General features: G+C 31.8%; 6 protein-coding genes across 17 annotated transcripts; 3 read left to right on the plus strand and 3 right to left on the minus strand.

Moving 5' to 3' along the window:
* The first annotated feature begins 2,023 nt into the window (after positions 1-2,023).
* LOC107623546 (signal recognition particle subunit SRP54 2) lies at positions 2,024-5,357 on the plus strand. The gene is made up of 2 exons (XM_088485298.1): positions 2,024-2,478; positions 3,491-5,357. The coding sequence occupies exon 2, from the start codon at positions 3,528-3,530 to the stop codon at positions 5,010-5,012; it is 1,485 nt and encodes a 494-aa protein (XP_088341424.1). The 5' UTR covers positions 2,024-2,478; positions 3,491-3,527; the 3' UTR covers positions 5,013-5,357.
* Positions 5,358-17,214: 11,857 nt separating this feature from the next.
* On the plus strand, positions 17,215-25,661 carry LOC107623730 (uncharacterized). 6 transcript variants are annotated; one of them, XM_088485255.1, is made up of 12 exons: positions 17,294-17,448; positions 17,543-17,663; positions 18,607-18,753; positions 19,273-19,371; positions 19,937-22,318; positions 22,458-22,569; positions 22,690-22,772; positions 23,233-23,477; positions 24,157-24,243; positions 24,340-24,439; positions 24,971-25,181; positions 25,277-25,661. In XM_088485255.1, exons 3-12 carry the CDS (start codon positions 18,733-18,735, stop codon positions 25,447-25,449), a joined length of 3,513 nt encoding a protein of 1,170 aa, XP_088341381.1. In that variant the 5' UTR covers positions 17,294-17,448; positions 17,543-17,663; positions 18,607-18,732; the 3' UTR covers positions 25,450-25,661. The 6 variants fall into 6 exon arrangements, 4 of the variants coding, with proteins under 4 accessions (XP_088341385.1, XP_088341381.1, XP_088341391.1 ...); XR_015881090.1 differs by having other exon boundaries at positions 17,298-17,448; positions 24,553-25,181; XR_015881089.1 differs by having other exon boundaries at positions 17,298-17,448; positions 24,569-25,181.
* A 942-nt stretch (positions 25,662-26,603) lies between these two features.
* PEX10 (peroxin 10) lies at positions 26,604-32,368 on the plus strand. 5 transcript variants are annotated; one of them, XM_021113397.2, is made up of 13 exons: positions 26,604-26,849; positions 27,207-27,286; positions 27,419-27,663; positions 27,784-27,815; positions 28,208-28,297; positions 28,867-28,961; positions 29,080-29,278; positions 29,538-29,607; positions 29,698-29,776; positions 30,386-30,519; positions 30,730-30,821; positions 31,836-31,915; positions 32,013-32,368. In XM_021113397.2, exons 1-13 carry the CDS (start codon positions 26,604-26,606, stop codon positions 32,113-32,115), a joined length of 1,545 nt encoding a protein of 514 aa, XP_020969056.2. In that variant the 3' UTR covers positions 32,116-32,368. The 5 variants fall into 5 exon arrangements, with proteins under 5 accessions (XP_020969056.2, XP_016181677.1, XP_016181680.1 ...); XM_016326192.3 differs by having other exon boundaries at positions 26,706-26,849; positions 27,437-27,663; XM_016326193.3 differs by having other exon boundaries at positions 26,724-26,849; positions 27,214-27,286; positions 27,437-27,663.
* Positions 32,369-38,604: 6,236 nt separating this feature from the next.
* On the minus strand, positions 38,605-40,256 carry LOC107622218 (stress-induced protein KIN2). The gene is made up of 4 exons (XM_088485317.1): positions 40,123-40,256; positions 39,924-39,982; positions 39,222-39,290; positions 38,605-38,822 (listed from the first exon to the last, which is right to left on the minus strand). The coding sequence occupies exons 2-4, from the start codon at positions 39,975-39,977 to the stop codon at positions 38,748-38,750; spliced, it is 198 nt and encodes a 65-aa protein (XP_088341443.1). The 5' UTR covers positions 39,978-39,982; positions 40,123-40,256; the 3' UTR covers positions 38,605-38,747.
* A 1,917-nt stretch (positions 40,257-42,173) lies between these two features.
* Positions 42,174-45,598, minus strand: LOC107623351 (beta-glucosidase 12). The gene is made up of 12 exons (XM_016325576.3): positions 45,316-45,598; positions 44,999-45,068; positions 44,705-44,839; positions 44,086-44,163; positions 43,929-44,016; positions 43,571-43,826; positions 43,372-43,487; positions 43,052-43,269; positions 42,927-42,958; positions 42,728-42,830; positions 42,537-42,645; positions 42,174-42,448 (listed from the first exon to the last, which is right to left on the minus strand). Exons 1-12 carry the CDS (start codon positions 45,481-45,483, stop codon positions 42,274-42,276), a joined length of 1,548 nt encoding a protein of 515 aa, XP_016181062.1. The 5' UTR covers positions 45,484-45,598; the 3' UTR covers positions 42,174-42,273.
* A 2,186-nt stretch (positions 45,599-47,784) lies between these two features.
* LOC107621308 (cyanogenic beta-glucosidase-like) lies at positions 47,785-55,291 on the minus strand. Of its 3 annotated transcripts, XM_088485306.1 has the most exons (14): positions 55,101-55,291; positions 54,456-54,525; positions 53,251-53,309; positions 52,916-52,991; positions 52,748-52,825; positions 51,888-51,975; positions 51,547-51,802; positions 50,031-50,146; positions 49,045-49,262; positions 48,744-48,775; positions 48,531-48,633; positions 48,325-48,433; positions 48,044-48,231; positions 47,785-47,893 (listed from the first exon to the last, which is right to left on the minus strand). In XM_088485306.1, the coding sequence occupies exons 1-14, from the start codon at positions 55,275-55,277 to the stop codon at positions 47,859-47,861; spliced, it is 1,605 nt and encodes a 534-aa protein (XP_088341432.1). In that variant the 5' UTR covers positions 55,278-55,291; the 3' UTR covers positions 47,785-47,858. The 3 variants fall into 3 exon arrangements, with proteins under 3 accessions (XP_088341432.1, XP_088341428.1, XP_088341435.1); XM_088485302.1 differs by having other exon boundaries at positions 47,785-48,231; XM_088485309.1 differs by lacking the exons at positions 54,456-54,525; positions 55,101-55,291 and having other exon boundaries at positions 47,785-48,231; positions 53,251-53,322.
* Between the last annotated feature and the right edge of the window lie 3,198 nt (positions 55,292-58,489).

The raw sequence follows: 58,489 nt of genomic DNA on the forward strand, positions 1-58,489 counted from the left end.
GGTTCTTATCGATTCATATCGGTTTTTATCTTTGAATGGTCCAAAAAGTAAACTGAACCGGTCTAAAATTCGATTCACCGATTTTTTAATCGAACCGGTCGATCCGGTTCGATTTTTACAACTATAGTCATCACTAATGTATGAAAAACTCTCCTCACACAGATCAAGCAGTTAAATAGATAATTCCAAAATATGAATTCTGGAAAAATGATTGTGCCAATTCCTGATTAATTTTGTTCAGCACAACCTATGATGCATGGATACTGACACAGACACGGGATACGATATGACTCGGGACACGCCAACGACACACAAATTTTTAAAAATTACAAGATACGGGGATACGCATATATATAAAATATAAAGTATTTTTTAGATAAATCGTAATGATATTTTAATACTTTATTAATATTAAAATATAAATTTAAATATTTAATTATTTTTAATGTCTTAATTTAATTATACAAATTATTTAAAATATTTTTTGTTTCAATAAAAAATAATATATACTATTTCTGAATTTATTTTAGGAATACATATTAAGAATAAAGTTGGACACGCTCACACACGATGGTATTTATATGTGTCTAAACGTGTCTGAAATTTTATTTTTTATTTTTTATTAAGACACGGTTAGACACGGCAAACACGCGTGTCTGAAATGTGTTGTGTCCGAAATGTGTCAAACACGTGGACATGACAACTTAGCAAAGTGTCTGTGCTTCATAGAGCATAACAAAATTACTAATAAATTGATATTTATTAAAATAATATCATTTATAATAAAAAGTATCATATGCTTCTATTGGATATCTGTAATAAATCTTCTTCACTTGTTTTCTGTGTTGTTGACAGTAGCATGTAAATTAAAACAAGATTACTCAATGTTGCTGGACATCTCACATCTGATTACATGTCAATAAATATAATAAATCTATTATGATCTAATAATATTTTGGTGTTTGCTACGGTACGATGATAAATTCATACGTACCGATACGTTAAAAATATGGACAAATAGTAATAAGCCACGTGAAATTTATTTTCCATATCAGTGCGTACCGATACGTTATAATACGTACCGATTTATTAATGGGTGCACCATTTCCAAGGTAATTAATACCTACGCAAACCTCTAACGGATGCGACGTTTGATTAGACGTAACTGTGAAAACCAAAAGTCACGAAAAGTCACGTCGGTTCCAAATGATCACGTCGGTTCCATCACAAGTCGGCTACGACCCCAAGTAGAATACTCGAACCCAAGTCTTAAAAGAAATTGGGCTCGAGTAGGGGCACTGTTCATACCCCAAGGATAAGGCCCAGGTCCAAACGAAAGGCCCAATCCAAAGGATTGAGCCTCGCCCTATACCGACCTCCTCCCTACGAAGTCGGTTCTTACCACGACTTACCCTAAAGAAGTCGGGGACGAGGATTAGCTGGCAGATAAGCACTCATTCAAATGAGTAACTGCCCCTAAAATCTCTCTACCCACTTTCAGGTGCCATATCTCAACTTCCCTAAGATAAAGGAACGGTTATCCACCTTAAATAGCAGAACTACTCCAACGGTGGTTATGGGTTCGCCATTATAAATACACTGACACTTCTCAGGTATCTCAGAATCCCAATACTCTCTAAACCTGTTTTGCTCCCTTTGCTGACTTTGGCATCGGAGTGTCTTTGCAGGTACCACCCCCATTTTCTCATACTGAAGTTGGACGGGGGCCTTGGATCACAAACCCATTCGGATACTCCCTCATTCAGACGATTGGGCCAGCCAAACTAATCCAACCCATTAATCTCCGGTTACCCATCGTAACCAATGTTCTGAAAACCAAACCGGACCGGCCAATCGGACCGGTTTAACCGCAAACCGATAGTATTAATGATCCGGTCAGGCATATAAAACCGACAATAAAAAAATCGGCAAAAAACCGTTGAACCGGACAAGAACCGGACGGTCAGACCGAACCGGAACCGGGCCGGTTTACACAAAAAGGGAAGCTCCTTCATTTCTTTCTCCCGTTCTCCCTTTCTTTCTTTCAGTCTCAGAAATCACACAAACCCAGCCACAAAACCCTAGCACTGTAAGCCTACACCACCGCCACAAGGAGGGGCATACTGCCGCCGTCCGTCGCACTTAAAGTTCCCCATCCGTCATCTAGCTTCCCTCGTGCTCCAAGTCTTTAACCCCTGTTCGCTGTCACCGATCGCGGTTGCTTCCTCGAGCTCGGCGTCCGTCGTCTTTGTCTGCTCAGCCGCGCTTCCGTCGCCGTTTGTTTGCCGTTCATGTTCGCGTTCGCGTTCGTCTGGAAGCCACGTTGCTCTGCTTCAAACTCTGCGACCAACCCGCGTGCTCCACTCAGCCGTCGAACTGCTCTCTGTTGTCCCCGCCGTGGGTTCCCTAAACCCGCCACCAGACAATACACTCACACAACAGACAACACCAATACTCTTCTGATTTCTACTACAATAAGTAATTATTTGATTTGGCAGTGGTTTGGATTTTTTCATAGACTAAATTAAAGTTACAATAGTTTTGTTCTCTTCTCTATTACATTGAAATTAAGCTTTGGATTCTCTTATTTCGTTTTAATTTTACCGCACTCAACATGTTTGATGAAATGCTTTAACCATATTTCTGATTGTTTTTATAATTTCTAGCTTTTATAATTTCTCTCAGTCAAGGTTAGTGGTCTGAACTCTGAAATTTCAAATTACTCAAATATGCAATTTCTGAAATTAGGGATTTGTGAATCTGAACTCTAAAGTTGGTGATTGATTTCTGATGTTACTGATTCTGTTATAATATGTGCTTTTGTTACTGATTTGTTACTGATTTTGAAATTGAGTTATGGATTTGTTTCTGAAATTGAGTAATGGATTTGTTACTGATTCTGTTCTATGGTCTTATGGATGATTATTGAATTTCTAGCCGTAATTTGGATTATGATTTATTGATTTTAGTTATGGATGAAAGTATTAACAAGAAGCAGTTGCTGATAATGCCTGTTTGAGTAATAATTCGTCTGCCAATCCTCCTAATTCAAATGATTCTGCTAATCCTAATCCACCTAGTTCGAATAATAGTCGGTCACAAGGTTCTTCTAATTTATGGATTTTGATGATTGATAAATCTTCATGTTGGCTTTTAATATTTAGATATTTCTTTTTACTATTTAACTTTTGAGATTGTATTTTGATAAGATCATATGGATTTGATTGATGACACTTTGTTGTTGAATGCTAATTTTTGTTGTTGAATGCCCTGTTTGTTGCTGAATGATAATTTTTGTTGCTGAATGCTGAATGCTGAATGCTGTTGGTAATGGTGTTTTTGCTGCTGAATGTCCTGATGTTTTATTTCTTTGTTTGTTGCTGAATGTTGGTGGCAGAATTTAGATATGGTCATGTTGATAATTTTTTGATTTTCCAATGTGCTCTGGCTAGCCTTTAATTTCATATCTGATTGATCGATTAATTTTCAGATTCTGCTTGAGCGTTTTTTGATCGGAAGACGCGAAGATGGTTCTTGCACAGCTCGGAGGGAGCATCTCGCGTGCTCTCCAGCAGATGAGCAATGCGACGGTGATCGATGAGAAGGTTCTGAAAGAGTGCCTCAACGAGATCACGCGAGCTCTTGTCCAGGCCGATGTTCAATTCAAGCTGGTGTGCGACATGCAGACCAACATCAAGAAGATTGTCAACCTCGAAGATCTCGCCGCTGGTCACGACAAGCGCAAAATCATCCAACAAGCTGTGTTTAAAGAACTATGTAAAATGCTGGATGCTGGGAAGCCTTCTTTCACTCCAAAAAAGGGGAAGCCAAGTGTCGTCATGTTTGTTGGTTTACAAGGATCTGGAAAAACCACAACTTGTACAAAGTATGCGTATTATCATCAGAAGAAGGGCTGGAAGCCAGCACTTGTATGTGCAGATACATTCAGAGCTGGTGCATTTGATCAATTGAAACAAAATGCCACTAAAGCTAAGATCCCTTTCTATGGAAGTTACATGGAGTCAGATCCTGTGAAAATTGCTGTGGACGGTGTAGAAAGATTCAAAAAAGAAAAGTGTGATCTCATAATCGTTGATACCAGTGGACGGCACAAACAAGAAGCTGCTCTTTTTGAAGAAATGCGTCAAGTTTCAGAAGCAACGAAACCAGATCTTGTCATATTTGTTATGGATAGCAGTATTGGTCAGGCTGCTTTTGATCAGGCTCAAGCGTTTAAGCAGAGTGTTGCAGTTGGAGCTGTAATTGTTACTAAAATGGATGGCCATGCAAAGGGTGGTGGTGCTCTTAGTGCTGTTGCGGCAACAAAGAGTCCTGTCATATTCATTGGAACGGGAGAACACATGGATGAGTTTGAAGTTTTTGATGTTAAACCTTTTGTAAGCCGACTGTTAGGCATGGGTGATTGGTCTGGGTTTATGGACAAAATTCATGAAGTCGTTCCTATGGATCAACAGCCAGAACTGCTTCAAAAGCTGTCTGAAGGAAACTTCACCTTGAGGATTATGTATGAGCAGTTCCAAAAGATACTTAAAATGGGCCCTATCAGCCAGGTGTTTTCCATGCTTCCAGGATTTAGTGCTGAATTAATGCCAAAAGGCCGTGAGAAAGAAAGCCAGGCAAAAATTAAGCGTTACATGACAATGATGGATTCAATGACAAATGAAGAGTTGGACAGTTCAAACCCAAAGATCATGAATGAATCTCGGATAATGCGAATTGCTCGGGGCGCTGGTCGTCAAGTAAGGGAAGTAATGGAGATGTTGGAAGAATACAAGCGTCTTGCAAAAATCTGGAGCAAAATGAAAGGGCTTAAATTCCCAAAGAAGGGTGACATGAGTGCCCTATCTCGAAATATGAATGCCCAACAAATGGGCAAAGTCCTCCCTTCTCAGATGCTGCAGCAAATAGGTGGCATGGGCGGGCTACAGAACTTGATGAAGCAGATGGGATCTGCAAAAGACATGATGGGAATGTTTGGTGATGGCAATTAGTTTAATGAACCTGGCCTTATGCTCTGTTTAGTGGATTTCTGAATGTGGATTGAAATTAAATTGTTGATTTTGTGTTGTTAAAACTCTTCTGCTGCTCTTTTTAATTTCTGAGGAAATGGTGACTGCTCAGATCGAAGGTCGGTGCACATTGCTAGTGCTTGTTCTTCTTTTTTTGTGCTCTGTTCAGAAGTGAGAACTAAGGGTTTAGGATTTTACTACTGTTCTTATTTTTAATTACTACTGTAAATGCTAATTTTTGAACAACTTGTCAACACCTTCCAACATTGGCTAATTTTTTTTTTTAATAAGAAATTGACACATTCATTCTTTTGCTTACCACAACAATATCATACAATTTTCCTAATTGCTATCATAGTGATGTATGTTATGCTTGATATATGAAAATAAAATAATTGATTTATTTGATGTTATTACTATCATACTTTGTGAGTTGTACGTGACACTATAAAATAAATTAAAACAGTGCCCTTTTAATTTTTTACCCTCCTGATTTTGATTATATGGTTTTCCAAAAAAATGAAACACAGAAAATATATGGAATTAAGTAGATGGATGATTTTGGACTTAACCACTCAACTTTAGTTAGTGGAACCCAAAAAAATGATATGTCATGCATAAAAATATGGTGCGTGTGTGGAAATTAGTGAATCAAGAGCATTTATTATTATTATTATTTTAAAAAGGGTTCTAAGCAGAAACAAGAAGGAAAACTATATTATGAGGTGGGGAAAAAATAAATTTATCTTGAATAAAAATAACTTGTTTATTTAATATTTATTAAATGTTGTTAAAATTAATGAATAATAAATAAAACAAATTTTTGTTTTTTTTTTTCTAACATTATCGGTCGATAAATATCCGAATATTTATTTTCTTATATTGCATCATCCACTTAACCAAAAAAATAATAAAAAAAAGAAGCTTATATCAAATTCAGAAGTATGGCAATATAATCATAAAAAATATAGTTGAGACTTGAGAGGAATAAAATGCTTTTTTTTTCCCAGCACTTGTTGTGTGAGGTATATGGTTTATGTAGTGGACTAAATGGTCAACAATATCATTAGACAGATTAGGACTCACCTTTCTTTTCCTGTCTTTTGATTGTTATCAAATTAAAGGTGTTTGTATATACACCAAGAGATCACTTATTAGTTATTATCAGTATATTTCTTTCATTTGACCAATCAATTTGTACTTGTATAATACTTGTGCTGTACTATATAATACATTATAGTTTGGTCAATAGGACATAATCAACCTAATTTCACACCTAGCTATTTGCCATTTTAATAATATTTATATATAAAAATTAATTTGATTCTATTTCCCTCATTTTCTTTTGGTCAAGTTGATCATTATTATTGTTGGCTTAGTAGTGCATGCAACTGGCAAATGGTTTATATAAGGCTAACTCATATACATGTCAACGCGCCCCTAATAATATATATTAATTTAATTTAATTTAATTTCTTTTTATTTTTTCACGGTATTCTCCAATCTGACAGGTCAAAGACTAATCTGTGGTAGATCTGAGCTCCATTTAAGAGTCTACTAATGAATTTCTGCATGCACAATGTGAAATTCGAACCCCCAACACTTACTTAAACGGACTAATGAACTAAATACTCGACTAACCCAAGTTGGTTTAATTTAATTTCTTTTAATCGGAATAAACTATACCCACCAGAAGATATATTTTTATTATTGGAAAAGAATTCAATTCAAATTAAAAATTTTAAATAGGCCTTGGTTAGTAAGTTTTTATAATCTTTAATTTTATAACTATGGTTCGAATTTTTGAGAATACTATTAAGTAAGATGATTTATCACTTGAATCAATTATGTATTGATTATATTGTTATTTTTTTAAAAAAAATTATTATGTACACACCAAAAATTAATAATTATTATGTATTTATATATATATATATTTTGTTTAATTTATTTTTAATATGTGTTGTATTTTAATATATATTATATATAAATGATTGATTTAATAACTAATTTTTAATGTACATATAGCATAATTACTTTCTTCTAGTCTATAATTAAAAATATATGATCTTACTATAGAGATATAATAATTCATATATTTTTCTTCTATACCAGTTTAAGATTTTGATAAATAATATCATGAGATAATATTAAAATTAAAATCTAGAATTTGATTAATCTTTGTTAATTAAAAAAAAAGTATGAAATAAATTAAAAAAAGAAAAAAGACTATATATACAAAATTCGTGCAAATAATAATAATAATAATAATATAGAGTCCTACTTTCTAATAATTACCACTATTTTATGTTATTGGTGGTAACTGGTAAGCATGCTTGAATTATCCATGTTTCTTGTTTTATCCTAATGGTAGCTCAACCCATACATAATCCATGTTTATTTTATTAAGAGTTGTGGTTTAACTAAAGTGGATAACTTGATGAAAAGTTCAACTCAACTTGGCAACAACAAGTCAGTATAATTTTAAAGGTTTTTGCTACGGTACGATGATAAATTCATATGTACTGATACGTTAAAAATATGGACAAATAGTAATAAACCACGTGGAATTTATTTTCCACATCAGTATTTAATTTTTTCTTTTTTAAATATATATTATATCACCACTTTTACTAATACACCCCTTTTAATTAAATAAAAATATTTTTTAATTTAATTTTATAAAAAATCTTAAACATTCTTACTTTATTTGATTAGATAAAAATATCTTTTTAAATTAATCAAATTTTAGAATTCAATTAATCCTAATTTTATAATTTCAAATAATTTAAACAACAAAACAAAAACATATTAAAAAAAAATCAAAAATCAATTGTTCTTCATCTTTTCCAATTCTCCTAATCATTCGTGTCCCTCTCTAAAACAAAACAAAACATATCAATAAAACTAAAAATCAATCGTTCTTCATCTTTTCCAATTCCCCTAATATCATTCGCCCCCTTCTGAAGCAAACAGTAAATGTCCCAAACCAAAACGGCAAAAGTCTCCGACGAAATTTTCAAACCGGACTCATTCATTTGATCAAACAGCTGCAAGGCATCATCCTCCATTGTGCTATTGGTATAACCGCGCAACATCAAGTGCCAAGAATCCATATTCCTGTTGGGCATATGATCAAACACCCTTCGTGCATCAGTCATGCTCTTGCAGTTTCCATACATTTCAATGACCTTGTTCAAATTGAGATCACTCCTGCAAGTTGATTGCAGAAAATAATTGTGTGCCTTCTTGGCATCCTCAAGGATCTTGGATTTGCCACAAAAATCAAAGAGCAAATGAAAGCAAGAAGCATCGGCTTTCACCCCTTTCTCCATCAACTCAATTGCTTCCTTAACCCTCCCCTCTTGGCACACACGTCTCAAATCAACAATTGAAGGGGCCGGCGAAGGAGGAGGAGGAGGAGAAGGAGAAGGAAGAACTACGGGAACGTGAGCTTGCCCTGGTAGAGAACCTTGTGGGTTGAACTAGTTAGGGTTTTGAAATTGGGAAGGTTGTGGATAGCCTTAATTCCTAGGGTTCTATTGGTTAGGGTTATCTTGGTTCGGATTGTTCCATTGATTTTGGTAATGGGGTGGCTAGAAGTTCTGATTTTGGTAATGAGACTTTTTATAAAATTAAATTAAAAATATATTTTTATTTTTATTTAATTAAAATGGGTGTATTAGTAAAAGTGGTGATATAATATATATTTAAAATAAACAAAATTAAATACTGATATGGAAAATAAATTTCATGTGGCTTGTTACTATTTGTCCATATTTTTAACGTATCGATACGTATGAATTTATCATCGTACCGTAGCAAACACCTAATATTTTTCCATCGTAATGAATTGTTAGTCATTGAGATATTTTACGAATAAAAAAATTAAGAGGTGAAATAGGTAAAGAAAATGAATTTATATATAGTGTGGTGCGAATGAATTCAACTCACATTTGTATTTATATCTGTTATAGTTTTCTAATGTCTAAGTGAACTAAGAGAATCGAAATGTAGTTCACTCAATGACTAGACAAATTGAGGTTGCAGCATGTAGTTTGCCTAATGTCTAAGTTAACTGAGTAAAATGTGATGCAATTCGTCTAAATATTAGACAAACGGTAGCAGAAAAAAAAATTGAATATTAGTATTAAAAGTCAGTTTAATTTTCTTTAGAAAATCATATTTTTAATTTATTCTAAAAAAATTCTGTGATATATAGACACACATATATATACAGGTGTGTGTATGTTTGTAGAAGATAAAAAAATATTAACAATTTTTTTTTTGTAGTAGGGATGTAGTAGTCATTGTTTAGATTGTTATTCGGCATAGCTTATCATCTCTTTCGTTTGTTTTGTTTTTTACTTTATTTGTCTTCTTTTTGTTAAAAAGAGTTGTCTTCCATGTGATTATTTTAATTTTTAACTATCCTTTTCTTTTAGTTTAACTATCAATTATACATAAATGAGATTTTTTTTTTATTATCCCTTTTGTGAACACTTTATTGTACCCTTACCTCTAATATGATGTTCTTAAAGTAAACTATTTATTGTTTAGATGTATTTAACAAAGAAATGAATGTAATTCGATATTATTCGGCTTATTTCCTTTTTTAGATTTATTAAGGTCATATTTTTTATATTTTTTAATGTTTTTTAGTTTTATTTTTTAAATTAAAAAGTATTTTTCTATTTTAAAAATTATTACTTTAATTTTAGTAATATGTTTTAAAATGTTGTCTAAACTTATATAGTTATCATAGGTATCGTAATAATAGTCATCATAACATGCATATATATTCTAATATGATTATGTTATGATAGTGTTGCTAAAATTAAAGATAAAAAAATATTACTTTAATTTTAGCAACATTTTTTAAAATTTCAAAGTTACATAGCTATAGTAATATAGTTATACTAAAATTACATAAATATATAATCAGTTTTTATATTTTATGTAGAAATTAAAAAAGAACAAAAGATCATTTTCAAGAGTTAGAACTTACAAAGTGAACAAAGAATGTACAGAAACTGAGGACCCAATATGAAGTGATAACAGCTAAGAGGGTTAAATGAAACTGAAGGAACTCAAGGAAGGGACACAACAACAGTTACATTTGTTGTAGTGTTTCTTAGCACTAATAAATTTGTCTGTATTATTTCCCTTTGTCTCTTCTTGTACAAAGGCCACCCTACTTTTGCTGTGGCCACTCTCGGACAAAAGTTGCCCTGTGCGAGAAGGCATTTGCAATTCACACGTGGCATGATATATTGTAATTGAAAATTTGTAGGGGTGGTAATGGGTAGGATAGGGTAGGGTTTGAACCCAATCCTAATTCTACCCGCACTCAATTTACAGGTATCCAACCCTACCTACGGATTGACAAAAATGGAGGCCACTAGATTGTTAAAAATTGTATTTATATCTTATTAAATGAGAAATATGTTTTATAAAAATAAATGAGCAAAATTTATAAATTTATAAATATGGTTCAGTGACCAAGAAGTTTTTGTACATGCTTAAGGTTCTTGGTTCAACTCCCATATGTAACATTTTTAATCATATATAACACATATTATGGAAGGTGCGGATTAGACGGGTAGGGTTGAGACTCAACCCGCACCCTATCCGCTTCGCACCCAACCCTACCAGCATCGGATCGGATTTGCAACCCTACCCGACCGAGTTGGATCGAGTTGGGTACCCGCAGATAGAGTCCATGCTGCCAGGCCTAAAAACTTGATAAATTTTTGAAGTCTGGCACACAATGCAACTCCCTCTAGTTTTAGCAAGGCTCTCAATTAGACCACTTACTTCTATTAATCAAGATATTGAGACATTACTTCTGTTAATCAAGATATTGAGACATAATACTTTATATTAAACATAAGTCTTTGTCTTTTAGTTTTTGTCTTCCATTCTTTTTTCCACTCCTTACCTTAAAATTTGGGTAGTTTAAAAGTTAAACATCATTAAAAACCTGATAAATAGAAGATAGGTTTTTAGAACTTTTTTATAAAAATAAACTGGTTAAACATGATTCGGTTATTTTAATTGATGAAAATGAAACTCATTTAATATCTCACTTTATCGACTTAACTTAAAGTTAAATCCTTAACTTTAAGGTTATGGGGTAAAAATAACCTTGAGATTATGATTTTTTTACCCCTTCTACCCAATTTGTTTTGTTGGCTCCTCAAGCTTATGATGTAGCAAAAAAGAGATCAAGGTCAGTTTCAAAATGGCCCCCCCTTTTTTTTTTTTTGAAATTTTAACTCGTTGTCATTCAAGAAAGACGAGAAGAGTTTAAGATAGTAAACATTTTCTAGAATTTGGCTTAAATTAAAATTCATAGCTATTAATAGAACTACAATATATATTCTATATTTCTTATTAACATGAGCCTATTATTTATTTATTTTTTATTTTTATCAATATAATTCCAATGTTTCTCCTCAATTCGACATTATATGCCAATAGAGGTGACAAACAAGGCAAAAATCGCCAAATCAAACTATTTAACCAACTAAAAAATACAGAACAGGCTAAACACTTAAAATCACCACGAAAAAAGACACATCTAACTCGAACCATTTGACCTGCAGATTTTGGTGAGACAAATTTGGCAAGAACAATAGACACTGTAACTATATTATATTTTCTTTAAGGATTAATGGGTAGCCCAACCCAATGTTCCAGTTTCTAAAATACCCCTAATATTGTAGCTTCCGTATTTTTAAATGTTTTTTTTTTAAATAAAAAAAAAATTGTTATTTTTCTAAACAAGATTTTTGAACTTTAATTCTTCAAATACAAAATTTTTTGGGCATTTAGACAAGTTTACCGGATTTTTTAAAATATACGTTTTTAATCTATGTCATCGTCTCCAAAAGAGTATATATATCTACAAAAAGTATATAAGAGTACATAAAAATACACCAATAATAAGCATGACTTCTTCAAGCATTTTTTTTAAGGATTCCGCTAGGGAGACAATAGACTATTGAGTTATAAAATGAACATCCTCCATACTATCTAAAATAACCATCCGAGTACTAGCGATAATAAACATCTTCCCAAAAGCTTCAACTGATGCAAAAATATAACACTAATGATTATATCTCTAATACTCCCTAAACTTCCATTGTGCACATTGTATAAATATTCAATTGGCTCCTCATACTTTTTTTTTTAATTATAAATTAAAAAAACAGATAATAAACATGGCTTGTTATCTTAATTTATAATTAAAAAAAAAATCCTTGAAGAAGCCATATTTAATTGTTTAATATCTGTGTATTTTTGTGTATTTTATATACTATTTGTAGATATATATACTCTTTTAGAAACGATGACATGAATTAAAAATGTGTATATGGCGAACTCTATAATTTTTATAGAGTTCGCTGGGATAAGACGAATTTATTAGTTTTTAAAATCTAAAAATCTTGTTTAAGAAAATAATAAATTTTTTTATTTTATTTAAAAAAAACTTTTTAAATGTGTATTATCATGTACTGGTTTGCTAGTGCTGGTTATTTTGATGCGACCTTCCCTTCGTATTTCTTCAAAGTTTAGAGGTTGAGGCTCCCTAAACCCTAGCATAGCCGCACCACCACTATCTGTGCACCAGCATCTCAGGAACTTGGTGTCAGCGACTCCGTCTATCCTAGCCTCCTAGCTACCTCACCCTGCAACTCATCATCTCCGTCTTTCGAGCGATGACCAATGATTCAGTAAGCTGTACCATGCTATCTTGTGTGCTTCGTTCCCTTTATGCACAAATTATCAAGGATCAACCATAAAAAATACACAGGAATTATTTTATCGTTAATAAAAATATTCTCAAATTTTGTTATTAATAAAAATGTTCTTAAATTATTTAAAAAGAATTGACGTATTCTACATTAATAAAAAAGAAATGATGTAACAAACAAAATTTTCTTTGGAAAGGACAAGTTGATGGAAGAGGATTGAATCTTGTTAGTTGGAAGGTACTGGTTACTCCAAAAAAATATGGAGGTTTGGGGATTAGAGATCTTTATTGTGTAAATATTGCTCTTCTTGGAAGCTAGTTTGGACTTTTTTCCAGCAGCCAAACAAGTTATGGGTCCAATTGTTGGATGTCAAATACCGATCATCTCTATATGACTGTTTTAGTTATCCTAAGAACAAGGACTCTCCCATTTGGAGGTGTTTTTGCAAGGCTTGGGAAGTGTTGAAGGATGGGTTTGCTTGGTGTATTGGAGATTTGAACCAGAATTTTTGGTTTTCTAGCTGGAGTAGAGAAGGACGGTTATCTAATGAGATGGATTATGTTCACATTTCTGATTCGAATCTCCGGATACAGAATATTTGGTCGGTTGGTAGGTGGCATTTGGATACTCTTTATTCTCCTTTATCTCAAAATTTGAAAGATAATATTCTCTCTTACAATCCAGATGAACAAGCAGGTCCGGAAGTGGGTTGGTATTGGAGTGGGTCTGCTGCCAAAGTCTATGACTCACGCAATGGTTACTTGTGGTTGTGTAAGCAGCTGTTTGGTTGGGAGGAGCGGGAGAATTGGCTTTGGCTTTGGCGTCAACTTGTTCCGGAAAAGCATAAGTTTTTAGATTGGTTGTGTCTTAAGGAGGCTCTTCCTACTGCAAGTTTTCGCTTTAGAAGAGGGATGTCGTCATCGGATAGGTGTCCAAGATGTCTTTCTAGCCAGGAATCGGTTTTACATTGTATTCGGGATTGTCCAAAAGCTCAGCTTGTCTGACATAGATTGGATATTTCTTGTCATCCTTTGGATTTGAAGAACTGGTTCTTGTATCGTAGCAGAGAGCATCCGTTCAAGTTCTTTTCGGGACTTTGGTGGATATGGCGAACAAGGAATAATGACATCTTTAATTCTCATGAAACTTGGCCTCCGGAAAAAGTGATTTGTCTGGCATTAACTTCAGAAAAGGAGCTTAGGAATATTTTTGAATTACAACGTATGTCCCTTCCCTCTACTCTAAATGGTTTTTGGAATCCCCCATCTATTGGTACTTTTAAGATTAATTGTGATGCTAGTTATTTTGGTTCGGGTGATAGTGTTGGTTTTGCTTGTGTTATTAGAGATTGTAATGGGAGCTGGCAAAGGGGGTGTTTGGGAATGATTGAGAGTAATAGTATTCTTCAAGGAGAATTGTTTGCTATTTGAAGAGGATATCTCTTAGCTTGGGATGTAGGTCAACGAGATGTTATTTGTGAGACGGATTGTGTGGAAGCATTTAATCTTGTTACTCAAGATGGTTTTGGGTTTATTGATCCACTAGTGCTCAAAATAAGAGATATCATGCATTGGAATTGGCGGGTTGACTTTCGTTTGATTATGAGAGATGCAAACACAGTGACAGATACTATGGCAAAGATGGCGATGAAGTTACAACTTTCGCATGTGGAGCTTCTTTCACCTTGGGAGGAGTTTAAGAATAGTCTTGAACGGGACTGTCCCTCTGTTTAGACAATTCCTTATTTTGTTTGTTTTGTTTTTCTTTATTTAATTTATTTCAGTCACAAAAAAAAAAACAAAATTTCTTATGAAAAAATAAGATTTTGGCATTGACAAGTAAATTGCGTTAGATTTTTTTTTAACGGAGCAAGTATCTGATTACGATTTTATATTTTTTGCATATTTTAAAGTTATTTGAGAGTATTTTTATCAATAAAAAATTTAGAAAATATTTTTGTTAGTATTAAGATAATTCTAGTTTATTGCTTTAATTCAAAAAAATATAGGGATAAAATTATTTTTAAAAAATATAATAAATTTAATCTGTAAAAGTATGTGTGAAAAATTATTATTAAATATTATTTTTTTATTTTAAACTCTTAATTAAATATAAATAAATTATTATATTTAAAAAAAATCTAAAATATAAAATTAAAAAGTTTAATAATTCTACTTGTTTCTATAGTTTTTAAGTCTTTATATTTTTTTTTTCAATTGAGGTTATACACTATTTTAAATTTTATAATTGTGTTAAAAACGTTAAAATTAACATAATATTTCTCTAAAAATATGTAATTATAGATCTAATTATATTTTTTTATTGTAGATACTTTTAATTTACGAAGTATTAACTCTAATATTTTTTACATTAACAAAAATTTAATTACAAAATTAAAAATAATATAAAAATCTAATTAAAAATATAAAAATTTAATTAAAAATTTAATAAAATAATAGAAACTAATAAAATAATTAAATCAATTAAAAAAGGTCAAAGCAAAACTAAATAAAACTTTGGTCCAAAGATTTTCAAGGGGCCACTGTCTCCTTGGCTACTATGTAGCTCTGTCCCCTGAAAATGATGAATCGCTCTGTAACTCCATGTTTCCATCGATGCTATAATTCTGGCTTCTACCCATCGTGTAGGCATTAAGTTTGATTATAATATGTTATAAAGTTTGAAAAATCAAAACAAAAACAGAACAAAGGTTTATATGGTAACAACGCTGTAATTTATATTAGTAATTTTTTTATTTATTAATCAAGGTAATCAATCAAATTACAACTCAGAGCATCTGCCCTAGTCCATGCACTAATAAAGTATGCATTAGCTAATGTTTTTTTTTTTTTTAAATCACACCCAAAAAAAAAAAAAATAGCAATGCAATATAACTTTTCGAACTTGTGATTTGTTATCAATCTATAGTGTAATGATTTACAAAGGAACGGTAATTTTATTTTTTCCAACATGTTCAAAAAATAAGCTCAAAATCCTCAATCATTTTTTAGAAACTACATCAACTATAGGGTTAACACCAATTTAATAGTTGCTCTGTTTTTTTTGGTTATCAAGGACTAATCGTCGCGGTACTGAGCTCCATTTAAGGGTTTGTCGCTGGCCACTTACTTAAGCGGACTAGTGAACTAACCACTAGACCAACCCAACTTGGTTATCTTATTCTATTTCTAATTTGTTATAAAATGTCACTTTTGTTGATTATTGGGCCGTACAACTAACTCAGAACGGCGCCGGCAGAACAGAGAAGAGGTAGGCAAGTTGGAAGCAAAACGGTGGCGACAGAGGAGGAGAAGCAGCAGCACGCGGCAGAGGAAACACTGGTGGCTCCAACGACGTCCTCATCCTTCTCTTTAAATATATTAAATTATTTAATAATTTAATTATATTAAGTTATATATATATATATATTTATATATATATATATAAATATTAAATTGTTTAAAAATTTTAAATTTTACACGATCCTTATTCTCTTTACAAAAATGTATCCATGCTAAAATAATAATAAAAAATCGTTAGATAATCAATTATATTAGATATATAAAAAAATGAGTCATCAAAATCTGTCATTAGAGTAAAATATATATTAAAATTAATTAAATTATATATTTATTTATACATAGATAGATAATAATTAATTTTGGTATAAAAATAATATTTTTGTTAAACAATTTAAAACTTGTTTAGATAAATCATTAAACAAATTTTTATTTTTAAATAATTTTTATTTTTTAAAAAATAAAAATAATTTTATATTTATATATTTTATGTAAAATTAATTTTTTATTTGTCAATCATACTTGGTGTAATTATATAAAATTTTTTATTTATTATGTTTTAAATTTTTTTTTACCCCTTAATAACATCGAGCACACATTTAATACATTTAATTAGAAATTCTATAATGCATATAAACATTTGAATTTGAGTTTTTAATAAAATGAGATAGTAGATAAAGTGATAGATTAATTATTTTTAAACGACGAATAGATTTTTGATATTTTAATTTAAAAATAAATAAAAGAAGTTTTTCGTTATTTAAAATATGAAATATCTAAGTTTTTTTAGGGATTTATTTATTTTTATATATTTAAAAAAAATTTAAATATTTTATATTTTAGAAGATAATAGATATTTTTTATTTTAATTAATCTAATACTTATTTGTTTTTAAATTAAGAAATTAAAGATTTATTTATTTATTTTTATTTTTAATTTTTGTTTTGTTTCTTATCGTATTTTTTATTTGCTTAAATAAAAGAGTGAGTTGATCACTCGACCAACCCAAGTTAGATATTACTAAATCCTCACTTTTAAATTAACGGTAATTAATTCGTGATTTTATCAGATTACCTATTGCTTTACGTTACTTTTATTCATAGACATTGTATCTAATTATCTATTTATGTATGTATCATTTTCAAGTAGCCCCTTTTCCCACACCCTAAAATTTGGTTAAAAAAAAACTAACCCTACTCTCGTTACTCACTCAGTCACTCACACACACTCAGTCACTCACACAAACTCACTCACAGCTTTGTCACTCTCACCTCACGCCATTGTCACTCCTCGCCGTCGCCGTTTGCCTATGGTTCGCCACTTTGGCCTCTCGTTACCTCTGTTCGCCTGTGATCACAGGTAATGTGTTCATCAAACCCTCTATTGCTCCCACCAACGTTAGTTCCGTCTTTGATATAGATCAAACAACCACCGCTGTGCCAATTCCGAACAGGATGATCGTCGCTTCCGCCTCCTCTGCTTGGAGATATTCTCACTACCGGTGATCACTCTGAGTTCGGCATTCCTCCCTCTGCATAATTTCTTTCAGCTCGACGTGCCTTCCAACACAGCCGGTAAATTTTTTCATGAACTCTTACGGTTTGCGATGTTTTTTGAATTTTAATCAATCTATTTTTTGGTAATTTTTATTTAGGGTTTGCAATGTTCCCTAATTTTAATTTGAGTTACAGTTTTGTCCTAATTTTAAATTTATGATCAAAGTAATACTTAGTTTGTGTTGAGTCTTGTTTGAGTTGGTTACTTGGTTGAGTCATTGAATTGTGTTTTGAATTTTGTCAAACATTGGTAATGAATTTTGGTGACGAGTTGTATTCTGAGTTCTGGAACTTTTGATATTTTCAATTGTTCATTTCTTTGTGACTGTTTGTTGTCTTTTCTGTTCTTTAGTGAATTTCTGAACTCATATTTTTTAGGTTCATATATTCAGTGCGTGGTTCGGTTCTAGAGATAGTACATTCTGGAGAACTCAGCAATGCAAAATATATCACCGAGATTTTATAGTATATTTTCTGTAGTTTCTTTAAATTTATCTTCCCATCATTCGAACTTGCAAATACTTTTTTCTTCTTTATTATTATTATTATTGTTGTTGTTGTTGTTGTTGTTGTTGTTGTTAAGAACCCAAACTTTCCACTTTTGTGCCTTCTATTTTCATAGATATATAATGTGAGGATATTTGATATTCCTGTCTTACTTTTATTTCTTTCAAACTTTTTTTATTTATTTTGGGCTTAATTATTTGGGTATGGTAGTTTCTTCTGCAGTGCATTTGAATTATCTTAATCTTAATGATATATGTTGATTGTTAATAGGGTGCAATCCTTTGATCCATGTAGCCGATCCTATCTAAGTGGGATAAGGCTTTCTTGTTGTTATTGATTGAAACTTTCATATGCGTTAGTCATGCTCTTTTTCTTTTTCTCTCTTTTCCCCCCCTCCGTATGCATCTTTGTTTAATGTGATTGATTTAGTCTAGAATTTTGAATGTTAACTCAGTGGAGGCTATATTGCTTGGTTCCCAACAGTCAACACTACCTGGGGATGCTTGGCACAAACTTTTCTAATACAAACCTCTCTTGTTAGTTGTCACCCATATGGGAGGAGGAAATTTAAGTCTTCAAGATGAGAATAATAAACAAAGAAGTAAGGAATAATTTGATTCTCAATTTTGTTGTGATGTTCTTGTTATTTCTTATCAAAGATATACATTATGCTTTCTGTAGGATGTGAAAGCAAGAGTAACTTAAACTTTGTTGTTTTTGGTCGGCATAAACTCTTATATCCAATCTGCATTATTTAGTGATTATGTATCTTGGCGTTAGTGCATGTCTTTGCAAGCTAAAGTTTATAATTTTATATCACTGTCTATGAAAATCTTGCTAAAAGTCCCCCAACCCCTCTCTTTGTTGGCCGAATACAACATGAGCTATATATTAAATCTGTTTTTGACGGCAAAATCTTTTTTTATGATGAAAAGCTTATGTTTTCATGCAGGGAAACACAGAACTGGGTTTCGTTCTTGTTCTGTTTTCCCCCCTGCCGTTTTGAACCCGTTTTATTTATCTTTCTTTTGTGATTTTTTTTTGGTGTTCTTGGCTTCTTGCCAAAATGTTCTTTTTATGTCATATGAGACTCTGAATAGCAACAACATTGTATGATCAGTCTCCAACAATGGCGGTTGGTGTCGTGAAGTGTAATTACATCAGAAAACGCAAAAGAGCATCATTGAAGCAAAAACTTCTTCTTAATGAGAGAGTTGAGGTAATCATGATGAATTCCTTTTATCCCCAATAAAAACATAATCTTTTCTGTATTTGAGTACCTGATGTCATGATGTTCTCTATTGTCTGTTTTTCCTTTTTTCCCTCTTAATGGAATTGCACTTTTTTTTCGGTATATATGTTTCTGGTATTTTGTTATGTTAATTTCACACTTTTCTGTTTCTTTTTCTTTGTATTATGTGTTTAATGATTTTGTATCCTGTTTCTTAGTTTGATTACCATGAGGGTTTATCACAGAACGTTTTACTTATACCTTGGATTTGTTTGTTTGGTTTCAATGTAACTGAATATATCCATTCTGCATTCTGTTGAAATCTTAGTCATTCGTGCAAGTACAAAATTTTGGCACTGTTCATGGTTGACTCACCTTATTGGAGTCAAGTCATCACATTCATTCCCTTATTATCACTTATTCATTTTCGTTTAAAAAAATTATTTTGTGGTGAAAAATTTTGAAAATTTGGCTTCTGAAATTCTGTCCAAAATATTCAAAATTTTAATTAATTAATCATTCTAATTTCTTTTGATTTTATTATCTTTTTCAGGTAAGGAGTGTGGAAGATGGGTTTATGGGGTCATGGCACCCAGGTACAGTTATACATTGTGGCAAACAAAAGCGTCATGTGAGGTATGACAATGTATTGGAAGATGATGGATCAAGCCATGTTGTTGATGTGGTTGCTGTTTCACCTGTTGTGGATGGTGTTAGTGTTTCAGATTCTAATGTTGAGCGTGGCTACATTAGGCCAATGCCTCCGATGTTTGAATTTGGTGGATGGGACCTCCCATTTGGACTTTGTGTCGACGTAAGTTACCAAGAAGCATGGTGGGAAGGTGTTATTTTTGATCACTGCAATGGAATGGATGAGAGGAGGGTGTTCTTCCCTGATTTGGGTGATGAGATGAAAATTGGGATCCATCATTTGAGGATGACTCATGATTGGGATGAATTTGCCGACGATTGGAAGCCAAGGGGGAACTGGGTTTTTCTTGAATTGGTAGAGGAGTGTGAGAGGTTGTCCTATGTTGCTGTCTCAGTGAAGCAGATTTGGTATGATGTGAGGGTTAGGAAGGAGTTTGAGAGCCTTATTAGGGATTGGACTTGTGATGAGAAGGAATTGTGGAGAGATCTTGTTATGGAGGTAGCTGGTGACTACTATGCTCTCACATTGCAAGACATTTTGCCAGCATTAAAAATTGATTTCTTGGAAGAAACTCCAAGAACCGAGTTAGTTGAGCCTACTGCTATTGCTGATAGTGATGATGTTCCCACTAATGCATTTGGTTCTTGCACAGGAATAACTGATGTCTCTGAGGAGAAAGGTGACTCCGCGAATCTAATGGATTGTGATCAAAACTCTGGTAGCATCGATCATATTCAAGAGGAAAACAATATAGATACTTTGATTGCTGGGGCCTTTGACGAGCAAAATATGTCAGAGTTAAATGTGAATGTACCTGAGGAGGAAGATGTGAGGTCAAGAGAACCGATATCTCCAATTCAGCAAATATTTCCTGAAGATCAAAAGGAAACTTCCAGCCATAGACATGTTCGTTCACCTGTGCTTTGGAAACCTTTGGTGTTGTCAGAAGTTGAATTCTGTCCTGAGGTTATTAAGCAATACACACTTGGATGTGAGAGCAAGAGGGTTAGGGAACTCTTGAAGACAAAAGTGAGAAAACATCTTGCTTATATTGGATGGACAATTGAGGTGACTGAAGACAGGTATTTTGCTGGGCGATACAGATACAGATACAAGCCACCTGGTGAACAAGGCACAAAATTTTACACTTCAATTGCCAAAGCTTGTAGATATATTAAGCAAAATGAACCTCTGGTGTCCCAAAATGACCCGGGTAGGATGCATGATATGGTCGATAGTAGCATTCTACATCTTCTTTCTGATCAATCGCGTAGCAATCGGGTTGATGATGCTTATAATTCTACGGTGGCGTCTTCCTCTTCTGCGAAAGTTGTAGTTGAACCTGAATTTTGTCCGGAAGCTGTTGTGAAATATTACTTGCATGCATTAGAGAATCGCCATGCTGATAAAAGGAAATGGAACTTGAAAGCAAAACAACATCTGTTAGCAGAAGGATGGGTTTTTGACTATCCAACTGAGAAACGGAGGAGAACATTGTACAAGTCTCCGAAAAATCAGACTTTGGGAACACTTCAAGGTGCTTGTAGGCTATACATTAAAGAAAGTATTCCCAAATGGACAATTTCCAGCATGAGACCTATGCATCTCTCTGTTGGTAACGAAGAAAGTGTTCATAGTGATGATCTATTACGTTGTGTCTCACAATTGGTTCAAAGGGAACCTGAATTACACAATGGTTTGCCAGTGAGTACTTCAAAAGGGAATGGGAATGAAAACAATCCTCGCTCGAAGAATTCAAAGAATAGCTCCCGAAAGCGCCATAGGAATGGAGTACCTACACGGGTGCTAAGATCAAGCAAAAGGGTGCAGAAAGTGCTTGCCCCTGGATTCTTACACCAAAAACCTCAAAATATTTTGTCTTGGTTAATAGATAACAACATCTTTTCGGCAAAGTGTAAGGTCTATTTCAGGGAAAAACGTGGCAAGAATTCAATCAAGGCTGAGGGGCGCATAGGTCGTGATGGAATCAAGTGTTGCTGTTGTCAAGAGATATACAGTCTTTGTGGCTTTGCTAATCATGCTGGTTCCAATAGTAACCACAGACCTTCTGCTAGTATCTTCTTGAAAGACGGTCGCTCGCTACTGGATTGCCAGATTCAAGTAATGCATGAAAAAACGAAGGAGGAGAAAACGGAGAAACAATCAAATGATCTTTGTCGAGGGGAAAACGACAACATTTGTTCTGTGTGTCAATATGGGGGTGAACTTATCTTGTGTGATCAATGTCCTTCTGCATTTCATATGAGTTGTCTAGGTTTGAAGGTAAGTTACTGTTTTTCATTCTCAAGCATGCAAATATCTAGTGCTATCTTGTTGCTGTATTCCTTTCCCATCTTTTTTCTTGTGATTATTTAGTTCAGTACTTCTATACCAATAAGCTGGCTTCATTCTGCATGTATAGGTAATTCCTGGTGGTGACTGGTTTTGTCCATCATGTCGATGTGGAATTTGCAGCGAAATCAAGGGGGATAAGGGCAAACAATTTCTTAATTGCATTCAATGTGAACGTAAATGTGAGCTTATATGTTTATTTACTTCAATGTTCCACACATACATGTATGTCTTTTTTTTTACTTTGTTAGTGTGCAAACAACATAATTTTTTATCTTATTGTGTTTGTTATTCCTTTACAGATCATCTTGAGTGCTTGAGAAATGGAACAGTAGATAAATTAAGACGTATGGCAAAATGGTTCTGTGGAAACAAATGTGAACAGGTATATTTTATGCTCCCCCCTTCTCTTTTCTTCCCTTTATTAAGCAAAAAAATTAATTGTATTTTGCTTGAAGTATTGGTGGTTCTGCTTTGTCTATCTCCAAATTGATTGTTCTTTCTGTTTTCTTGTATTTATTATGATTCAACATTTCCAGGGAGCATTGCTTTACCATTTTATGTTGATACTAACAGTATTATCAAAAACAATTCCACATGAGATTTTATAGAGTTAATGCTTCCTTCTAATATGGGGATCAGATCTTATTTTCTTATGCACTAATTCAGGTCATGCCTGCTTTCATATATGGATCAATAGATCTAGCTAGTCAACAATGGATGCTTTTATAGATGATAGTCAAGTTAAAGACGCAAGTAATTTTTAATGTTAGATTATATTTTGCAAGATATTCTTTTCAGACATTGGTTTCACTATACATTTTCTTCTGTCTATTTTTTCACAGATATACACCAGCCTGCATAAACAATTAGGAAAACCAATTGCAGTGGATGCAGACAATCTAACTTGGACATTGATCAAGTCTGTTGACTCTGAGAATTGTGATGTTGGTTCTGCTAAAGACAAATACTTGGCAGAGAATTACAGCAAACTCAATATTGCACTTTCTGTGATGCATGAATGCTTTGAGCCCCTACAGAACCCTTCCTCTAGCAGAGATCTCATGGAAGATGTCATATTCAGCAGATGGTCAGAAAAAAAATCTTTTCCAATTCCTGTTCATCCTAATTTATTAGGATTCCTTGCACATGGATGTTTGTGTTGAATCAGAAAATCTGCTAATATGTGTAACCTTCCGTAAATCATAACAAAAGATGTAACTCCTTTTCGTAAATTTGATATATTATAAGCTTTTTCTCTTTTATATATAATTAGTGCAAAATATGCAGGTCTAGATTTACCATTCAGGATAAGTTCACTGTATTTTCATTAATACACTTATACATATATCCTAAATAACAATTATCCTGGGGTAACTTAAAAGTTCTAAAATGTTGAAAGTTTTTGGTCTTCCTGATTTCAGCAATCCTTATGTTCTATCTTATTGTGGAAAATTACAACTGTGGATGGCATAATGAATACGAGTTAATTCTTGAAGAGTTTTGAACTGCAAGTATTTGTGTAATGGTTGTCAGGGAATTGATATTAGCTAATCTTGGTAGGAGATTCCTAGTTATTACATTGTTTTTTTTTCCTTCATTTAGAATGAGTGGTTAACATGAATATTTTATTTCCTTGCATTCATCCCTTTTCGCACTGACAAATTTGTTCAGAAGTTAATGTATATATCTGTTTCTTAAGTTTTGCCACAATTTATTCATGTATTCTCTTGAAAAATGCCTGATGTATGCGCTTTGAAAATTTTCAGGTCTGAGCTTAATAGAACGAATTTCCAGGGTTTCTACACTGTACTTCTTGAAAGAAATGAAGAACTGATAAGCGTGGCAACTTTTAGGTGATCATAGGATGCGCTTTTTCTAATTTTCAAGTAATATAGGGTGTGTTTTTGTTGCATTTTTATAATCATTTTACCTTGCATTTTAATTGTTAGGGTGTATGGAGAGAAGGTCGCAGAAGTACCACTTGTAGGTACGAGATTTCAGTACCGTCGACTTGGAATGTGTCGCATTTTAATGAATGAACTTGAAAAGGTAACCTCATATATATGAATTTACTCTTTTCCTTATTTTCCATAAAGTATGCAAGCAAAACTATTACCAAGTTTGATCCAATTTTATTAATTTTCACATATACGGTATATTAGCTTGTCATCATTACAGATTCCACCCTGCTTCATTAGCATGAATAGGGTACATAAAGAGGAAGAATAACAATCTACAAGAAGTCACAACCATACAAAATTTTATTCTTTTCTATAATCAACTTCAACTTATCCTACCCTTTGTTTCCAAGATAAGTTTTTTTTCTCTTTCAATATTTCAGTTCATTTGTAATAGAAATTAATGTAAAACCACCAAGTCTGTCATAGATTGTGAGTTATGTAAAATAGAAAGAATTATTTGCATCTATTATCTGTATTATTAAAAGTCATTAACTCTATTTTTCTCAATTTTTTTCTATTATGATAATAATCATTTTATTTCAGATTCCATATTTTGGTCATCTTTTGCTTCTTTTTTTTTCCCCCCTCCAGTTTCTTACCTTAAGTTTTCTTCACTCAGATGCTCACACAGCTAGGGGTGGAGAGGCTAGTTTTGCCTGCTGTTCCTGGTGTGCTCGAGACATGGACGAAATCTTTTGGCTTTGACCAGATGACAGAATTCCAAAGATCAGAGTTTCTGGACTACACTTTCCTAGATTTTCAAGGAGCCATCATGTGCCAAAAGCTATTGGGAAAGGAGAGTCAATCTCCGGATTCAGTTATAACAAGAGGTTTGTAACTCGTCACGATATCTTGTTACTGTAAATGAGATGACTATGTACATTTCTCAACAACTGAATTATAACTTTGGTGATTCATATTACAGAGATCCTGCCAGCATCAGGCTCTGTTAAATGTAAAATTGATTTTGAAAAGTTCAGTTCTGGATCTGATGAAGTATACCAAGGAGAGGAAACTGATGAAAGTAGAATGACAGATGTACAAATGGTGGAGTACGTCTCGCTGTTGTCGACGATTAAACAAGAAAACAAATCTTAATAAAGGGGTTGTGAGAAGTTGTAGTGATAGAAGATTTGATGGGGATGGGTGGAATGGGGAAATAAATAAGTAGCATTTTGCAATTAGCATGCATGTTTTATAGAGTTGTAGCTGCACAATTCTTTTTGAGGTCTTCAACTGAAGTTCATCATGTGTTTTTGGGATTCTTTTTTAGGGGAGAAATAAATACATTTAGTTTTCACTTTTCATAACATGTTTACAAATTATTGAAAGTTTAGTTAGGCCTTGACACAGTTACTAGTTTATTGTTTGATTTTGTCATGAGATTTTGTATAGAAGTATGGCAAACTGAGCAAATATGCCGACTCTCTTAGCTGATATTGGAAAATGGTTGTAATTTTGAGGCATGAGTAATTTGGTATTAGAATCCAAAGATAATTGTGTTCATTTGCGTGACGACAATTTTGAGAATTTCACCTATAGCAAATGATTCTAAGACTGAGGAGAAATATGAAGCCTTGTGATTTTATCAGCACTGCTTTTAAAAAAATTATATCACTTTAGAAAAGGATTTATTTCTTTTATAAATTCATCCAAATAACCTCTATATATATTGAAATGCTTTTTATTTTTACTAAAAAAGTTATCCAAACATACTAAAAATGAATGAAAAAGAAATTGTTTTAAGAGTAATACCTCAAAATTAGTCTCTAAGAAATTTTTTGTTGGACATTTTAGCACTCAATAAATTTTAATTATCAAATTTGTCTCTCAAATTTTATTTTGATAGATAAAACATTAGATTGTTTGTCTATATAAATAGTGATATGAGAATTTTAAATATTATTAAAAATTGTTATATATTTTATTAAATAATGACATATACTAATTTGTGTATTCTTTTTATCAAAATTAGACGTAAGGATTAGTATATCTAATAAAAAAGGTTTAACAATTGATTTGGTGATTACAATTTATTTAAAATTAAATTATTCGATTAAAATTTTTTTGTGATTGACTAAATTGTCTTCAGAAAATATATTTTACTAATTCATTTATATGTGTAAACTCTGGTTTATAAATACAAATTACATATTTTTTGTGTACAAATTTCTATAAATATGAGTAGAAATAATTAGTGATAAAATACTGATTCAAAATGACAATATTTGTTGGTCGTACAACATTACTACATGGATATTATTCTTTGTTTCTGTTTCAGAAAAAGAAAAAAAAAAAAAAAATCTTTTTTTAACATATCAAAGGCACACTCCCGAAGTCCCGAACGGAAGACACACTTGTTTGCGTACTGCTTCTGCCTCAGTTCCTTCCTCTGCAACCACCTCTCCAGTCCTCTCTCTCTTTCTCTCTCACTCTGCTTCACGTCTCCCTGCCGCCAGCACCTCTCGTCCGCTGCCACCGTCGCCATCTTCCTGCAGGTAGGCCGTCGGATTATATAAAACATGATCTTTTTTAATTTGTTGTTTTTAATTGTCATAATTTCCTAAATGGTTTAGCTAGGGAATCAAGATGAATTTACAGGAAAGATGAATTTTGGCCCAAACAACAAAGAAAATTTGATTTCCTATCTTTTTTCACTCATCGAGTATAATAATGGTGTATATATGCTATGGTGATTCCTCTGCTATTATGCTTTGGTTGTTCCAAGTATCTGTACTGTACTGCATAGTAATGTCTATATAGTTTTTATGGTTTTGGCCTTAGTATGTGATTATAAAATGTGAATATGTGAACTTTGAATTCTTTTGATTCTTTATTTTATGGTTTTGGTGTAGGATTCAGACTACAAGGACAGTTTAAGTTCTACACTGGATACCAATATCTTGATAAATTATAATCATCCTAATTTTTTTAGGTATATCATGAAATGTCAAGGTTTCGGGGTTGAGTAAAATATAGGGCCCTGGTTCGCCTGGCCATGAACACCTCTAGCTCACACATACACACACAACTTTGTAATTTGCAATTTGATATAGAAAAGAAACAGATTTGGTTTAATTTTTAGGCTTTGCTGTAAGAAAGAAGGGAAGGAACAATTAATCATGGGTTGGGGTCACATTGGAAGAAATGGCAGTGACGAAGCTGGTCCTAGCAGCACCGTCCCCACAACCACCGAGCCACGGCGGTTCCCGCTGGCTGCTCAGCCGGAGATGATGCGTGCTGCTGAGAAGGACGAGCAGTATGCCTCTTTCGTCTATGAAGCCTGCCGCGACGCCTTCCGGCACCTCTTTGGTCCTCTCTCTCTCTCTCTATATATATATATATATCCAATTATTCTTTCTTGTATTCTTTAACTTTTATATATATAACTTGCAATTGTAATGAAGTTTTATTTAATATATCATATTATAGGTACAAGGGTTGCTGTTGCTTATCAAAACGAGGTTTGTTCGTTGCTATACTTCTGTAATGGTTTTGTGATTTTTGTTTTTTGAGAGAATTTGCTTATTAAAACTGCATAATGTAAGAAGTACTCTCACGTTCAAAGTGTGACAAAGAAATACACTTCAATTTGTTGAGTTCAATGCCATAGCTTTAATGCAGTGTGATGCTTTTGTGGAGGCTACTGAATTATTGGCCATTTCTATGTGGATTATTAAGGAGGAGTTTAATTCCTATGCATGCATGTAACTATTTTACACTGAAGATATTTGATGCAGAAGTTTATTGTGGCGACACTTGATTGGATGTCTGTTTTAAAAGTTCTTTTACATTGAAACTGCAGAGAAGCTGGACTCGATTGAGTTGTTCTTATCAGAGTGTGATTGTTTTGCAGACAAAACTCTTGGGACAAATGTTGTACTATGTTCTCACAACAGGATCAGGGCAGCAGACACTTGGGGAGGAGTACTGTGACATCACTCAGGTTTCACTATATTTCATCTTCATTCTTTATGCTCACTTTTATTTTTTTTTAAATTTGTCTTTTCCATTAAGAGTGTGGCTCTCTTACACACAGATCACAATAGTTTTATTTTAAAAAATCTATTTTGATGCAATGTCACTCTAATACTTTTTATATCATAATAATAAGCGATAGTCATATCATCGGAAAATAATTTAGCCTTTTAAGAATTACTTCAATTAAGTCGTATAGAATGGAAATATGATTTATTTTTAGTGTATATCACTTTAACAGTGTATTGAAGTCAAACGCTTTTTGTATTCTATTTTATTATTACAACATCTATATTTGGTTCAGATTGGAAGAGAATTTAGAATATCATCATGTGTTGGAGGACCATGACTTTAGGAATAGGCAGACACCTAGTTCGGAATTGGAAATGTCTTTGTGGTGCGCTTTTTTTTTGTTTTATTGGATTGGAAGTATTTTTTTTTTCTCCTAGTTGTTTGTTTGTTTTGGGGCTGAATTTTATAGCTGTTTTGGTGAACTTCCTCACTGTTCTGAATTTGGAGAGTTGTTTGTTTTTTCAGGTTGCTGGTCCTTATGGGCTGCCTCCTACCCCTGCAAGGCGTACTCTTTACATTGTATACCAGACAGCGATTCCTTATATTGCAGATCGTATTAGGTTGGTTATTGTCCGTTTCTCCTAATTTTGGATTAACCCATCGAGTTCTTTGATTATCAACCGTGAAAGAGCCATCTGTGTCTCAAGTTTTGTGATGACTTGACTGTTTATTTGACAGTTCACGAATTGCTTCCCGTGGCATTGCCCTCGCTGATTCAGAGTTTGCGGAGAGTTATGGTGATAGTGCTATCAGGAGCAGTAATTCACAGGATTCTGCGGCTAGTCCTTCAACATCAGGACAACATAGTACAACTCTTTCAAGATTGAAGCAAAAACTGAGTGGTTTTTGGTTGCATGTGGTTCAGCAATGGCCTGCGGTATATTTATCCTCAGACAATAATTTTTGTAAAACTGTTACAGTTATATGCTGTTCTACTATTTGTTCTCCCTTCAAAATTGCATGAGAAGTCAGAACTCACAATTTAAATTATATTTGGCTGATCCTTGTATGAAACCCTCATTATTCTCTTCTTTTGTTGGAGCTGTATGTTTGCATAATCTCACAAAGTTTGAACTGGCTTTGTCTAAAAGAATATTTTGCTTTTAATGAGTCAAGTTTTTATACCCTGCCACCAGATGCTCCCTTTTGTGCGTGAATTGATACAGCTGGTTCTTCGTGCTAATCTAATGCTGTTCTACTTTGAAGGTGATCCTTTGCTCAATAGGCTAATTGAGGTGATAAAGTTTCTAAAAGGAACTTCTCTACATTTATTCCATTTTCCCCTATTTTTTGCAGGCCTTTATTATCATATATCCAAGCGTGCTGCAGGCATTCGTTATGTCTTCATTGGAAAACCATCAAATCAAAGACCCAGGTATTGGTCTTTTGAAATTCCAAATTTTGAAAAATGTGTCGACAATAGGGGATTTGCTCTCAAAATTCTCCATATTATCTTTTCCTATCGTTTTAGCTTTTTATTTAGACTTTTTTTTCTTTTTTTGGCATTGATGGAAAGTGATGCAATGGAATTGTATAGGATGAAGTCCATTCCATCCATACTCCCCCCCACCCTTCTTCCTCACCCAAATAATTTTTAGCAGCAATGAGATTGGATACAATGGACTGAGGGCATATAATGTAAAATCTAATGTTCCTTTTATTTCCATTGAATTTCTATGCAATAGGATGAAAGTTCCATGTTGAACTTTAGACGGTGGAACAGAACATTATATTTTTTCATTCCCCTCCATATCATTCAATCAGTAATTCTTTGGTTAGGTGACCTCCTGAAATTGCTTTGTAAAAGGTGTTTATGCACATTATAATTATTATTGTTCTTCCTGATATGCTTTCTTGCAAAAAATAGATGTTGCCCAAGTTTATCTATTATTTCCGATCAATCATTGTAGTAAGCAAAGTATGTTTCTTCCATAGAGGATTTATTTTGAGCACCTGTCTTTTCTTTGATTGCACTTTGGTGCAGATACCAAATACTAGGAGTATTTCTGCTGATTCAACTTTGTGTAATAGCTGCGGAGCGGCTACGTCGAAGAAATTTATCTTCAATTGCTGGCTCAGTTCATCAGGCATCCTTTGCAACCCAACAGAGATCAGCAGGTCATAGTTTTTTCTTGATTAATTTTTTCCTTTGATTTTTCATTCTCTTTTTTTTTTTTTTTTCTTCTCTTAATTTTCTATTTCTACTGATGCTCTTATGCGTTACAACAATTTTTTGCTATTTCAATTTATTGCTATTTCTGTCCAAAAATTAAAAGAACTTTTGTTATTTGTTCTTATCATAACTTGACCCCCTTTATTGTATAATAGGACATGGTTTGCCTGTTCTGAATGAAGAAGGTAATCTGGCATCTCTAGATACTGACGAAGGAGGTTGGGTCTTTGATTCTTCATCTTCTGAGGTACAATTCTCACATCAAGTTATCCTATATATATTCCTTGTAATATACACTTCTAAAATATACAAAGGGAAAATAGGGTGTAAGGTAATAAAATGTGACCTTTCTTGGTACAATTAAGGTAAACGAAGAGAATAAAATGGGGAGCTATCTAGTGCAACCCTTGCAGCATCAACTAGCATTGATATTCCGAGCTGCTAGAAATATCGCTCCGCACCATGTAGTGAACATGTAGGTCCATGCCAGGTTTCATAATTAGTCAGCACAGAACTCTCTTAAAGAACATGCTTTGCATAATACTCCCAGTCGTTGCCATAGCAAACTCTGAATATGGTTAGTAACAAACCTCTATATAGATAGCATTGATACAGTTCACCATTAGCAAGTTTAATCACTTCCATGGAACAATCAACAGAGTGACGATTTTACATCCTGTCATCGAAAATAACTTTGAGCCAAATTTAATAGCAAAAGGAAATACCGGGAAACCACCTATATCTGAGCTCTATGCCAAGACCACATGGATATGCTTTTACTGGTTTTGTTCCTTAAAGAACTAGAACATGTACAATAAGATTAGCGTGGTTATAATGCAGTCAATGATGGTTTGTTGTCACTGGTGTAACTTTTGTGGATCCTATTTTGGTTTAATATTGTTAATAGGGAACTCACAGAAAGCCTATTTTCTATTAAGATATGATCTACCACAGTGAACTTAATAAGACACTGACCTTCTGAGATTTGGAAATAAAAAATTCTATATTACATAAAAATTCAGTTACCAAATCAGCCACGATGTATTTGTATATAAATGCATCTGTTGTTTCATACACTTTTAGTGTGTATTTTGTATTCTAATATGTATTTTATATAAGTGGCCGGTTTAGTGGCTAATTTTTGGCATATACGTAACATGATTAGAGTGAAATTCATCATGATTTCCCTCTATATCCATGTTACATTTACCTTCTAAATCAGCATCAATTGTATTTTGATGAATCCTCATCTGTTTTACAGTATGGAACTAGCAAATGCACTCTTTGCCTAAGTAATCGTCAACATCCAACAGCTACATCCTGTGGCCATGTATTTTGCTGGTATTGTGTCATCTTGCATTATTTTTTCTCTTCACATTCCCCCCATTTTCTTTCACTGAACCTCCTCTTGTGTTTTGATGTGATCTCATTCATGTAGGAACTGTATCACAGAATGGTGCAATGAAAAGCCAGAATGTCCTCTTTGCCGCACCCCAATAACACATTCAAGTCTAGTTTGTGTGTATCATTCAGACTTCTAGAGTATGCATTTCTTCAGCTGCAATCTCTTGTATAAAAGAGAGAGGATATATCATGAAAGGCAACATTTTGCTTGTCTTGAATCTTGCAAGGATTTTATTTATTTATTTATTTATAATGATGTCATTACAAGGGATACTTGGATGTTCCTAGAGTATGTTTATGTTTAATTAATTGACACATTTACAACCACTCAATTTATGTGGTTTTTGTATAACTACTAACATTAAAATAATAAAATGAAAATATATGGTGGTTTATGTTTGTAGAGAATTTATTACGTGTGGGAGTCATACAAATATTTCTGAGTTATCTCCTTACTAAGACTGCGTTTGGAAGAGAGACAAACCAAACAGAAATAGAAACTGAGAGACTAAATTAAATCTCTAAATGTACTAAGTTATGTTTGAGTATTATGTTTGGTTTAAGATACTCATAAACATGGAAACTAAAGGATATATTTAAAATTTGAAAAGTTAAATAAGAGTACAATAACAACAACAACAAAGCCTTGTCCCACTAAGTGGGGTCGGCTACATGAATCAAACGACGTTATTGTGCTATGTCATGTATCATGTCTACAGAGAGACCGTTTACATGTAGGTCTCGTTTGACCACCTCATGGATAGTCTTCTTAGGTCTTCCTCTGCCTTTCGCCCTTTATCCATCTTCCATCTCATCCACCCTCCTGACTGGATGTTCTATCGGTCTTCTTCTCACATGTCCAAACCACCTGAGACGCGATTCAACCATCTTTTCCACAATGGGTGCTACTCCAACTCTCTCCCTTATATCTTCATTCCTTATTTTATCCAATCGCGTATGACCACTCATTCATCTCTGCCACACTCAGCTTATGTTCGTGCTCCTCTTTAGCCACCCAACACTCCGTACCATACAGCATAGCCGGTCTTATAGCGGTGCGATAGAATTTACCTTTAAGTTTTAAAGGCATTTTTTTGTCGCATATAAAACCAGATGCACTCCGCCATTTTGACCAACCTGCTTGGATCCTATGATTTACATCCTGTTCAATCTCTCCATTGTCCTGTATGATGCACCCAAGATACTTAAAACTTTTAACTTTTCGTAGGGTGTTTTCTCCAATCTTCACCTCTATATTGGGGTTTTCCCTTCTCAAACTGAACTTACATTCCATATATTCCGTCTTGCTACGGCTTATGCGCAGACCATACACTTCTAGAGCTTCTCTCCATAACTCCAACTTCTTATTTAGGTCTTCCCTTGACTCTCCCATAAGGACGATATCATCGGCAAAAAGCATGCACCATGGCACAGGCTCTTGGATGTGCTCTGTGAGTACTTTCAAGACTAATGTGAAAAGGTATGGACTTAAGGATGATCCCTGGTGTAATCCTATACCAATAGGGAATTCCTCTGTCACACCACCTTGGGTCTTCACACTAGTTGTGGCCCCATCATACATGTCTTTAATTGCCCGAATATATGCGATCCTTACTCTCCTCTTTTCTAAAACCTTCCATAAGACCTCCCTTAGTACCCTATCATACGCTTTTTCCAAATCAATAAACACCATATATAGATCCCTTTTATTACTACGATACCTCTCCATCATCCTTCTTAATAGGTATATCGCTTCAGTGGTAGATCTGCCTGGCATAAATCCAAATTGGTTCTCTGTTACTTGTGTCTCTTTTCTCAACCTCCGTTCTATCACCCTTTCCCACAACTTCATAGTATGACTCATAAGCTTAATCCCTCTATAGTTTCCGCAACTTTGTATATCCCCCTTATTCTTGTAGATAGGTACCAAGGTGCTCTTTCTCCACTCATCAGGCATCTTCTTTGACCTTAAAATCTCATTAAAAAGCATGGTTAACCAGTTGATGCCTTTTTCTCCAAGACCCTTCCAAACCTCAATCGGGATATTATCAGGTCCTACTGCCCTGCCATTTTTCATCTGCTTTAGAGCCTCTTTTACCTCGAAGTCTCGAATCCTTCGATAGTAGTCAAAGTTTTGATCTTCTTCCCTTGTGCATAATCGACCAAGGCTCGGAAGAGTCTTCTGTCCCTCATTAAATAACTCGTAGAAGTAACTCTTCCACCTTTCATTAATCTTTTCTTCTTGAGCCAACACCTCTCCATCCTTATCCTTTATGCACTTAACCTGATCCAAATCTCTCGTTCTTCTTTCCCGGCTCTTTGCGATTCTATATATACATTTTTCTCCTTCTTTCGTGCCCAAAGACTGGTAGAGACCCTCATATGCTCTTGTTCTTACTTCACTTACAGCCACTTTTGTCTCTTTCTTAGCCGCCTTATATTTTTCCCAGTTATCTGCATTGCGGCATAAAGACCACTCTTTAAAGCATTCCCTTTTTATCTTTATCTTTTCTTGTATGCTCACATTCCACCACCAGGACTCCTTGTCTCTTGGTCCTATTCCTTTAGATTCACCAAAACTTTCTTTTGCTGTTCTTCTAATAACTTCTGCCATCTCCCTCCACATCTCTTCCGCGCTTCCATTTCCATCCCACTTTGCCTCTTCTCCTACCCGTCTTAGGAAGCTTCTTTGTTCCTCACCTTTCATCCGCCACCACCTCGTCCTTGGGTTCTTTGTATGATGTCTTTTCCTCAACTTTTGCTCGACGCGAAAATCCATGATGAGCACCCTATGTTGTGTTGTCAAACTCTCTCCCGGGATAATTTTACAGTTAATGCAAAATTTCCGGTCGACTCTCCTCAACAAGAAGAAGTCGATTTGAGAGCTTGTCATGCCACTCTTATAGGTTATAAGATGCTCGTCTCTCTTTTTAAAACATGTATTTGCGATGAGAAGATCAAAGGTTGAGGAAAAGTCCAAAATAGTTTTACCCTCGGCATTGATCACCCCGAAACCATGGCCTCCGTGAATACTCCCATATCCAGTCACTTCTCTCCCAACATGGCCATTTAAATCTCCTCCTAAGAAAATCTTATCTCCCAAAGGTATGCCTTGAACCAAACTCTCTAGATCCTCCCAAAACCTTATCTTGTGTTGTTCGTCCGAACCCACTTGCGGTGCATAGGCGCTAATCACATGGAAAGCACCTCCCTCCACCACAAGTTTGATAGAGATGATCCGATCTCCCACCCTCTTGACATCCACTACGTTCTTCTTCCACTGCTTATCCACAATTATTCCAACCCCATTCCTATTCTTCACCTTTCCTGTATACCAAAGTTTGAAACCAGAAGTATCCAACTCCCTAGCCTTTGCACCAACCTATTTCGTTTCTTGTAGGCACATAATGTTAATCTTCCTCCTTGTCATGGTGTCCACCACCTCCATGGACTTTCCTGTTAGAGTGCCTATGTTCCATGTCCCAAATCTCAACCTTCTGTCGCTTCGACCTTTACCTTTTACTTTGTGAACTAGCTTATTTACCCTCGTCTGTTCACGAAAACGCGAGAACCCTTGCTCATTTAACACTACATCCGGGCACCGATGCAGCGGCTCTTGCTTTGACACCGTACTCGAGCCATACGGCGCGTTGCTTCCGGGCAACGACCTAGCTTTAGCGCAATAATGTCTTTGATTCATGTCATGGGGTTCGGCTATATTTTTATGTTGGTTGCCGAAGACTTAACACAACCCTCCTCTTTTATTCGGGCTTGAAAAAAAATGTTATTAAAGTTTTAGTTTCTGTTCCTAAAAATTTTAGTCTTCTGTGTTTCTACTTGTTGGAGGTTTTGAAAGGGTTGAAATTTTGGATCTCGAGACTAAAATTTTAGTTCGTCTCTAATTACCAAACACGATATTTAATCTCAATCTCTTATTTTCGGTTCCGGTCCTTAAAAACAAAGGCAATCTTTATGGACATTGATAACTCATTTTTTTTTGTAAACCTTATATTTTTAGCTCTATTGATTACAGATTAATATTTGATGGATGGATATTTTCACAATTAATGGCAATATATAAAATTTGATGAGATTATGATTACAGATATGCTATGCTGATTTTTTGTTTTAATTTATATATAAAGTTTAATCAAGATATATTGATAATATAAAAGTTTATATTTAGATAGGTCGGGGAAAATCCTATTAGATCTGCTACATATTCAAATAATATTGTCATTCAAGTCTAACTAAATAATCCAACACCAACAAAAACCACTCATTAAAAAGAGTGTGATTATACGCGTACACACCATTTACGTTATTGTTGTCGTCGTGGTCTTCTTCTTCGCATTCCTCCTCCTTCTTCTCATTCTCTTTTTGCTCCTTCTCCTTTTCCTTTTTCTTCTTCTTCGCGTGTTTTTTCCTCATCATCATTTTTTTTGTTGCCGCTGTTATTGCTGTTATTGTAGTAGAAAGCGAAGGAAGAAGCGGAGAAAGAATTTTGAATTGTGCAGGAGAACAAATCCAAATGCACCTTAATTCACTCATAAATGAATCGGAATTATATAATGATTGCGACATAATTACCTCAAAAATGAACCGAAATTTACCATAATCATTGCGACACATAAACTTAATTCGAAAATAAGCACACAAACAAGACTGAATCATGAATAAAAACACATCCAAAATCAATTTTAGATCAAACGTCATTAATATGTTTCTTCTTCTTTTTTGTTTGATATTTTCTTCTCTTTTTCTTGGTTTTATTCATCTCAAGAGAATAAAAAAAAAAATAAGAAGGTGAAGATGAAGAAAAAAAAAGATGAAAAAGAAGAAGAAGAAACAGTAGAAGATGAGGAGAAAAAGGAGAAAGAGTTTTAAATTGTGCAGGACAACGAGTCCAAATGCACCTTAATTCACTCAGAAATGAATCGAAATTATATAATAATTGCGACACAATTAACTCAGAAATGAATCGAAATTACAAAATGGACTGCGATATAATTAACTTAGAAATGAAACAAAATTACATAACAATTGCGACACAATTAACTCAGAAATAACCGAAATTACATAATAATTGCAACACATAAACTCAGTTCGAAAATAAGCGCACAAACAAAACTGAATCGTAAACAGAAACACATCTAAAATCAATTTTGGATCAAACAACATCATCATGGCAAAAATTCAACAATAACAATAACAATAACGACGATAACGATAATGACAATATGTATAACAAAGAAGAAGAAGGCATGCGTGAATTTGAAATAAGAAGAAGAAGCATCAGTGTGAGGGGAGAAGAAAATGAAAAAAAGAAGCGCATAATCTAAAATTGCTTGGATAAATTTGGATGTTAAAATTACTAGGATGTGGAGAATAACTTAAATTCATAACCTATGAACCGAGAAGTTCTTACTTGCAAAACTCTCCGTGCTGTTAACAAAAAGAAATGTTTAATTACTCTGGCGGTTCTATAGTTTCACTAAATTTTCAATTAGGTCGTTATACTTTTTTTTTTCTTTTCGATTGAGTTCCTATACCATCTCAAATTTTGTAATTAAGTCCCTACCTTGACAAAAACGATGGAATTAACAGAATATTTCGTTAAACAAACCGAATATGCCTAATACTTTGCTGAATATTCTGTATAGTTTAACAGATTATTCCATTAATTTCATCGTTTTTATCACGGTAGGGATTTACTTACAAAATCTGATATAGTATAGGGACCTAATTGAAAAGAAAAAGTATAGAGACCTAATCGAAAATTTGGTGAAATTACAGAGACCGACAGAATAATTAAACAAAAAAAAAAAAAACTCTCTTCTTGCTCTCTATGTCTTTTTTTTTTTAAGTTAAGAGTGAAATTTAAACTCGAAACCTTTAGGTGAGAAGAAGAGACTATGCTATTTGAATTATAGCTCGTTGGCTCTCTCTTCTTATCATGTCAATATGTAGTTACTATTATTTATTCAAATTAAAATTTAAAATGATTTACTATATTAGAAAAAACTAACCATAGTTCTTAACTAGATATTATCTCCTATAGTCCAACATTTTCATTCCTAATTATATATAACGATCACTCACGTTATGATGTCATAAAAATAATAGTTAACGATTATTAAATGGTTTGATATACTTGACGAAACTACTTAACATATGAACGCATTATATCTTTTTCACATTCAGATTTTTCCAGATGAATAATTACCAAATATATATGCCTTCACTCCTCATAGCTTTGAGATCGAATATTCTTTTTCCAAATTTCTAATTTACAGCGGCATATATTTCTCCTCCATTTGTGTTACCTATTCATAAATTTCGTTCATTTCAGGGCTCATATCCTTTGAAACCTTTCGATCTTGTTAATAGCATTATTTAGTTATCAACATTTAAAAGTATAGAATAAAATATATTTTTGGATCAGTTTAATTTCTATGCATGCATGTAACTCTTTTACACCAAAGATGTTCGATGCAGAATTTTATTGTGATAATATCTGATTAGATGTCAATTTTAAAATTATTTTATACTGAGAGTGCAAAAAAGTATACTATGTTATGCGACATCACTTAGGTTTCACTAAAATTCAAGATAATTCATTAATAATGAAAAGTGAGAACTACATGAGTAGAGAGAGTTCTCTTGTTGTGTGACAAAGATCAAAAGAGTGTTAAACATAAAATTCCTAAAACAACTAAAAAGAAAAGAAAAAATAAAATCATAAACCAATAATAAATAGCATCTGAATTTATTTGTTCATCCCAGTTGCATCCTTCACAGCTTCAGCAGCTCCTTGGGCCTTTGCCTTCATCTGCTGACCAGTCTTCAAAAAATAAAAGAGCATATTTACTCCCAACAAGAAATAAAAAACAGAAAAATGTTTTTATTGTTTTAACTATTTTCAAATAAAATTTTGAAAAGAAAAAATATAAAAATTAAAAAATATTTTCTCAAACCAAATAAATATTAAATCAGTGATGATAATCACTAATTTAAAAAAAAAATTAATTTTAACGCACTGATAATGTAAAATGTTTTACACCATTTACGCGGTCAATATAAAAGATTGTTATTTTTTTTAATATGATATTATGTGATTGGATATATGTATAAAACGGTTTTACAGTCAAAATTAAATTCTTAAAAAAATAGTGACAATCTTTCATCCATGTATATATATATTTCAACTCATATATATTGTCAAATTTAAAATGAGTAGAACCTCTTGCATGGATTCCTTAGCAGACTGAGCAGAATCGCAAGCCCTGTCTATCATGTTCTCACACTTTTCCTGTATGTAATACAAAAGATCTAAGAGTGAAAAACAATAATTTTGATAGAATTAGTACTAGTGGTCCAACACAAAGTTTAGTAATTTTGATATTCATGATAACATTTTTCAAGAATATGTCTATATATAAAATCAATTTGATAAATAATACAATCAATTCTATAAATAATATAATACAATTAAATTTATATTTATAATTAAAATAGAAATAAAAGTATAAAAATACAGTGGTAGAAAAAATTGTATTTATAAAAAATTAATTATACTATTATAAAAATATTTCATTATTATTCTGTGAAAAATTTGATTATTTTACTAGTTAATTACTTTATTAAAAAATGTAAAATATATAAATATTTATACATACATAACAATAATATGTGTGTGACAAGTGATTTTTAGTTTTTATAAGATTTTTTTTGTTGCTTACGTAATCCTCCAATCCGACTGGACAAAAACTAATCCGTCGTAAATCTGAGTTTTATTTAAGGATTTGCTGTTTGCCAATGGATTGCTGTATACACAAGCTGGCGAGATTCGAATTCTCGACACTTGTTTAAACAGACAAGTAACCTGAACCACTCGACTAACCCAAATTAATTTTTTATAAAATTAACTAAAAGGGAAAATAACCTGAACTTGGCCCTTGGCCTGTCCAGCATTGAAAGCTGCCCTGTTGGAGTCCATAATTCCTTCAACAATATATAAATTAATTAACAATCAAGTGAAATTGGAAAAGCAAGAATTGTATGGGTTGAGATGAAGGTAATAATATTCTGCATTTGGTTGATATTTATAGAGGGTTTTCATTGGCTAACTGAACTTCACTTACCCCACTTTCAAGGGTACACGTGGCATCATACCATTTTCTTTTAGAGACTCTTGTATTTGTTCATATGGCTAGACTAGATCGGTTGACCAGGATCTATGTGAAGGAGAACCTGCTATTTTAAGGATACATAATTTTCTAGCCACAAACAAAACTAGTATTCATTATTGACCAATATATTACAACCATTGTTTTGTATTACTAACTCCATACTATGCTCATCTAATATATCTTTCATAGATTAATTGATGGTAGCAATAATAATTCATCACACATTAATTGATGTGGTGTTTGTTGACTTTTTCAACCCAATATTTCAACCATAACATCAGATTTTATAAATAACTCATATTTGAAGATATTCACCGTTAAAATAAATAGGTTTCATTAGTTTTATTTACCAGAGACTTGCTTATTTTATTTAATTATGGATCTACAATTTTTTTTCCTGAATATATGTATAAATATGAGTTGTTTTGTTTTGTTGGATTTGTATTAATCTAAAAGCTTTTCTTTAAGTGTTACCTTATTAATAGACAATGGGGAACGAAAATAATAGGAAGCATTTGTTCAAGCAAGCAAGGGTATTTAAAATAACAAGAAAATTTTTAAAATCATGAAAGAAAATTCCTCGACATAAATCTTATGCCATTAATTAAGTGACATTGATAATGAAAGTGGTAATGAAATTAATAAAACTATGAAAGAATAATACAAAAAATAAAAAATTTTTATTGTATGTTGTTTCTAATATAGAAAATAATACTACTTATTTATACTAAACTGATTTTAAATTTTAAAATAAGTTAAAATAATCCGAATTTCTAGATGATTAACAAATTTAGAAAAGGATAAACATAACGAATAAAAATAAGATAAGAATTTAATATGAAAAAATAAGAAAGAAAAGATGAAAATTTTTTATGGTAGATTGTTGTTGTTTTTGATATAGAAAACAATGCTATTTATTTACACTAAATTGATTTTGAATTTTAAAATGAGTTAAAACAATCCGAATCTCTAGATGATTCTACTAGAGAAATATAAACATAACAAACTTAGAAAAAGATAAGCATAATAAATAAAAATAAGATAAGAATTTAATAAAAATACCCTAATTAAGATGGATGGTGCTAATCAGACATTTGAAGGAAGAAAATGATGCTTTATAACTTAAAACTAAGAGTTTAATTTTGATACATTGAATAGTGTAAAACGTTTTAAGTGCAATCACAACTGTTCTTTTGGATAACTATTTATGCCGTTAATATAAAAAGTAGTTATTTTTGCTAATATAACGTTATGTGGTTGAATACATGTGTAAAATTAATTGTGTTAGAATTTCAAGTGTAAGTTGTTGGTTTAAGAGTCAAACATTAGTTAGAACTCAGAAGTACATGTAATATGGAAGATTCGTAAATCAATTGTTTCAATAATTTGATTGAAAGAAATATAAACAGGTGAAGTTCAACAAATTATAAGACTTAATACAAGTGATAGTTGTTTCGGTTGTTTTCGAATTCAATCTTTAGAGTAATGTGTATATAGTATGTTTTATTATCAAAATGAGGGATCACGAAACCTTAATAATAATAATAATAATAATAATAATAATAATAATAATAATAATAATAATAATAATAATAGATAAAGGTTAAATTATACAATTGGTCTCTACATTTTCAGTAAAATTGCAAATTGGTCCCTATACTTTAAAAGTTTGTAATTGGGTCTTTAAAGATAATTAAAATTTGTAATTTAGTCTCCGTCGTTCAAAAAATGCTTGATTTAACAGAATATTTTCAGTATATTCTCTATTTTAACAGAATATTCTTAGCATATTCTGAGAATATTCTGTAAAATCAACACTTTTTGACCACAGGAATTAAATTATAAATTTTAATTCTCTTTAGGGATCCAATTATAAACTTTTAAAATGTAGAGACTAATTTGTAATTTTACTAAAAATGTAGGGACCAAATGTATAATTTAACCATAGATAAACTAGTGGAATAAATTTAGAAGTCATTGATATTGAAGTGAACCTAAATAAGAAACTAGAAAATAGATAAACATAAATGCGAGCAATGATGATACCATTAAAGTTTTACATTGCATCACATCATTTTTATTCAAGGTGAACACAAAAACAGTCTAATAATATCTTTTGAGGAAGCTTTTGAACCATTTTGCAGAAAGCTTATTATATCTCTTGTGACCATTTTTGTAATCCACATAATTTAGTCCAAATCTCACAGTGTAACCTGCACTCCATTCAAAGTTGTCCAGCAATGACCATGCAAAGTATCCTTTCACATTTGCACCATCCCTTACAAATCAAAATGGTAAAGTTTAACAGATACTTCAAAAAGAAAAGATTGAATAAATATATATAATGAAAAGCAATAACTTCTTACTTAATAGCATGTTGAAGATAAAAGAGATGACGATAATAAAAATCAACTCTGAAGGTATCTAAAAGGGCCTCCTCAAGTGACAGTGTTGGATCATTGTACTCATCAATACCTACAATTTCAACTCTGCTATGATTCATACAACAAATTAAAACATGTAGTGCAATAATGTTATAATGTAACTTTATTTTTACCATTTTCTGTGATATAAATCAAGGGGTTGTTGTACTTTTTCTTGGTGTGAAGCAATAGTTCTCGAATTCCTTTTGGATAAACATATAACCAAGTTGAAGCAGCCTGCACATAAATATGATAATGTCAATCTTATGTTACAGAAAACAAAACATATAATAAGTTACAAATTAAATTTGATTTTGCTACACATATACATACCCTTGGACCTATAGGAACACCATTGCGTTCAGCTGCCATTATTATAGAAACAATTTACACACCATTAGCAAAGTCTAACATATATATATTAAGATTAATTGAAAGATAAAGAAAAGTGTCTTTACTTGCAAAATTGACATGAGAATCAGTGGCATAATTTGGTTTTGCAGACAATAGTTTAGGTGCATTGGAAGCATAGTTGGTTGTATAATAGTTCAATCCAATGAAATCATATGAATGTATGAGTTGCTTAGATTGCTCTTTAGAGAACTTAGGCAATCTACTTCCAACTATAGATTTCATGCTTTCTGGATAATCTCCTGTTGTCAAAGGTTCCATAAACCTATATAAAATAACAAATAACTCTTTTACTTAGATTCTAAGAAAAAAAAATCAATAATTTAAAAGCAGGGGTATTAGTATTAGTATTAGGATTAGTACTTACCATCCATACATAAAGTCAAGTGATCTTTCAGCAGCAGTTATATCAAGTGGACTATTTGAAAATGGCATAAACCAATGAGACACCAAGGTTATGCCTATGGAGCCTTTTTGAGATGCCTGCATTTGTCAAACAGAATATAATCTTTCGAATATGACGAAAATTTGATAATTGTTTCAAACTTGTAAGGCTAAGAGTGAACCTGATATTTGGTCTTGTAGAGTTGCACAGCAGCTGCATGAGCAAGAAGTTCATGGTGTGCAACCACATAAGGTTCTGTTCCTGAATCGCCACCGGTGCAGTTTTGGTTCAACCATTTGGAACATCGACCTGGTGCCTTCACACCAGTTGCATAGCCACCTTGGCTATAAGTATATGGTTGATTAAAAGTTATCCAATGTTTCACTTTATCTCCAAATGCTTTGAAGCAAACATCCACATAATCTTGATAATCATTTCTAGAATAATAATGATAATTAGTCATATTATGAGTCAAATAAATCTGCATAGTATATAGTATCTTTGATTCTTTGTGAATGTTGAAACTTTACAGTACTCACACAATGCGAGGACTTAAGAAGCCACCATACTCATCCTCCAAAGCTTGTGGAAGATCCCAATGGAAAAGAGTAACAAATGGTTTTATGCCTGCAAAAGAGAAAGAAAACTGTTAGGGAAAATTAAAAACAAGTTGGATGGAATTATTTTGATGATGACCTTTAGAGAGTAGCTCATTGAAGAGGCTGTTGTAATGATCAATTCCTTGTTGGTTTATGCCTCCACTAAGCTTTCCTTCTGTTTGTGGCAAATGTGAAATGGTTAATCAATGCAAAAGAGTAATTAATTACTTATTAATTAACTAACTAAATAAATGTCAGGTATTTATCAATGGGTGAAAACTCATGTGCAGTTAACTTTATGTGAAATTAAAGTTAAATGATTTGACAGGTTTGACTAAATTTTCATCTAATGACTCTAAACTATCAACTAGGGGTGAGCACGGGTCGGTTTGGTTCGGGTTTATGGTAAAATTAGAACCGAACCAATCAAAATGTGATTGGTTCGGTTTGGTTCGGATTTGTATTTTTTTTATATATGTACCCGAACCAAACCAAACCGATTAAGAACGGATTGGTTAGGTTTCGCACCTCCAAAACCGATACCCGAACCAATCACTAACAAAAGTCATCGGTTTGGTTCGGATTGGATCCAATTACCCGTTGGTTTCAGAACCAATTTAATTGGTTCGGTTCGGGTTCGGACGGGTAATTGGATACCCGCTATCCGTGCTTACCCCTACTATCAACTTCACATGAAATTAACTGTGATGACTCACTTGGGAGTATCCTAGGCCAAGAAATGGATAATCTGTAAGCATCTAGATTCAAATCCTTCATGATCCCAACATCTTCCTTATAGTGGTGATATTGGTCATTTGCAACATCTCCATTGCTTCTATCTTCTATCTTTTCTGCATGTTGTTTCCACAGTAAATTAATTATATACTTAGTAAAGTAATTAAATATGTAAAATTACAGATTATTAAACATGTAACGTTGTCCTTTTTCATTGAATAGGAAAGAAGAAAATCTAGTAATGAATAGAGAGAGAAACAGAGTTGTTAAATTACCTGGATATTTATGGGTGAAGGTATCCCAAATACTTAAGCCTTTACCACCTTCAAAAGCAGCACCTTCATACTGTAAAATATAAGGTTATTATTATTATTATTATTATGAGTAACTTAATTGGACAACATTACTTGTAATTTAGAACATTTGAGACTATTGTTTTTGGAGGAATTTAATTACTTGTTGGAAAAAGGCACAATATATAGATAGCTAACTTAACTATTGAACCATAACTACACATTTCAATAAATTACAAAAATGATCTGACTTGGCATTATTTGAGTTAACTAAATATGAATTTTGATCCCATAAGAACCTGGTAGGATGCAGATGAAGCTCCAAAGATGAAACCTGGTGGGAAGCTGCTTCTGTTGAGTGAAGAAACATCAAGAATGGGGGAAACCGGTGGAGCTACTTTTGCAGTAGAAGATGAAGTGGTTAAAAGAGCAAAGAAGACAACAAGTAAAACGTTGTCCAATTCCATAACTATGTATGTGTGTGATTATTAAGCCTCTACCTTTATATAATCAACAATGGAAGTGGTGGATCACCCTCGTCACCAGCCTAGAAGTGAGTGACGTCGGCTCATGAACTAGCTCGAGTTAGACTCGTTAATAGCTCGATAAGCTGAACTCGTGAGTCGGTGAGGTTGAAATTAAGTTCATAAATTAAATGAGCCGAGAAGCTCAGCTCATTAGCTTGTGAGTAAACTTGATTATATATATATAATATTAAAAGTGTAGATTAAATACATATAAGATATGCGTATTAATAATATATATATATATATATATATATATATATGTTTTTAATTATTTAAAATTTTATAGTAATTTTTTATATATAATTTTGATGTAAAAATAAATAAAAAATTTATAATTAATAGATAGATAATATATAAAATTGATCTTTTTTAATATTTTTAATATATATAAGTTATAATTTAGTGATATAAAATTATAGATTTTGTTCCTATTATTTAAGCTAGCTCATGAGCTTAAGTTAACTCTTGAATTTTTGTTGAGCCAAACTTAAGCTTAGTCTAGCTCGGCTTGCTTCTGACCCTACTCGTCACATTTACACCATCTTAATGACATCAAAACTAAAAACAGGTCTTATCAAAAAAAAAAAATACAAATATATAGAAAAGTGAAAAATACAATAATCCACTTTTATACTTCAATTCCATACACAGAGATTTATATAATTTACATCAAACTATATTTAATCCATCTATTATCAAGTGAGAAAAGCCTTAAGACAATGTAGTATAACTAATTGAATTAGTTCATCATTATAATTGAATTAGCTCATGTTGTTAAGGATTATTAGTGCCCCACGTTATCATAAAAAAATCCTTAAAAAGCCAAACAAATTGCTCCAGCTGTTCGTTCACATTTATGGAACTTGGAAGAGTACCAGGGTCTATATATATATATCAGCTTTTCTTTTTCAATAATTTATGTGATTCACGCTGCTTGGAGAATCTTTTCTTAATTATTATAATACTGTATTCGATGTCAAACTTTATGTGATTCACGTTTACTTTCATTTGGTGCACTTTTATATATTCTGTTTTTTAGTGAAGTTGAAATTATTTACATTCATAACCAAAGGAGAATGCAGATGTTCTTCCATGGATACAATTTTAACATTTCTACACTTTTAGATACTTACGTTAAAAAATGTGAAACTTATCAAATTTATTTAAGATATACTTTGATATTATTATTTTTGTGAGTATATATGTATATAAATAGTTAGAATTTCATTCATGTGGTGATGGACTGGTGGTAACCCACATCTACATTATGTTGGAAAATATCAATCTACATATGCTCAGCATGTATACTCAAAATGGGCTTTAAATTAACCAATAATATATATTAAAATATAAATATACATTAAAAATGAAGTTAAATACGATTTTCATTTCTAAGATATAGGTCGAAAGTTTTTTTTATTTTCAACTTTTGTTTACATACAAAATTGTCTCTAAAATTTAAAATCAAGTTTTAAAATTGTCATTTTTACTTAAACATTAAAATTTTGGACCAAATTACCCATAACAAAAAAATTATAAAATAAAAGATAAAAAAAGAGAATATTTCTATTCCTAAGGAAGAAGAAGAAGAAGCTATCCATAATTTACATCTGTCTTTACTTCTGCCGCCACCTCGGTACAATTTTGATCCCAAAGGTAAGGACGATTTCAAAATCAAGTTAAATTTTAAGGACAATTTTGTATGAAAAAAATTAGAGATGAAAAAATTTTTAAACTATACCTTAGAGACCAAATCGTACTTAAACCTTAAAAATATATAAAATAATACATATATATTAATTAATTTAGTAGATAATTTTGAGTGTGTTATGGTATTTTTTATTATATCCATATATATAAATTCATGGTTAAAATTTCTTCCTCCGTTTTTGTGTACTAAAAATCAAAATTATTTATTTTTACCAGATTGAATGAAGAGTGATCAATAACAGCTTATATCAAAGAATTTTATATCTATAGCTATAGTTTCAATATATATATTGAATAGGAGGATCTTACTCAATGGATTATCGTACTAATAATTGCTTTACTTTGTAGGCTTTGAAGTTTTACTTTTCTATGTGTATCGTTAGTTTGTACCCATTTGTCTTTTATATGTGTATTTTAGTTTAATCTTTTTTGAATTAAAAGTTTAATTCCGTCTATATATAACACTACTGTTAGAATGTTAGTTTATTGGAATATCATACTAATTGCGTTACAACAACAAGAATAATAATAAATAAACAAATTGAAAAGATACATCTACATATCACTAGAATTATGATATATAGTCATTCAAGGTTTACATAATATTATTTATTGGAATCACTAGAATTGTAATGTAAGTCTAATATTATAGAAAATATTTTAAGTGCACCGAAAATATCAGTACTCTAGTTGTTTTAACCGTTGATCTAAATTATAAAAAATATATATAATATATATTAATTGAAATCAACGGTTAAAATAACTGATGCACCGGTACTCTCCGGTGCACTTGAAATGTTTCCAATATTATATTTTGTGAGAAAGTTCTTGAACCATTTTGCAGACAGTTTATAATGTCTTTTCGAACCATTATTATAATCCACAAAAATTGATCCAAATCTTGATGTGTATCCTGAATTCCATTCAAAGTTGTCCAATAATGACCATGCAAAATATCCTTTCACATTTACACCATCCCTTGAAAAAAAAAATTGAAAACAAAATTAGAGAATTTTAAAAGGAAATTAATGAAGGTTGAATAATTAATTATATGTATAAGAAGCTACTAACCTTATTGCAGAGTTGACATAAAATAGATGATCACGATAATAATCAATTCTAAAAGTATCATTAAGAGCTTGTTCAAGTGATAGTGTTGGATCATTGAACTCATCTACTCCTATAAATTAATTAAGTGACCAAAACAATTAAGAATGAAAAAAAAAAGATAATTTTTTAAAGTAACAAAAATATGAGTTTTTTTTTTTTTATCTTACCATTTTCAGTGATATAAATCAAAGGGTTGTTATATTTTTCCTTGGTGTAAAGTAATAGTTGTTGAATTCCCTTTGGATATACATATAACCATTTGGAAGCAGCCTACAAAAATTATAAATATATATAATGCTAGGTATAATAATAAAAGATAATAAATAATATGTATCTTTTTTCAATTATTTGATGCAACTATAACTATATACAATACACACCCTTGGGCCTATGGGAACTCCATTGCGTTCAGCTGCCATTAAAAAAAAATTAAAGAAAAAAAAAATAAGAAGTGACATTAATAACCATAATGATAGAAAAATAAAAAAAAAATCAAAATTTGTTTTATTTAATTTTTATTAATTATTATAATAATTAATAAAAATTAAATAAATAAATAATTAATAAAAAATAAATAAAATAAATTATTTTTGAATAATTTATTTTTGTTATAAAATATTTTGGCATTAGTAAACTGCACATATATGGTAAGTAAATAGATATGAAAAAATGTTTGCTTACTTGTAAGATTGGCATGAGAATCAGTGATGAAATTGGGTTTGGCATTTGTGAGGTCAAGTGAGTAAGCAGCATAGTAAGTGGTATAATAATTGATCCCAATAAAATCATATGAACCTTTGACTATTTGAACTTCCTCTGCTGAGAATTTAGGCAATCTACTCCCAACTAAGGATCTCATGCTTTCAGGATAATCCCCTTTTGTTAATGGATCTATAAACCTGTCATAAAAAAATCAAAATGTAGTTAATCGATTAAAAAATTATAATCATATTTTAGTTAATAAAATAATTTTAAAAATTATATTTATATTTTTTAAAATTGGTTAACGAAAATTAAATATAAAAAAAAAAATCAATTTTTAACTAATTATCCAAAATTAAAATCAAATTTTAAAAAATTTTAATTTTAATTTTTTAAGATTAAGAATTTAATTTAAAAAAAATATTTTTAAAAAAATTGTTTTATTTTTAATCCAAAAATCAGTTTTAATTTCTAAAAATCAGTTTTTTCATTCAAAACCAGTTATTTTTTTAACATAGTCTTTATTTTTATAACCGGTTAAAAATTAATTTTTAAATTTTATAATCGGTTAATAACTAATTTTATTATATAAAACTAATTTAATTAATTAACTAAAATTAAATTTTTAATTAACAAAAAACAGGTTTAATTTTTAGATTAACCAAACTATATATTGTCCTAGTATATAGCAATATTTGCATAAAAACAACCTAAGATAGAGGAATAAAAAGCACCCATATTTGTTTATTTATTCAGAACCCACCCTCTTTTTAGAGGCTTAGTAGGGACAAACAGGCTCTGGAAATGAACTAATTAATAAGTATATTTACTTAATTAAACCAATAAATGAACTAATCACTAAATACATGATTACTAAATTCAATTCAATTCAAATAATTATTGGCTCTAGAAAACGATTAAATTTTTCATGTAAAGTTTATTAATAAGGATATTTAGTTATTTACCATCCAAACATAAAGTCAATTGCTCTCTGGGCAGCATCTTGGTCAAGTGTGTTATTTGAAGTTGGTAGAAACCAATTAGACACCAAAGTTATGCCTATGACTCCCTTTTGAGATTCCTGCTTATGTACAAATAAATAATAAAAATACAATAAAATTATTTATTTTAAAAATATAAACTAATAAAAAGATATACTTAAATCTCTAACACGTTCTTTTATAAGAGGGCCTATTTTTTTTAATCTATATCAATTTTTTGGATAATTTTTTTATTTGTCTTATATTAAAATTTTTTTTGAGATTAACAAAAACCAAAGTTTAAATATTTTGACGATAGAAATGCTGATATCATATTATAAAATTAAGGAGATATATGAATAGTTATAACCATAACAAATAATAATTATTATTTGATCTTAATTGGTTGAATATTAAATCAGCGGTGATGATATATAATCAAATTATTTTAGTAACTAAGTTGGTCTAATAAATTATTGCTATAATAAAAATCAATTCAAGAAAAGAAAGAGACACATAAGAAGAAGAAGAAAAACAACTTAGTTAAATTGGTAGCTATTTAGATAAAGACGTTTAAAATGATTTTTTTTTTAAATATTTTTTAGTAATTAAAATTCAATATATATAATCAATTAAATTGTATTCTTTTTATCAAAATTAGATTAGATAAATTGATTTGGCCGAAAAATTAATAAATCAAACATTGAATGAGCTAAACCTCAAAGTGATTCCTGAGATTCACGATTTGCACCAATTTAGTCCCTAACTTACCAATTGCACCATTTATGTCTCCGACTTTGTTAAAATTGTACCAGAGTCGTCCCTCCCCACATCTCCGGCCAAATTGACTACCGCCGGCAGTGACATGGCGCTGAGATGCCACGCTGGATGCCACGCTGGATCACTTTTTGGCGCTAAAAATATGGATGGATGGAACGACGTCGTTTGATATACGTTTAGAAACAAAACCCAAATGGTGCAATTGGTAAGTTAGGGACTAAATTGGTGCAAATCGTGAATCTCAGAGATCACTTTGGGATTTAACTCAATATTGAATCGGTATAAATTAATATTTTTTTTTATAAAAAATGACTAAAATACTCTTATTATATATATTTTATAATTTTAAACTCTAAATCCTAACCCTATGGCGACATAGAGAGAAGAAAAAAATTGGAATTTAGGATTCTCAAAATTATATAATAATAATAATAGTATTTTAGTAATTTTTTTATAATAGAGATATTATAGTTATTTTTTATAAAAAAATATCAATTTAGATTGGTTCAAGGTGTAATTTACTGATTTTTTAATTAAATTAATTTGTTTAATCTAATTTTAACAAAAATAATACTATTTAATCATTATATGTATTGAATTTTAATTACTAAAAAATATCTTTAAAAAACACGTTTTAAACATGTTTACGCGAGTAACTCCCAGTTAAATTTGTTTACAAAAATAACTTGTTCACGTATGGTTTCTCTACATAATAGAGTACCTGATATTTTGTCTTGTAGAGTTGCACAGCAGAAGCATGAGAAAGAAGTTGATAATGTGAAACCAAATAGGGTTCAGTAGCAGAATCACCAGCACCACAATTTGGATTCACCCATTTTGAACATCTACCAGGTGCATACATACCCCTTCCATACCCACCTTGGCTATATGACCATGGTTCATTCAATGTTATCCAATGCTTCACTCTATCTCCAAATTCCTTAAAGCAAACCTCCGCATAATCTCGAAAATCATCTCTAAAAACAAATTATAATAATTATATAATACCTTGCTTTATTATTTTGGGTGAAAATTATTTTATTTTTTAATTATAGCACTTACATAATGTTAGGACTTAAGAAGCCACCATACTCGTCTTCCAATGCTTGGGGAAGATCCCAATGAAAAAGAGTTACAAATGGTTTTAGACCTGCATAAATATAATTTCATTGAGATTATTATTCATAGATATATATATTGATCGTTACAAAAATAAAAAATGTAAGGATCCATGTGTAAAACCTTGAGTATAATAATTAGAACAGTTAAAAAAAGATCAAATATTTGTTAATTTTGTCTTTAGAAAATGATTTAATTACTCTTTCGTTTCTTATAGTTTTATCGAATTTTTAATTAAGTTTTTATATATTTTTTTAATTAGATCCTTATATCATATCAGATTTTATAATTAAGTCTCTATCGTGACAAAAACGTTGAAATTAATGGAATATTTTGTTAAACTATATAGAATATTTAGTAAAGTGTTAGGCATATTCGTTTTGTTTAACGGAACATTCCGTTAATTGCAATATTTTTTTCACGGTAAGGATTTAGTTACAAAATCTGATATGATATAGAGACTCAATAAAAAAAAAGTATACAGACCTAATTGAAAATTCAATAAAACTATAGAGACTGACAGAATAATTAAATCTTAAAAAATTAAATGTGATAAATTGATTCCTAAAAAAATATAATGATGAATCAAATTATTTCTTCTACTAATTAAATGATAGTATATTGTAAAATGATTATTTCACATAGTAAGTGATGAAAAAAATAATTTAATTCATAATTGTATTTTTTAAACACCAATTAAAAATATTTAATATTTTAAAAACTAAATTAATACACATTATTATTTAATCTTTGAGTAAAGGACTATTTTGATATTAACCCTAAAAAACTGTGCTTATTCTAACCATTTGATAGTAACTCATCAATGAGATTGTTGTAATATTTGATTCCTTCTTGATTTATGCCTCCACTAAGCTTTCCTTCTGTTCACATCAAATTTATTTAAAATAGTTAATAACATGAAAGATCTAATCAAGCCAAATGAAAGTAGCTAACCATTTATTATTACTTACTTGGGAGTATTCTCGACCAAGAGATAGAGAATCTGTAAGCATCTAAATTCATATCCTTCATTATCCCAACATCTTCCTGTGTATATATATATGGACAAGAATCAATTTTTTTTAATGAAATAATAATAATCAAGAAAAAATAAACCTATATATATATAGGAATTAATAATGTGAAGATTTTCTTTTTACTCTATATTTATATCATAGAGTTTTACTTTATATATGTTGCAATCGATTCATCACTATTATTTTAATGTGGATTTTTATTTTTTTTTCTTGAATATATTCTCCTTAATTTTGGTGTCATTTGGAATTTAATATATTATATATCATACCTTGTAGCGGTGATATTCATCAATTGCAACATCTCCATTACTTCTATCTTTTATCCTTTCTGTGTGTTGCATGTAATAATTGTCAGATATGATCTTATAATTAAGGGTCCTACTCCACTACTATAACAATAAATTAATAATCAAGACACTAGGAAACAGTTTACTAATTATATAAACAAATATTTTTACAATAATATACCCTATTTTTTAGAATTATTATGTGTCAAAAAAAATTAAAATTCGTCAAAAAAAATAAATTTTGACATTATTTTAACTATAAAAATATGTTAATAAAAATTTTGTCAAAAATAGTATTTTTAACATATAAGTAATTGTAAAAAAAAGTTTAAATCTTATTTTGATAAATATTGGCCATCAAAGATAAATTGTTAAAAAAATTTGAGAATATATTTTTTGTGATACTTATTAACCGTCAAAAATCCTATTTATTTTGACACTTATTGACCATAAAAAGTTCTCAACAAAAATTTTTAATAAAGAATGAGATGAGATCTTGAAACTAAAGAATAAACTGAGATTTTGAAGATGAAGAATGAGTAGTGTGATCCCAAATTGAGAGCAGTGTGATGCCAAAATTGACGGAGCTCAACGAAGAAAAGGAATAATGGAATAAGTTGAAAACAAATAAGTGTCAAAATTAAAGAGTAATTTTCTACAATCAAATTATTCATAAAAAAAAAACATAGAGAATTTGACATTTGTGATATTTATCAAAAGTATATATTAACTTTTCCACTTAACTATGGCTGTTAAAAAAAATTACGTTAAAATAGCTCTCTTTTCTTGTAGTGTAATTACGAGATGAGATATTATATATAAATATGAAAAAATCATTTCTCCTAACTTTTTTTAATACTATTAGTATAGTTTTTACTACGTTATTTTCTAATTTAACAGAACTAATTTGCTATAAATTTAAACTCAATTTAAAAATTTGTGACTAATCAATAAGTTGTTTTGTTATTTAAGCAGACTAATGAGATAACTAACCAACTCCAGACAAGTTTGTTAAAATGCTGTTTCTTGTGTTAATTTTAAAAGTAAACATCATTTTTTTTATATTAGTAAACATCAACTTGAAAACAATGGTGTCTGGTCTTTTTTTCTTTTAAAGATGCATCTAAAATTTGATTAAAAAAAAAATGAGTTAGCAAATTAAGAAGGCATGCATATGGAGTAGTTACCTGGATATTTGTGGGTGTAGGTATCCCATATGCTCTCTCCTCTTCCTCCTTCTTTTGCTGCACCTTCATACTGTATTTCTTATATGATTAATTAGCTACATACCCTTCTTTAAACAAATAGCTAGAGAAATAATTATTTTTATATTTTTTTATAAATTTAAATTTTTTAAATAAGTAATTTTTATAAAGTATAATAAAAATTTTGGAATCTAATCATTATTATTCTTAAAAGAAAAAAAAATAAGACACTAAAAAATTGAATAAAAGAATTTATGCATAATTAAGGTTCAAATCTAGTTGAAAAAATATATTAAAAATAAAATTATAAATTTAAAACAATTTGCTCTCTCACACACATATATATAATATTTCAGCTAATATTTTTATATGAAAATAACTATTATAGCAATTGTCGTGTATTAATAATATTTGACAGACAATAAAAAATTAGTTTAAATAATTTAAAATTATCTTAATTATTGTTAGAATAATTAAATAATTTTAAATATAATAAATATATAATTACGAATGTTACATATACGAAATTATGGATGTTATGTTATATAAAATAACTTTAAATATTATCTTCTTAATATTATTATACATATATATATGCATTATGCATGGTAATGGGTAGATTTATACCTGGTAGGATGAGGAAGCAGTTCCAAAGATGAAGTCTTTTGGAAAAGAGGATCGGTTCAGAGAAGAAACATCAAGAATTGGGGAAGCTTCTTTATTTGCAGAAGAAGAAGTGATAATAAGAGCAAAGAAGGAGAGAGACACAAGTACCAAAATGCCCTTCTTATTGTTGGATTCCATAATTTCTTAGCTTCGAATTGAATATTGTATTGAGAATTTGTCACCCTTTTTATAACAAAAAACACGTAACCTTTATTAGGCTTTTAGTTTCTTTTGCTTATTATTAGTCATCCTTGTTGATCCACCTGTTATAATTAACTTAGTCGTAGCTGTTATATTATAACTAATAATTTGGATATCAAAGCTGCTATGTAATTTAATATCATAACCAATAAAAGAACTTTATATCTGTTATTACTAAATATCATAACCGATAAATGGTTATAACACATGTTTAATAACTTATAAAATAACATGAACAAAAAAAAGTATGTTCTAAATCCATTTCTTAACCTTGTAGTAACTACTTCAAACACTAATTTGAATAGTTGGATCGGAGTGCCTTTTATAGATACATATGTTTTGTGTTTTGTTTTATCTAAAATATAACTCAGAGAGTCCGAAAATTACAAGTAATTATTTAAAAATAGACGAACTATATAAAAAAGTTATTTCTCTATACAAGAACAATTATATTTTTTATAACTACCAAAGTCAGAAAAATGACCAAAACCTCAAAATACTTAGGATAATTTAAAAAGAAAGATAATAATTTTTTATAATGCTTAAAATTATATCCATAAAAAAAAATTGCTACAATTAACTTTTATTATATTCATTTATAATGTTATATTAAATTTTATAAAAAATAATGCAAAGTTATTTTAAAATTTGCTTTCATGCTTTGTGTGCTTTGAAGTTTTATACTATGTGTATAGTTGGTTTGTACCCAATTGTATGTCTAATTAATTGTTTAAATGTGTATGTTTAGTTTAATCTTTTGTGCATTAAAAGTTTAATTCCGTCTATATACATGATCATAATGACATAATGTAAGTCAATATCCATTTGTATAGGGAGACTTTCCGGTGTAGAAAATAAGCACTATTTTATCTCTATAGTCTCTAGATAGTAATAGGAGGATCTTAATCTTATTTGATTATCATACTAATTGCGTTACAACAACAAAAGTAATAATAAATTAATTAATTAATTAAAAAGATACATATACATGTAGTGGCACGATAACGTAAAACAATTTTAAAAGAAAATTACATGCAAGCAATTATGATACTTCTAAAGCCAATGAGTAATAGCTCAAATGGCATAATTTCCCCATACTCAATTAAGAGGTTGCGGGTTCGAGTCTTATATCTTTGGTAAAAAAAAATTATGATACTTCTAAATGAGTATGAAAAGACCATACCATTTGAACTATAATTCATTGGCATTATTATTATTATGATTATGATTATTATTATTGTTATTATTATTATTATAGTTATTATTATTGTTGTTGTTATTATTAGGGCAAAAAACATAAATAAGTCAAGGGGAGAACAATTTTACACAAATCAGCCAAAACAAAATCTGATTCATCAATCAAACAAACCATGTTTACATGTAGTTCGAACATACCTGCTTCGAACTTGGATTGCATGTAATTCGAATCCAGTTGATTCGAATTACTCACTAACACACAAAGCAACATAATTCGAATTCAGCTAATTCGAACTACTTCGAATGACGCAGTTCCATGTAATTCGAAGCGGGTTAGTTCGAATTACACAAAGTTTAGTTCGAACTAGGCTGGTTCGAATTATAAGGGAGTAGAGGTATAAATATATGGTTTGAACGTGAGTTGCTCTCATTCGAAGAGGGGGATAATGGCTAGTGAGGAGAGTTTTGTAGTGTTGGTTCACCACAGAGGATCGATTAAGAGGAAAACACGTTCTGGTGTGAAGTTCACTGATAAGGATCCTCTCAATATTTTCGTGAGGCCTACGACGAGGTATGATGACCTTGTTAACTCTGTAGTGCTGAAACTTGGTCTGGAAGATGTGAAACGGGTTAAGAAATTTTTCTATCGCATTCCAATCACGGTGCTCCAAGAAACCGTGAAGTATGATTGTTTCACGATCGGGAGTGATGAGGACTTGCAGGTCATGTTTCATTGTCGCCGGCAGTTTCCCGAAGTGAGGACACCAGAGCTGTTGGCAAAGTTGGTTGATGTGGTATCCAGCTCGGGAGGTTCGAACCGGAATACCCCCACTTTAGGCACGGTAGCCGGTTCTAGCTCCAGACCTGCCATTGCTTCTTCGTTCGTCCCTGTGTACGAGCCACCCGTCCAGCCTGTCGCCTCCCCTTCGTTCGCTGTTGATCTCAACGGCAGTGTAGGCGGCGAGGTTGGAATAGGGGATTTTGTGCCGACCTCTTTATAGTGTGCTGCACCGGGTGGGGTTGGAGATGGATTGTTGGATGATCCAGAGGATGATGATGTGGAGCCGGATATGATTGCTGATGACAATGGCGATGATATTGGAGTGAGTGAGCCTGCAAGGGCGGGAGGTGGTTCTAGCTCTGGCACACAACAGTACCCTCCACATTTTTCATCTTTGGACTTGGATGCCATGAGGCAGGAGGGGATTCCTGGGGAGGCTGCTGGATTTGGCACTAGAGATGCGGAAGGGTCTGCAGGTCTGACAGAGTTTCAGGTTGGTCAGTAATTTTAGGATAAAGATGAGGCCGTGTTAAGTGTCAAGACTTACAGCATCCGACGAGGGGTACAGTACAAGGTAGTGGAGTCTGACTATCGACGGTATGTGGGCAAGTGTTTTGAGTTTGAGAATGGGTGCACATGGTTGATTCGGCTGAGTCTCCGGCAGCGCAAGGGCATTTGGGAGGTCAAACGGTATAATGGACCGCATACGTGTCTCGCGAATTCCATCTCCAGCGACCACAGGAGTTTGGATTATCATGTGATCTCGGCATTCATTATGCCAATGGTTAGGGCTGATGCATCCGTCAGCATCAAGGTGCTCCTAAATTCCACGGCCGCACACTTTGGGTTTAGGCCGACGTACAGGAGGGTATGGTTGGCGAAGCAGAAGGCTGTTGCCCTCGTCTATGGTGATTGGGATGAGTTGTACAACGAGCTCCCTAGGTGGGTGTTAGGAGTTCAGTTGACGATGCCTGGTACTGTTGCAGTCCTTAGGACGAGCCCTGTTCGAGTTGGGGGACAGCTGGACGAGTCTCAAACTTATTTTCATCGATTGTTCTTGACGTTTCTACCATGTATCGAGGCATTCCGTCATTGCAAGCCGTTGGTTAGTATTGACGGCACCCATCTGTATGGCAAGTATGGGGGAACGTTGCTTGTCACGATTGCACAG

Source organism: Arachis ipaensis, chromosome B10 (assembly GCF_059453495.1).
Source record: "Arachis ipaensis isolate K30076 ecotype BB chromosome B10, ASM5945349v1, whole genome shotgun sequence".
NCBI lineage: Eukaryota > Viridiplantae > Streptophyta > Magnoliopsida > Fabales > Fabaceae > Arachis > Arachis ipaensis.

What these genes read in the sequence shown, in the direction of transcription:
- LOC107622218 (XM_088485317.1), bottom strand. Translation starts at nt 39,977, where the DNA reads ATGGACTCCAACAGGGCAGCTTTCAATGCTGGACAGGCCAAGGGCCAA. An exon ending in AGGCCAAGGGCCAAGTTCAG is followed by an intron (nt 39,291 to 39,923) that starts GTTATTTTCCCT and finishes TATTACATACAG; the next exon opens with GAAAAGTGTGAGAACATGAT. An exon ending in CTAAGGAATCCATGCAAGAG is followed by an intron (nt 38,823 to 39,221) that starts GTTCTACTCATT and finishes TATTTTTTGAAG; the next exon opens with ACTGGTCAGCAGATGAAGGC.
- LOC107623730 (XM_088485259.1), top strand. Translation starts at nt 18,733, where the DNA reads ATGAGAATAATAAACAAAGAA. An exon ending in GATGTCATATTCAGCAGATG is followed by an intron (nt 23,478 to 24,156) that starts GTCAGAAAAAAA and finishes GAAAATTTTCAG; the next exon opens with GTCTGAGCTTAATAGAACGA. An exon ending in TAATGAATGAACTTGAAAAG is followed by an intron (nt 24,440 to 24,970) that starts GTAACCTCATAT and finishes TTCTTCACTCAG; the next exon opens with ATGCTCACACAGCTAGGGGT.
- LOC107623351 (XM_016325576.3), bottom strand. Translation starts at nt 45,483, where the DNA reads ATGGAATTGGACAACGTTTTACTTGTTGTCTTCTTTGCTCTTTTAACC. An exon ending in TTCTTAAGTCCTCGCATTGT is followed by an intron (nt 43,827 to 43,928) that starts GTGAGTACTGTA and finishes TTATTATTCTAG; the next exon opens with AAATGATTATCAAGATTATG. An exon ending in CTTGACTTTATGTATGGATG is followed by an intron (nt 43,270 to 43,371) that starts GTAAGTACTAAT and finishes TATTTTATATAG; the next exon opens with GTTTATGGAACCTTTGACAA.
- LOC107621308 (XM_088485302.1), bottom strand. Translation starts at nt 55,277, where the DNA reads ATGGAATCCAACAATAAGAAGGGCATTTTGGTACTTGTGTCTCTCTCC. An exon ending in ATGAATATCACCGCTACAAG is followed by an intron (nt 52,992 to 53,250) that starts GTATGATATATA and finishes ATATATACACAG; the next exon opens with GAAGATGTTGGGATAATGAA. An exon ending in TTCTTAAGTCCTAACATTAT is followed by an intron (nt 51,803 to 51,887) that starts GTAAGTGCTATA and finishes ATTTGTTTTTAG; the next exon opens with AGATGATTTTCGAGATTATG.
- LOC107623546 (XM_088485298.1), top strand. Translation starts at nt 3,528, where the DNA reads ATGGTTCTTGCACAGCTCGGAGGGAGCATCTCGCGTGCTCTCCAGCAG.
- PEX10 (XM_021113397.2), top strand. Translation starts at nt 26,604, where the DNA reads ATGGATATTATTCTTTGTTTCTGTTTCAGAAAAAGAAAAAAAAAAAAA. An exon ending in CTGTTGCTTATCAAAACGAG is followed by an intron (nt 27,816 to 28,207) that starts GTTTGTTCGTTG and finishes ATTGTTTTGCAG; the next exon opens with ACAAAACTCTTGGGACAAAT. An exon ending in AATGCTGTTCTACTTTGAAG is followed by an intron (nt 29,608 to 29,697) that starts GTGATCCTTTGC and finishes TATTTTTTGCAG; the next exon opens with GCCTTTATTATCATATATCC.